The following is a 72089-nucleotide window of genomic DNA, read 5'->3' as shown; positions in this document are numbered from 1 at the left end:
TCTCTCCAGTAGCAAGGCCTGACTTCTCACTGACTATCTGCTCTTCAAGGGCCAGATCGGAAGCAGATGCTCCCTTTTCATTGCTCGACTGCGTTCGTCTCCCCGAGGGTGCTAAGACGAAGAGCTAAGACGAACAACATGAAAACCAGCATCATTATTATTACTACTACTAGTATGTGCAGCTAGCTGGCAGTTAGTAATTGCTGGAAAGTACAAGCTTCTTTCTTGCTTTGAAACAGTATTTGCGACATACCGTCAGACTCGACACTTTTCTTTCCTTATCACCCAATGTGAATCATAAATAAAATGTATTGAGAAATCCTCTAAATTGGAGATTGGCAAACTCTTTCTGTAAGGGGCCAGAGAGTAACCCTAAAGGAGCCATAGATAAACCAGAAATGAATGAGTATGGCCGGGTTCCAATAAAACTTTATTTACAAAAACATGCAGTGGACTGGAATTGCCCCATGGGTGGTAGTCTGCCCACCCCTGCTCTAAACCCACTCAATATATCAGTTTCTGTGGCAGAGACTAGCTTTTTCTTTTGGCATGGGCCAAGGTCTAGGTGGGAAAGCGCTGGGTTCATGATATAGCAATGTCGGGAAGGCCGGTTACTGGGCGATTAATCCTTATTATAGGTCAATCAGTGACAGCGGAGGGGTGTCTTGATCGCTCATTCTATGATGATAAAACCCATCATAAACACCTGTTAAAGAAGAAGGAAGGGAAAGTCAGATGATCAGTTTCTGTATTGGAAATAAACATGGACTCTAATTCCAAAAGGTGTTACCGCAAACTCCCACGTGCCAGGACGTGGGGTGGGAACAGGAGGTGAGGGGGAGGAAGGAAATGCAACCTCTGTGTGTCAAGGAGCTCCTGGGGCCTCCAGGGAGGTGTGGGGAGCCAACCATCTGCTGGAGACACAATGACCGCCCAGTAGGGAGACAACGAGGCAGGCAGGGTGACAGACCTTGATCCCATGGCTGGGAAAGGGGTCGACAGAGAAGGGTTCTATCGTCAAATAGATCAGGAAAACACTGAATTAAATAAGACTCAGTACAGGCGCTTGACTGGAGGACCTCTCACAGCCTTGATTATGCCGACCTGCAACAGGAATCTCCCCAGGAGAGGCTAGAGATGCAGTAGTTCCTAAAATTAATGCATTGCCAAGCCCTTTCTTTGAGGAGCATTTTCTTGCAAACCTACTTTACATTTGCAGAGCTGAACATTTCCCTGTGTTATTGAAGACTCTTTGTAACATCCTCTTTAGTAGCTGTGTAATATGTATAAGCCATCATTTATTTATTTGCTTATCTTTTCTCCCATTGCTGGGCATGGCTCAGCAAGGTTGCATGGCTCCCGGCCCCCCCCCAGGCCACGAGGCCTGGCAGCCAGAAGCCTCTTTCTCCCATCGCATTTGCCTGTGGGGGCAAAGTGGGTGGCAGAAGTCAGGAGCTGGAGAGGTGGGTGGCTGGGGGTTGATCAGCCCACATTCTTGCCTCAGTTTCCTCCCACGTCTCCAAAGTTCCTCCACTTGTTTTCCCTGGATGGAGAATTTTCTTCTATGCATATCTTAATTTGCTTTGAATTCTACATTCCTCAAGGACATTTTAACAAGGATCCCCTTGTGCACAGTTGCCTGTCAGAGGCTGAGGTTTCCGGGTGAGAGGAGACCTGGTCTTCCTGGGACCCTTCCAGGAACGCAGCGAGCAGGAGTGTGTGTGGCCCGAGGACCAGCGTCCCAGGGGCCTGTCAGGCACCACGCTGTCAGCAACCCTCCTCCACGAGAACTTGGTGTTGCCTGGCCCGTGCAATCTTCACTCTTTAACATTTTTTTAAACATAAACACGATACAAGTTATACACCCCGAACTGAAATCAGCAGGCACCCCCGGGGAGGGGAGAGAGGCGGGCTCCCAGTTTTTCATCCACAGCCTTCGTATCCTCAGACTCGTACAACAAGCACTTATTTTGTATTACTCTCGCCATCTATAATTTAATTTTTTAAAATAGGAATGTGGGAGAGAGGAAACAATCTTCCCCATAATCCATTAGCTGAAGCAATCAATGCGAATACCTGAGCGTTTTTCTTCCAGGCTTCCAGAAAGGAATTTGTTTTCGATACACAGCAAGTTGCTCGATAGTAAAGGGCTCAGCTCCGGGCTCTTGGCGCTGGAGCTGCGTCCCACAGGGATTAAGTAGCAACCCCCCAGCAACTGCCCGCAAAACTGCCCCCTCACGCACGCCAGCCTCACCTGACTGAAAGGACACACAAAATAGCACAACACGGGTGGGATGGGGTGGCTATTTTCAGAGGGGCTGGAAGCCCAGAGATGTTCTCTCTCTCTCCTTGGACTGACTGGGCCGATCTCCAGAAAACCTCCCTCCCTTGGTCTGGGCATGGCCTCGGGGGACCTCCCCAGGCTTTACTTCTTCCGACCTTTGCTTCGGATTCAATTCTTGTTCTTGGCCCTCGCCCTGGAACTGGATGCTTCGGTCTGGCGCTCGTCTCAAATCTTCTCTCAGCCCCTGCCCCAGTTTCCCTTTGCCGGAGCCCTGCCCTCCCATTGGCCCAGAGGGAGGCAGATACATACAGCACCTCCTTCTTCCCCTGGTGAGGTCAGAGGCCCTTGTCTATTTGCCAAGCTTTCAGAGGGCCTGTGGCCATAGCAAGATGTCCACACAAAGGACAACTTGGGCTCTGGAAAGTCCATGTCATGGGATTCAACCTGGATGGGCCCTTGTGGTTTCCTTATGCCCCCTTGAACCACCTCGTAGCTCTCCCCAAACCCATCTATCTGTGGCGGCTTTGGGAAACTGAGGGAAGTCCCAGGCCAGGCTCCCTCTAGGGTCTCAGGCCATTCCCTGGAGAGGGAGCCACGCGGTTCCACGTTGGGCCAGCTCCCCCTCCCAGAGGAACCAAGCACGATGAGCTCATGTTTTGATCGTGGCCCGTGGGAGCTGCTCTTGTGTCGGTTAAACAGGCGCCGAGGAGACCGACTTCGGCTCCCTGTGCAGCAGGTTTCATTATAATGACGACAGCATAAAAGGTGGGGGGAAACAGGGAAAAACCCCTCACCAGCCCCCTTCCCTGCTGGGTGTGTACGGACTCCCTTGTGACTTCTCTCTCTCTGCGTGACTTCTCGGGAGTGTGCAGTGGTTTCTTCCTTCCTTAACTTCATTCTGATTACAAAATTAATACAACTTCATTGGGACAGACTTGGAAAATGCAAAAAGTGTAATGAACAAGGCCGAAATGTCCTGAAATTGCATACTCTTGTCGCTGACTCTCACATTCAGCAGGCTTACCGTCAGTACAGCACTCACCATCCTCTGAATTCATCTTACTGATTTATTCGTCTCCTTGTTTACTGTCGATTTCTCCCCCACCGCAATCTTAAATCTTTTTACTTTTATTTTTTTTTAAGATTTTATTTATTTATTTGAAAGAGTGTGAGAGAGAGCACGGGCAGGGGGAGCAGCAGGCAGAGGGAGAAGCAGGAGCCCGATGTGGGGCTCGATCCCAGGACCCTGGGATCATGACCTGAGCTGGAGGCAGACGCTTAACCGACTGAGCCACCCAGGTGCCCCTCATCTTCTCCTCCTCCTCCTCCTTCTCTTTCTTCTTCTTCTTCTTTCTTCTTCTTCTCCTTCTCCTTCTCCTTCTTCATTTGCTGCCAGCTTTTTGTTTGGTTGGCTGTGTGCACACAGTGTATACAAGTTGAGTTGCACAGAAGCCCAGAAGTCTGTCCTCAGTCGGTCTTGTACCCAGTTAATACCCAGGGCCCAGGAAAAGGCAGGGCACATAGGAGGTGCTTTATTGCACATCTGATGAATGAATGAATGAATGAATGAATGGCAATGTGTAGGTTTTCACTCAGTTGTGATCACCCACAGGAGAGGGTAATAGTTCACCAATTGTATGATACTCCCACCACTTCAAATGAAGTCTGTCAGTTGCACTTGCTAATTAAAAATAAATTTCCCCACCTCTCTGCGTCTTTGCTCTTTCCAAACCAAAACGTATCTCAGGGCAGCTTTTGAGACGACAGTTGCCCCACTGTCTCCCACCAGCAACGGCTCACAAGAGTGATGCAACACAACGGCTCCCGACAGTCTGTAGTTTAAGATCCAGTGAAGGCTCTTTCCCAGCTGCCTCCTCTGAGGCCGTCAGTCTTTTTCCTGGTCACCCTACCCATCAGCCCTTACGAAACAAAAATACGAGACCTTGCATGGATTTAACTTCACAGGCCAAACCATTGTTGTAATGAGAGGCCTTACAGTTTTCAACTCCAGATTGCTGCTCATGTTTTTGGAGTTTCTGGGGAGTCTGTTCCTAAGAGTTTTCTCCAGCCCAGTTCTGGCCCCAGTGGTAGCTCTGACTGGCCCACCTCGTCAAGGGCAAAGTCCTGCCTGCCCAAGGGGCCTCCTTGAGAAACGCACGCCCCAGCACCTGTAGTCCAGAGAGCCCTCTGCCCCAGGATGCTTCCCTTGCTCAGAGGAGTCTCCCCAGGGCAGATCAGGGGTGCGGGGAGGTGGGGGGTATGTTGGGGGAAGCTGAGCCCTGGAGGCTCATTCTCAGGAGGATACTTGGTCCTGCAGGAGAGAAACCACCTCCCTTGAGCCTTTTCCCACTTCAAAGAAGGAATTCAATGAGGCAGAAATTAAGAAAAGCCTCCATGTGGAGACACGGGCATGTGTTTGGAGAGAACAGACATGAAGAAGTCACCCCCTTTACGATGGTTAGTAGAGGGTAAACAGGTAGAACACACAGACGAGTTAAATAGCAAACTGCAGATTTTCACTTTCACTAAAAACTTCAGTCTCCTGGGACGTCTGGGTGGTTCAGTCGGTTAAGCATCTGCCTTCGGCTCAGGTCATGATCTCAGGGTCCTGGGATCGAGTCCCGCATCGGGCTCCCTGCTCAGCAGGCAGTCTGCTTCTCCCTCTGCCTGCCTCCCCCCTGCTTGTGCTCTCTCTCTCTCTGACAAATAAATAAAATCTTAAAAAAAACAACTTCAGTCTCCTTCTTAATGCCAGTTACCTGGGGACAAATCATGAGATCCTCCATTCCACTCCCAGAAGCTCTATTTTAGATAACAAATCACATTCAACTAACATTTACTGAACATCTACTATGTACCACTTACTTTCACATATACTATCTCATTTGATCCCTGTGATAAGCTCTTTTAAAGAGGAATTAGTTTTCCCATTTTACAGATGAGAACGCAAAGGTGTATAAATGTCCAAATGACTGTGATTACACACAGCCAGGAGCTCTGCAGAGTGACAATGACATCTTTGGCTTCTACCCTGACAGCGGAGACTCTCTCCTCAGTTTTAAGCCCACGGTGTTTATTCTTCATTCTTAATTGTGGTAAAATTCATGTAACATAAAATTGACCATCTTACTCATTCTAAAAAATGGAATGCTTCATGAATTTATACGTCATCCTTGCACGGGGGACGTGCCAATCTTCCCTTATGCCAATTTTAGTCTACGCGCTGCCACAGCAAGCACCCATCTCACTTATTTTTACACGTACGTTCAGTAAGTACCGTTAAATACATTCACATCCTTGCAGCCACCACCACCGTCCATCTCCAGAACTCCTTTCATCTTGCAGAACTAAAACTCTGCACCCATTAAACACTAACTCCATGTTGCCCCCACCCCCTTGAGTCCCCTGGCCACCACGTATTTTCTATTCTATGTTCTGTCTCTAAGAGTTTGACTGCTCTACGTGCCTCCTATAATATGTGGCATCATACAGTATTCGTCTTTTTGTCGCTGACTTCTCTCAGCCTAATGTTCTCAAGGTTCAGCCATGCTGTTGCATGTGTTAGGACTTCCTTCCTTTTTAGGGCTGAAACCGGACATACATAACACATTTTGTCGATCCATTCATCATCCATCAATAGATACTTGGGTTTCCTCCGCCTTTTGCTTATTGTGAATAGTGCTATGAACACCAGTGTACACATAACTCTTAGAGACCCTGATTTCAATTCTTTGGGGCGCACACCCAGAAGTGGAGTTGCCAGATTCTACGCAAATTCAGACTGACAACGCCAAGTGTTGGTGAGGCTGTGGAAGAACTGGAATATTCATACATTGTTGGTGGGAATGGAAACTGGTACAATCACTTTGGAAAACTGTGACAGTATATCCTAAGGCTAAGTATTCTAAATATACGTGTAAACTTATAATCCAACAACCCTGCATAACCAGCAGAAAAGTGTACATATGCGTCCCAAAACCTATGTTCAAGAATGTTCAGAGCAGGGGCGCCTGGGTGGCGCAGTCGTTAAGCATCTGCCTTCGGCTCAGGGCGTGATCCCAGAGTCCTGGGATTGAGCCCCATATCAGACTCCTCCGCTATGAGCCTGCTTCTTCCTCTCCCACTCCCCCTGTTCGTGTTCCCTCTCTCACTGGCTGTCTCTCTCTGTCAAATAAATAAATACAATCTTAAAAAAAAAAAAGAATGCTCAGAGCAGCCCATTTTGTAGGAGTTCCACACTAACAGTTCTCCATCTACAGTACTGTTATTACACAGAATGTGGGTATTCATACAAAGAAATGCTCCAGAGCAAGAGCGTTAGAATCACCTGGAGGGCTTGTTAAACCACTGACTGCTGGGCTCCAGCTGTCTGTCCCCTGCCACCACACAGAATGGATCTCACATTTCTCCCCCTTAGCTGCTCTTACCATTGTTGAAGATGGCTGCCAGCCGCCACACCCAAGTATTCTCTCCTCCCCCACATCAGCAAGAGCGGGGACTGGAGAAGCATAAGAGGCCTGCTTTCTGGCCATTAGTACAAACACAAAAATCTCTCTTCTGTCAGGTCAGCCCTGCACCCCTGGATTTGTTGATATGCTTATGAACGTTACCTCCCATAACTGATGATTAGTGCATAATTATGACATAATTATGGCGCCCACCTTTATCCTTGTTTTGTAGGGAAGGAAATAACCATTAGCTGGATTAATTGCAAGGTCCTGCTGCTAGACAAAAGTAGAGAAGAGATTCAAACCCACATCTTCTGACTCTGGGTCTAATGTCTCCAGAATGCAAGGCATGCTCCTCCCTTTTCTCCATCTATCCAGGGTCTACCAAGTTCCAGCTCTAAGGCGAGACCCCCTTTCTCCAGGAATCAAATACTGCGACCCGCAGCAAGATGGTTTTGCCTGCTGTGACTACAGTATTGTTTAGCTACTAATGTGCTTCTGGGTATTAAAATCTCAGCCCTGAAAGAGCTCCTTTAGGCAGTGTCTGCTGTTTCTGTGGCTAATTGACTGTCTAGGGAGGGGGATGCAGCTGTCGTGAAATGCTGATCTTTTCACCCTAATCACTAGGAGCGAGCTAGGGTACTGTTTCCTCTGTGTATCAGCATTTCTGAAACAGCTGCTTATGACTTTGGCAGAGCAAGTGGGAAGTGGGGACTCCCTGAGAGCAGCCTGTGGCCTAAAGAGATTCAGCACCAAGGGCAGCGACTCAAGCCCCACCAGAGGAGTGAAAAGCCATAGAGCAGAAGTTCTCAGTCCTGGCTGCTAGTTGAAATAATCTAGAGAGCTTAAAAAAAAAAAAATTCCAGTGTCTGGGCTCCGCCGTAAGTACAATTGGGGTAGATCTGACATATGTATATGTTAAAACCCCTCTTTCCCAAGTGGTTCCAGTAGGCAACAAGGATTGAGAACGGTCATAGCAACGAGCCAACAAATAGGCGGGTGAGTGTTCCAAAGAACAGGCAGTGACCATGAGACTACAATTTTATTTATTTATTTTCATTTTTATTTATTTTATTATTATTTTTAAAGATTTTGTTTATTTATTTGAGAGAGAGAGAACGAGCAACAGGGAGGGGCAGAGGGAGAGAGAGAGAGAGAAAGAAGCAGACTCCTCACTGAGCAGGAAGCCCAATGTGGGGCTCGATCCCAGGACCCAAGATCATGACCTGAGCTGAAGGCAGACGCTTAATTGACTGAGCCACCCAGGTGCCCCTTATTTATTTATTTTTAAAAGACTTTTTTATTCATTTGAGACAGAAAGTGAGCACACAGGGGGAGGGGCAGAGGGAGAGCGAGAGAGAGAATCTCCAACAGACTCCCTGCTCAGTGTGGAGCCCAAAGCAGGGCTCGATCCACCACCCTGAGGTCATGACCTGGGCCCAAATCAAGAGTTGGATGCTCAACTGACTGAGCCACCCAGGTGCCCCGAGACTTAGAGTTTTAAATGGAACCTTCCAGGGGAGGTCCTTTAGTTCTTTGAAGCCCTTCTTTCTTGAAAACCATTCTCGGCTGACTTTAAAAGGGCAAGCGCTCCTCTCTCTACTCTGGCATCATCCTCCTTGGCACCCCTTTTGTTTATATCCACGAGAAATAGCCCAGACATTCTTCATGGCGAATTGGAGCGCTCAACTAGGTCCAATTCAAAAAACAAACACTCACACACCCAGAAAGAGGCCAAGAGGCTGCACATGTCTTGAGAATTGGCAGAATGTTTCCTTCTTTCAAGATTTTTAAGAAGAAAAGTCAAGTGTTGTTCAGTTACCTATAATGGGGTAATAACTGGAAACCACTCTAGAGTTAAAAAAAATAGGGTGTTGGTGGAGCGCCTGGGTGGTTCAGTCAGTTAAGCGTTTGGCTCTTGATTTCAGCTCAGGTCATGATCTCAGGGTCGTGGGATCAAGCCCCGCGTCGGGCTCCACTCTGGGTATGGAGACTGTTTGGAATCATCTCTTCCTTTCCCTCAGCCCCTGTCTCCCGCTTGTGCTCTCTCTCTCAAAAATAAATAAATAAAACAAAAAGTTTAAAAAATAGGGTGTTAGTTATATTTGTATAAGTAAACAATGAGAAGCTGCATATGTCTGCATAATGAAATTCAGTGTGGCCACTGCAAAGTATGCTGCTTATGAAAAAGTACTGATATGGAAGCTGTGTATGATCTAGTCCGTGAAAAAATCTGACAATATGTACCACATGATCCCAACTTTAAAAAAAAATCTATGCACGTAAGTGTTCATAGATTTTCAAAAATGAAAAACATTTCAAGTGTTAGCTGTTATCATAGGATGTTGGTGAAGCAGGGAATTTTTATTTTCTTTAAATTCTTCTATTTGATCCTTATTTCCATAATAAATGCACATTTCTTTTGTCAGGAAAAAAGTAATACAAAAACCCTTAGATACTGAACCAGTGAATTGATCCATAAGAATTTCCCGTTTTCAATAGAGGAATACAGGGAGCTTTAGGTTGAAATAAAATGTCAATGACATTCAAATAATGACAACAATGCAGATCCTTGCCTACAATAAAGAACTTCTTTAAGGCAAATGTCCATGCTTCCTCTGAGTTAAATATTAATCTGATAGAGGCCAGCCCAGCCTAGGAGATGAACTCAAGTTTATGTGAAATTTTTATGAACTAATTAGTGGGTTGGATCAAAGAGCAGGACCAGGATAGAGTCACAAAGAGGTCTTAGAAGATAAAACATTTCTTACTAATTCACTGCTTTCTTAAAAGGACATGAACTTGGACGAGGCAGTCACCTCCCTTGGATCAGAACACCTACAAATCCAAGTCATGTCCTAGGTGGGAAGCAGGGCTGGAAGCAGAAAGCAGGTTGTAGGATGGAAACTTCACCAAATCTTTGATCACGAGCAAGGTGGGAGAGCCAGTCTTGGGCTTTCTTTCCATAGGCCAGCTTCTGCAGGGAAGGAGGGGAAATGAACAAGGTGGAGCAATATTCACTTAAACATAAATACAAATAGGGGCGCCTGGGAGGCTCAGTCAGTTAAGTGTCTGCCTTTGGCTCAGGTCATGATCTCAGGGTCCTGGGATCGAGTCCTGCATCGGGCTCCCTGCTCAGCGGGGAGTCTGCTTCTCCCTCTGCCTGCCGCTCCCCCTGCTTGTGCATTCACACTCTTTTTCTCTCTCTCTCAAATAAATAAATCAAATCTTTATAATTAAAAAACCCCCCAAAAACATGAATACCAAGCCCCGCGTGATGGGGTCTTCGAGGAGTCCCGGCCCAGACGGCAGCATTGCCACTGGTGTGCCACCACAAATGATTAAATATGAGGCGATGTAAAAAGCTCATGGTTCCATTAACACTCCAGTACTTCAATCTCCTACCAGTGTGGAGTTTCGAAGTGCTCTTGGCTAAACGGAACAGTCTCCATCCACCCATTGTAAAACATGGTTTCGATACTGACATTTTTCTAAGCAGCCTACTTCCCTTTTTAAAAAATGTAACCAGTTATAAGATGCACATACACAGCGAGAGATGAAGAGTCCTTCTCGACTGCCACCTCCACATACAGAGACAGGTGCGTGAGCGTTCACGGCAGGCTTATTGGTCATTGTAATCGGTCCCAAACTGGAAACAACCCAAATGTCCAACAACAGAGAAGTGAGTGAGCACCTCGCACTACATTCATACTCATGCGTATCATTTTCCCCACTTACCATATCTTGGAGATCACTCCGTTTCAGTACATAGTAAATTACCTTCTTTTTAACAGCTGAAGAGTATTCCATGATATAGATTTACATAATTGATTTAGCCATCTTCCCTCCGATGGACATTTAGGCTACTTACAGTCTTTTACAATCAATGCCGCTATGAACATCCCTATTTATACATCTTTTTGCCCCTATAAGATTGATTCCTAGAAGTGGAATTGCTTAGTCCACGTTTATATTGATTTATGATTTTGATAAATTGCCCCATTTCTCTCACTGGCTCAAGTCCTGGCTGCTCTGAAACGGCGGGGACAGTCCCTCCATGGATTAAAGGGGCTGCTGAGCAGCTCTCTGAATTCACAAAGTGGGATTTCCTTGGGGGTCACGCTCCTGTGCGCTGGTAGTGCAGTCCTGGCTTGTAGTTACTCTTCGGTACGAAGCTCTCTTTGGCAATGGATCGTCTTGAGCTAGTTGTGGGAAATCAGGCACCTACTCTGCCTGCCTGATCACAGGGAAAGGAAAGTGAAGGGCTGGGCTGCTGTAAGACGGGGAGGTGGCCGCTCCTGAAGACGGCCTAGCATTTGCTGACATTCACTTCCAAGCGCGACGGCCACTACGATGGCAACTGGATCCTTCCACTTACCTCTCCCTCTCTTTCTCTTCCTCAGTAATTATGGAGCACCTACTATGTTTGCTGATAAACGTGCGGGAGCGTGAAGGAAAAGAGGCACGGAGGAAGGGCAGGTCAGAAGTCTTCCCCGAGGAAAGGCCATTTGAATAGACTTTTTTTTCTTTTTTAAAAAAATTGAGGTGAAATTCCCACAACACAGATCATTTTATTTTATTTTTTATTTTTTAAAAATATTGTATTTATTTGAGAGAGAGTAAAAGCGAGAGAGATCACAGAGGGAGAGGGAGAAGCAGATTCACCTCTGAGAAGAGAGCCCAAGGCAGGACCCTGGGATCATGACCTGAGCCAAAGGCAGATGCTTAACAGACTGAGCCACCCAGGCGTCCCAATGCAGATCTTTTTTTTTTTTTTTTTAAGATTTTATTTCTTTATTCATTCGACAGAGATAGAGACAGCCAGCGAGAGAGGGAACACAAGCCGGGGGAGTGGGAGAGGAAGAAGCAGGCTCCCGGCGGAGGAGCCTGATATGGGGCTCGATCCCATAACGCCGGGATCACGCCCTGAGCCGAAGGCAGACGCTTAACCGCTGTGCCACCCAGGCGCCCCCAGTGCAGATCATTTCAAAGTGCAGCGTTCAATGGCATTAGTACAGTCACATCATTGTGCTCCCACTACCTCTATGTGGTTCTGAAACAGTGCATCACCCCAAAAGAAACCCCATACCATCAAGCAGTGACTTCCCACAGGCAGGGTTTTCAAACAAGGAGGACGTGTTTCACAGGCGGGCTTGGAAAGGAGGCCATTCCAAAGGAGGAACTTTACAAAGCCCTTGGCACATCAAGTCACCCGGGACGGTGACAACGTGTGTGCCACGGGGCTAAGGAATGGACGGGGTGAAGCAGGAGGGAAAGGGGGACGAGGGGCCGTGAAGATCACGTGTGCCAGCTCTGTCCTATAAGCTGCTGGAGCCAGTCAAGGGCGGTGAGGAAGCATCGGTGGTTAGGGGGCCTCTTTGAGTGATCTTCATCCCTGGAGGGATGCTGTCAACTTTAACACGAATTCAGGTCGAGCCAGGGTTTCTCAACATTGGCGTTCCTGGCGCTTGGGGCTGGGTGATTCTTTGCCATGGGCAGGGGCACAAACCGCCACAGCTGTGACAACCAAAGATGTCTCCAGACACTGCCAAATGTCCCCCGCGGGAGGGGCCTGGGAGGGTTCCGACTCTGTACTCTCCAGTCCTAAGGAGTGGGCAGACCACGGGTGCTCCGGGAGGCCCTGCTTCTGGGCTGTATGGAGACAACAGGACACCCGCAGGACGACCGCTGAGAGCTGGGATGTGGGTCCTGAGCTTCGACACACAGCAAATCAGCGTTAAAACTCTGTGGCATTTTTGGTTTTTGTTGTTGTTTTTAAATTCCTTCCTCCACTTCCTCAACAAGCACTGAATGCCTACCTTGCGCCCGGTATTGAGGTTACTGCCAGGGGAGGAGCTCCTGCGGGAGTCAGCAGCTCGTTCCTTCACCTCACCAACCCCACAGAGGACCCCTCTACAGTCTGTGTCTGAGAGAGGGGCGTCCTATCCTGGAGGGGGGCGGAAGGCGGAAGAGGTGGGCAGACCGAGGGGGCTGTGGGCGCATGCCGCCGACTGGGAGCGGGGGTGGCCCCTGTATCAGCTGGGCCTCTGCCGGCCCACTGCCAGTGTCCCCCGCCCTCACAGCGCTCCCAGCTCAGGGAATGGCCGTGGTTTGCGCTGCACCGGGGAGGCTGAACCCCGGCCCCAGGAGCTCTTTGGCAAAGATCCCTGTGCCCAAAGGTGACATGGAGGCAGAGCGGCCGGTGGCTTCAAGGACAACGATGTGCGCTCAGATAGTGAACATATCAGTGGGGTTCAGTGTGGATCAGAGTGCCTGTCCGCAACGTTCTGGGCATTGAAAGACTCCTGGAAGCTTTGCACACCGCAGAGGCAAATCATGACCAAGATTCTTTTTCTTTTTTCTTTGTTTGCTAGGCCCCAGCAGATGGAGCTCTGAGTCAGGTTTAACTGAACTCAGAAGAGTTGCGTGACAGTTTCTGCATACAGTTCATGCACACGATATTAAGGAACAGAACACTGCCCTGGCTCCCCAGGGACGTGCGGTCTAACGGAAAACTCCCTGCCCCCCACATTATTTCTTGAGAACATTCTGAGGAATTTTGTACCATTGTTACCTTTTACTTGATTCAATCTCTACAACTGCGTGAAGTTGCTAGAGTCCATTTTGCAGATGAGAAAACTGACCGAGGGGCGCCTGGGTGGCTCAGTGGGTTAAGCTTCTGCTTCCGCTCAGGTCATCATCCCAGGATTCTCGGATCGAGCCCCATGGCGGGCTCCTTGCTTGGTGGGGAGCCTGCTTCTCCCTCTCCCTCTGCTCCCCTGCTTGTGCTCTCTCTAATAAATAAATAAAATCTTTAAAAAAAAAAAAAAGAAAAGGGCAGCTGAACCGAGGGCGGTTTAGTGACTTTGCCCGTGGCCTACAAGCGTCCGATCGGGCTGCACAATACAGCCCCGCAGCCTGCCGCTCACAAGGCACAAGGCAGCGATCCTTCGGCAAAGGGCGGCTGATGGCTACGGGGCTGGGGGGGGGGGCACTCTGGCAACCCGAGCGCCTTGGGCTTGCTCCCCGAGCAGCTCCGACCCCCACGCTGGGTCCCGGGGGCGCAGCGCGCGGCACTTCCGGCCAACGAAGGTCCGCTGCTTCCGGCCGCGCTCGTGAGCAGAGCGTTTGTGAAACGCACGCAAGCAGCGAGGCTGAAGGGGCACACGGGGACCCTCTGGGTGAACCGCGTTACAGCGGCGTCCCGGGACCGCGGCCTGACGTACCCAGCGGTCACGGCCAATGTAATTAAGTGCCAGGTGGAGCTCAACAGGAAAGTACTTGCGGATGGAGCCGTCTAGGAAGCGAAGACTTTCACATCTTTGGGTGCTTTGGCCCAAAGGAGGCGACAGGAAGGATTTGGGGCTGCCCTGGGGGGCGGAAAAGAGCCCGAAGGCGAAGGCGTATTTTCCAGAGCCGTGCAGGATCACTGAGGGGCATTCCCACACTGCCAGTCCTTTGCAGCCGAGCGCGTTAGGAAAGGGTTTTTCCCCTCGATGATTACAGTGATTAACGCAGGGGCTAAAAATTATTTGTTAACAGTGTGTAAGTTTGATCAGCGATTATATTAATTTGCATTTTAGTAACAGGTGTGAGAGGAAGGCCCCTTCTTCCGTCATTGGGACAGACTGAGAAATCTTAAACAGATTGTGCAAATAAAGCTTACGTGGTGGTCATAAAAAGGTACTCTGATCTCTCGGGCTTGTTTCCCGATCTGCAAAAGAATACTCCCTATAAAGTGGACAGGATTTTGTGTGATGTGTGTATGAATGTAGCAAAGTGCTGGGTGCATATTCCGAGTGTTAACCCACTACAACACTGGCAAACGTAATAGGGAGCTGCCAGATATTCTCGAACAGAGCGATGAGAGGTTGGAAGTTGTTCAGGAAGATAAACCAGGCAGCTTTGTGCAGAGCACGTGGCGAGAGCCTCCATGAGAGGAAGGACACCCAGCTCAGGACCGTCACACGCAGCTGGTAATGAACGCTAGGGCCCCAGCTTGTGGGACACGCAATGGGGGACAGGAGAGGACAATACGGGGACTGAGGGCCGTATTCTTAGCACATTATCCACGAGTGCACATCCGTTTGGGGGAATTGTATGAATTACGTGCCACACTCATTTAGAGATAACTAATCACTTTGGGGGGAAATGATTATGTTTAAACCATACTTTTTCAGCAGTGATATAAAAGTAGCTACTAATCATATTTGCCTGCTCTCCCTCAAGCTGTAAGCAATTTCACCGGTAAAAGGATGGACTAATTGGATGCTTGAGAATATCTAAAAGAAATGCACTAATTAAGAGAAAGTGACGGTTTCCTAAGAGCTTTGTATCCCAAAGGAGGGAAACTGAATGCCACAGATCAGGATAACAAATCAGATGAGAATTTGACAAGGGCAGCAGAACACTGTCAGGTGATCTCTGGGATTCCTCTAAGCAGTTGCAGATTCTCAGCACCTAATCTTCTTGGCTTTTAAGTGTTTCCAGAGAGTTAGTAATAAAGAGCTCCGCAAGCTGAGCTCTGCCAAGGTGGGGAATCTAAGCCGGGCGGAGCGGAAGGCATCAGGCTAAAGTGCATTCCTCTTTGTTCCAATTCAGCCAGCAAATCTGTATCTTCAGGAGAGGGAATATACTCGTTTTTCTCCTGGCTTTTGCTGTAGAGACACAAGATAAAATGTCCTGATAATAAACATCTTCAGTGAGATTCTCCAGCCACTTTTTTTTTTTTTTAATTAAATTCTAGGCCTCTCTGCCATCAGACAAGGCATGCTGGGGCAGGGCCTCAGATCCTTTCCCAAGGAACGGGCAGGTTCCATAGAGTGGCAGCCCATCCAAGCCATCCCACCCAGAAAGGACAATGCAGCACACCACCGCCACGGCTGGCCGGCCAGCTCTAGAAAGACCTCTGAGGTTCTGAACTGGAAGGAAGGAAGAGTTGAACAGGAAGTTCGATCCAACTAAAGCCACTAAAAACCATTCCTTTTTTTTTTTTTTAAACAACTTCAATGCATTATATTCGTTCTCATAAAGGAAGTGATTTACAAACGAGTCCTCTTTAAAAGACTAAGCACTTAGCCACTAGTTAGTATTCTTTGGAAATAATCAAGCTGCAGAACTTTAAATAAGATTTAAATGTATCACTTTTAAAACCAGGCAAAACTGGTGGTTCTTTCATAACTTCTCTCATAGTCACAGAGCACAAGTTAAATTACGTTTTGCAAAACTAGCACAGTATTTGGCATCAAAAAGCCCTCAAGATTCAAATCCTTGCTTTCCTGTTCATTCTGATTTTGAGCAAATTCCTGAATCCTTCTGGGCTTGTCCTCTTATCTGTACAAGGCATGGGTGGTCTCACTAACAGTGCAGTTGGATTTTACGTAGGTCTATATGGGGGCGCGCACATACAGGGCTGGAAACAGGTTCGTCACCAAAAGAAGGTCAGGATCTCAAGAAAGAAAAGGGTACTTTGGAAACTATGTGAAGGGATGAGAGGGAAAAACTGGGGTAGCCAAAACAGAACAGTCCAGTCGGATAAAAAAACCAGAGACGGGGGTGGGGAGTCACTGCTAATGGCGACAGTGCTTTTTGGGGTGATGAAAATGTTTTGAAGTTAGCGATGCTGGTTGCACAATATACTAAAACCCACCAGTACACGTTAAAAGGGTGGATTTTATGGTACATGAGTTTTAGTTCAATTATAATGTTATTTTTAAAAAGGATGCAGAAAACATGAATAAGAATATTTTGGAGAGTAATGGCACATGAGGGATTTTCAAATTGTGTGGTGGGGTAGAGAATCAAGCTCTGGTCTGTAGGATGAAAAGTCATTATTTAGAGAGGGTAAGAACCCTTTTCTCTTGCTAAGCTCCACAATTTTACATTTACACCATACCTTCTAAGTTTCATTTTGAGAAGAGATTCTCCTTCACTTCTTGGGCTAAATTATCAGTGGAATGTTCATATGATGTTTCTGAACGACAGGTGACGGGTAGCCTTCCAGTACCTGTAGTGTTTCACCCTGGGTTTTAGGACATCATGAAAAATACTTATTGATACCAAAGATTTCCTAATTATTATTGCAAACTGAATTGCAAACTGAAACGGTGGTACCGTTTCAATATGAACAACCACAGGCACAACCATTTAAATTTCTAATTTATTATTAAATTACATAACAAAGCTTCTTCTATACAGTCAGAAAATGTACATTTAGATGAGAACAAAAATTAAGTACAAATACAATAAATCTGGTTCCAAGAAGCCATTTTAAAAGCAAAAAAAAAAATTAGAAAGTGCATTTGGAATAGATTTTTAAAAAATCTGTATTGGCATTTTTCATGAGGAAACATCTTTCATCATGATAAAGTGTGACTGGAATTGATCTCCCTCCCTAAGAGCTAATAGGATGGGAACAGATGCAAATGCCCTTATACTAAAGTGAGGCATTAGGTACAAAGAAAATGAAATGATCCCTCAAGACACGGCTCAGCTTTGCCTCAGCTTTGTATCCAATAAGCATCCTTCAAAGTCACTTAGTCCTTCCTTATTTTCTTCAGAGAAGCTTAAGGGTATGCAGGTTTATAAGAGAACCACAAGCTTGGTTTATAAAGACCACGAGGAAAAGCTCTGCATCTGAGTAGAGCCCAGGCTAAACCACGTCGGACCCGAAAGGAGAATGGAGCACAATTATTTCACTTTTCTGAGTGGAATCCATCTGTGCCTCAGTTACACTTGCCACAGTTTCGTGTCATCCTACACATGGCCATTTATCCCCCACGGCAAGTTGGAGAACTCGGTCAATGTCTAAGAAATCATATCTGGCTAATGATCAAACAGGAGGTATCAGAAAACCAAAAAGGTTAGTCCAGTTCTTTAAAGTCCTTTTCATCAGATTGAGATTATTAACAGTGAAATAGAAAATCAATGGTGGGAATGCAAGTCCAAGATGCCTCAGTTCCACAGAGGCCAAAAGTCATGACATCAAACGGCTCAGTAAGTACATTTTCCTAGTCAGATGTATTCAGCATCCAGTAGGAAAGAACTAAAGTAAATATTATTTGGTTTCAGGTATAAAAAGTGCCTGCGTGATGTCTCCTCTCTTCACTTGTTTGAATTCTTAGGATTTTACTTCCATGCCTGATCTCCAGTAGGGAAAACAGCGTTCTCCATACAAGTGAATTTTGGTACAAAGGAGAGAGGAATAGTGGAGAAGGAAAGCCCTTTTCTAACACTAGAAAAATAAAGGGTGAGCAATGCAGGTTACAGGGAATCCTTCAGCATCATTAAACACACTAAGCAGAATACAGAGAGAGCCAGGAGAGATCAACTGAAGCACTTGGGTATCTAGGTTTGAACTTAGTAGTCAATTAAACATTTTTAACTAAAGTTATCAGCACACATAAAACAAAATCTCAGAAGTATACTTTTGGGAATTTTGTCCTTTGTGTTGACAAGGTTTTTCATACTTCCTAGTGAAAAGCAAAGTTTTGAATGGTCACTAAAATGATCCCAAAGGAAAGATCCATTTTTATATAAGACAATGGCTAAAGGAGAGTAATTTCCCCGAAGAGGTAACTTCCTTCTGACCTCCCAGCTCTAACAAGCAACTTACAGTCGGCCCTTGAGCCTAGCAGCGGGTCTGTAAGGGCAGAAGAGAAGGGGAAAAAAACCAAGATAGTTAATGGCATGAAACTGAAAAAGTTCTAATCAGCTATCATGGGATTCAAATCCTCTTCTTGTAAATGGCACACTTCTATTTCCTTATTCCAGGGCTTGTTTCTGCAAGTGAAGGACCCGAAGAGGAGAGGAAGAGCTCTGTCCTCGCTATCCACACTTGCCCTGGGTCACCTCGCTATGGGCTACAGCAGCGGGCGGTTAGTCAGACAGACCTACCCGACACCAACATCTACACCAAGCTTCTTCAACTTCCTTGGAAGAACCAGTTCATTTTCATCAAGAAAATAACCAACATAATTCCATTACTTCATTTAAGCGTAACCCTAGCTGAAAGGCTCATCACCCATCAGAAGCATGTGTTTGCTCAGGGCAGCAAGCTACATCTGCTCAGGCCCTCGGTTTACTCTCACAGTCAGCTTTCACGGATGTACCAAATAACCAGACCAGTGAAAAAGACTGGTAGTATAATTAAATAAATAACTTTATTTATGATACTTCAGATTTTATAAATGCCAACCATATAGCAATGAAAGTCCCATAAATTCTAGCTGAGGCGCAATCACCAATCAAGGCCCTTTGAAAAATCAAAGATAATAATAGTGTCAGGGGAGAGAAGTTTTGTTCTCCCAAAAGAGAATTTAATAAATGAACTTCTCTGATCCTTTAAAGTTCACGCTGGGAAAACTTAAGACTTTCTTTTAAGGGCATCCCCAATCAAGCAACTGATCGATCAACCCATATTTAGAAAAATAAACCCCACAGTTAAGGAAAACAATGTTATCAAATGCCTTTCATAACCAGGACATAATAAAACTTTGACACCAGAAGGAGAAACCTCTCAGTTTCCGGACCAGGCCAGGGGTTGGCATAGCCATCAGCCTCTGTATGAATTTCGCCTAAATGTCGTCACCCACACACTGTGATGCAGTTAAGAACTACACGCTAATCTCGTTTTATTCCCTGTGGCACAGTCTGAAGCCAACACCATAAACACCACAGTCAATTCCAATGCTGACGCGCCACCTTCTTTCTTGGTGAGGAGCGTAGACGTTGGTCTTCAAGCTGTTTGTGGTAGTTCAGTTAGACAAGTCGTACATTTACAGAAACGAAGAAATGGTTAAACCTGAAAAGAATTCTGGTGGGTGGTTTAAAAATTTTGTCACTGTCCAGGAATGACAGAAGACCGGTGCAGACAGAGATTCTGTCACATGTATCTTCAACAGTAAAACCATTCTCTGGATGTTTGGAAAATCTTACCAGATTTGGAATGAACAGGTTTTCATAAAACCCAGAATTCCTAGTACATTAGGCAGTAGTTCTCAAACTTTTGTTCCTAGACCATGGAGCATTTACAGATGGAATTACCTGAATGGTGACCCCTCAATCAGTGTCTTTTTACATGTGGCTTGTTGAATAGATCTCACTGAACACTGAGCAGTCCCCTCACTCGGGGTCAATCCTGACATGATGAGGAACTGGTGGGGGCAGTGACAGACATTGGTCATTAGATACTTTTATCATGGTAGAACCGGTATTTCATTTACTTGTAGTAGCAAATATTAATCCAAGGAAGAAATAAATAAAAAATCAAAACAGTGACTGACAAAAAGCCTGTTACTCTTGATGCTTTTCCAGTAATATAGTCAACCCCAGTGTGCATACAATTTACTAAAAGAAGAAAAAAAAAGCAAAAGCTTTTTTGCAGCGTTTGTCTTCTGTTTCAGACAACCTCAACTGTGTTGAAGTTGACCTGTTGGCATCTCAAAGAATCTGTGAAAAATGTAATTTTCCTTGAATACCAAAACAGGGACACAGAGTAGAAATTTATAGCACAGGTTATTAAGAAATGACTTGTGATTTCTCATCATGAGTGTAAAATAAAAGGACAAGAACTATTTTTATTCACAACCCAATCTGGGGGCTAAAAGGAAAGCAGTCTTTGGATATAGAGAAACCTGGTTTTCCGAGGAGTCCAGCTACGAGACCTGGCTCGTCGTCAGCCTTCAACACTACCGCTGAGGCACAGAAACTCTGTTTCTGATCGGTTCACTTACCTCCCGGAAAGACAAAGCAACTGAAAACTTTTTTTTTTTTTTTTAAACTAAAAACAGAAGGAAATGTGTGTTAGAAAAGATAGCACAGAAAAACTGTGGCTTCAGCTCAACCTGACCACGTCACGGAGTCCACCGCGACCAGTCTTGAATTAATCCCGCCGGCCAGGCTAATCATCAGGACAACCCTCTTCTCCTCCTACTTTCCTTACTCCAGATCAGGGTGTGAAGGCGGTGGCTGTCCAGAGTCCCTGGAGACGCTCCATCAATGGAAAGCATAGAGCAGCAACAGGATGGTGCAGACGCCGATAACAGCACCCAGGATGAGTGAGTCTCGCCGCTTCCTTAGGCTGACCCGCTGGATCAGGCTGTTCACAGCAGGAAAACGATCTTTGGGAAAGCTTTATTAAGGTCATACCTGAAGAAGCCTCTTTAGTGAAAAGTCACAGTAGTCACAAAAATTGAGATCAGGGTGGTCCAGAAACAATAAATAATGAGAAGAAATACGGGGGAAGACAATTACACTGAGGGGGTCTTTAAAAAACACATGCCCCAGCGGGGAATGTCCTACTGCTCAAGGTCCCAAACAAACTGAGGAACGACTGCCCGGCTTCAGGCCAGGGTGGGAGCCAGTGTGTGAACAGGGGAACAGTGCAGGGTGGGGAGGCACAGGTGCAGCCAACTACCACTGCTACCGCCCCCCTATCCCAACCCCCCACCCGCTCCGTCTCCCCCTCTCCCACCTCGCTCTCTCTTTAAACCCCTTCTCTCAGCAGAGTAGAAGTTTTGCCAGAGGGGCGCCTGGGTGGCACAGCGGTTAAAGCGTCTGCCTTCGGCTCAGGGCGTGATCCCGGCGTTATGGGATCGAGCCCCGCATCAGGCTCCTCCACTATGAGCCTGCTTCTTCCTCTCCCACTCCCCCTGCTTGTTCCCTCTCTCGCTGGCTGTCTCTATCTCTGTCAAATAAATAAAAATAAAATCTTTAAAAAAAAAAAAAAAAAGAAGTTTTGCCAGAAGAGTTTTGAAGAAGTAACTGATCCTCTCCTCACAGGGTGATAACCCCCTTAGCATCGGGCAATTGGTGGGAACCAACTCTAGGGTCTGAATAAATCAGTCGCTGGTGAATTATTTAAATTTTTCAATTTACTTTGCAGAAGAAGGTAGGATATGGTAGGAAAGTGGGTTACACTGCTCTAGCTGTTCTACTTGGGAAACGTAAAAAAAAAAGGAAATTTCCAATTTTAGAGGTTTAAAAACAGTCACAACTGTATTTTACTTAGTAGTTCAAAATATCTTCATACTCTCGTTTGTATGCTGTGGACCAAAGCACATGCCCGCACATCCCGTACTGTTCTGCGTTTCCGACAGTATATACCCTGCAGGGGCAGCCTCTCTGCTAACAGCGGTATCCCACCAAAGTCAGGAAAAGCACCAACGAAACCACCTACAATCCCAGAGAGCTGGAATAATACCTCCACCTTGCGACTCCTTACTGCACGTTCCTGCCATTAAACCACTCAGCAGGGACTACATTCGCGTACTTGTACGTTCTACATATTACACGATCGGACCAAAATCTTGAATTTCCCTGTCTACCCAGAATAGAGTGTCACGTACTGTAAGCATTAGTGTGCTTTTTGAATTAATGAAAAAAAATTTGCAGAAATAGTGCCTGGGTGGCTCAGTCATTAAGTGTCTGCCTTTGGCTCAGGTCATGATCCCAGGTTCCTGGGATGGAGCCCCACGTCAGGCTTCCTGCTCAGCAAGAAGTGTGCTTCTCCCTCTCCCACTCCCCCTGCTTGTGTTCCCTCCTTGTCTCTCTCTGTGAAATAAATGAATAAATAAATAAATAAATAAATAAATAAATAAAATCTTTAAAAAAATACATACAAGCATGAAATAATAGGCAAAAACTTTTACAAGGTACAAATCTCATACAGAGTGAGTGCTTAATCATTTTTTTGCTTAGAAAAGGATCAACAATCCCTTTACAGTACGTAAACTTTCGGCATTAGGAAACCCTGTCTCTAATGGGCACATCTGTGTCCAGTTTTCCTTTAGGGAGTCCCCTCTTTCTTCTACAGTAATCTATTTCAGTCCATGTAATAGTGTGGGCTGACCCCGGAATATGAACAAACTCAGGACTGGCCAGGAAGAATACTTATAGTGACTCTAGCTGGGGCAACTCTGGTCCTCTTGAGACTCTTATCTTGGCTGTTAGAAAAGAACCCTCTTTCCATGGGGATATCTGAACTAGTAGAAGGTGACTCTTCTAGCCATCTCTGTCCCATGAGGAGAAAACCTGAGAATGAGGCCAACCACAGGAAAGATAAGAGATCGAATAGGCAGGGGGAAAAGGGAGGAAAGGCAGATTAATAATAAAATCTGACGATAAAATCTGACCTCCTGAATCGAGCCATGCCTTAAGCCAAATTCCACCCATGAATTTTAGATAAATATAAACAAATTAATTCCCTTCTCTCCCCCTTAAGTCAGTCTGCATTAAGTTTCTGTTACTACCTCTCTATGGAGTCCTGACTAACGCCCATTTTATTTGATTTTTTTTGAACACACTTTCTTCTGGAAGTATGATAATTTGATGATACAATGTATATAACTGCTCTGTAAACTGTATAGCCTTATATAAAATATAAATGATTGTGGATGTGTGGTTTTGTATTTAGGATAACAAAACAGGAACAAAATTCACAAAAAACTGGAAAATATCAATACACTTCAGCATACTCCTTAGGCAAATAAGTATCAAACTAAAAGTGACCTTAAATTATCTAGGACCAGAAGATACTCAACTTTTGAAAATTATAGGTCCTTCCTCCTTTAGTAACTGGGAAAGAAAACTTTTTTTCTCCAAAAGGCGTGACTTCTCAGAGAGTAAACAAAATGTTTCGGAGTAGCAGGCTTACCAGTTTTCCCACTGGGTTTCATGAAGTATTAGTAATCCTAATTCAAGAAACTTAAGAATTGAAACGGTAGAGGTCACAATAAACCATCCTAGCATTGAGCTTGTGCATGAAGAGCCACATGAAAATACTCTGTCGGCAGTTACAACTCATCTACATGTGTGGCTGTCTGTCTCCTTCCCTCTTCTAAGCATCTGCTACTGACTTAATTCTCCAAACTGGAAAAAGTAAGAAAAAGCATGTCATTTACAATGTTGAGGTAAGAATAATATCTACTGTGGCATTCTAACATGGATTCAAGAGCTTTTAAAATGTAAAATAATTTTGTGAATGATTGGAAAATTCACATTTATAATTTTTTTCTAAATCGGCTAATATCAGACTTCTGGTGTAGAATCTTTTCCAAATGGCACTAAACAGTATCAACTTTTATAAAGTAGGAATGCAAGGCACATTCATATTATGTAACTACTAATGGCCTCAACTGCTATTGGTGATGGCAACCTGACCCCCCCCCCCAAAAGGCATAGACACCCCTCCCCCCCCGCCCACCAAAACCTAGAGACTTCAAACTTTCAAAAAGGATACTGGCCAAAGTATTCATTTTGCTCTGAATCGACTTCAACATTCCTCTCTGGGAAGTCATATTTTCTTTTGTTGCCATAGCAATGCTGAAGGGGGAAAAGAGAAGATAATTACACTGGCATTTAAAATTATCCTGCGTGCATGGATCCATCATACCCTTAAAAAGTGAGCAGAAAACTAAGATAAGCAACATCATCTTGAAAAGCACGGGCAGAAAAAAAAATCACTTTCCAAGTCACCTTCACACTGTCCTTTTCCTAAATGACCACGCCATCCCCACTGCTTTTCTCCAATGTCTTTTTCCACAAGGCAAGTAGGCTATTTCCTGTGATTTTCCACAAAGCAACAAATGAAATGACAGACAAATCACCATTACAAACGCTTCTTAAAATGGTGTTGAAAGGGGCGACCAGGTGGCTCAGTCAGTTAAGCATCTGCCTTTGGCTCAGGTCATGATCCCAGGGTCCTGGGATCAAGCCCCATGTTGGGCTCCCTGCTCAGCGGGAAGTCTGCTTCTCCCTATCCCTCAGTTCTCTCTCTTTCTCTCCCTCCCTCCCTCTCTCTCTCTCTCTCTCTCTCTCTCTCTCTCTCGGCTCTCTTTGAAATAAATAAATAAATACATACATACATACATAAATAAATCTTTAAAAAAAAAAAACACAAAGGTTTTGAAAGGGGCCAGCACTAAAATATCCTTAATCAGGAACTGTTGAGAGGGAAGTAGGAAATTACGATCATAAAAATAGAACCAAAAGTGTAATATATCACAAAATATTCATATATAACTAGTCCTTAATTTGTGAAAAGATTATGTTCCAGAATTCTACTTGAGAATCAACTAGGCAGATTTTTTTATTTTTATTTTTTAAAGATTTTATTTATTTGACAGAGAGAGCACAAACAGGGGGAGCGGCAGGCAGAGGGAGAGGGAGAAGCAGGCTCCCCAAGGAGCAGGGAGTCCAACATGGGGCTTGATCCCAGGACCCTGGGATCATGACCTGAGCCAAAGGCAGATGCTTAACCAACTGAGCCACCCAGGCACCCTAACTAGGCAGATTTTAGGAGACACATTCAACATTTTGCTGGGTTTCCAAGCCAGGTGACAAAAGTTACACGTTCACTAAATGACTTCGAGAGATGGGAAAAAGTCCCTTCTCTTACAGAGACTATAGTCTCTTCCATGTGACTACTCCGATGTACTGTTTAAAAGAATCTCAGTTATTATTTTTGGCTATCACTGCCAGGGTTAACTTGCAACAGCCTTATCTCCCTGGACATTAGAAATCTACAGGGCAGGGTCAGTGTCCATTTTGATAAGTAACACACAGGGGAGTGCTGTGGATACTGATGTTATAAAAAACAGCAGGAAACAGAATGTTCTTGAAGAATTCTGAAAATATATGAAACATTAAAAAAAAAAAAAGCAACAGATATGAAGAGATTCTGGGAAGATAATGATCAGAGCACAAATTCCTGACCTCACCTCTGGTCTAATTTCCTCCATGGAGGAACACAAGAACGAGGCAGATATGAAGGGGAGGGATCCATCTGAGATCCCAAGTTCTTCTGACATCTCCAGGGAAGAAAGCCAGGTAGGCTATACTCTCTCGAGCAATGGAGGAACCAATGAACTGATGGCAGGGAAGACTAGATTTTTCTTCAAGCCTGGGGCAAAGACCTAGGTTTCACTGCATCCTGAGGAACCCAGAGCACTGAAGAGATGGACCTGCCTGCGTGGGAGCTGCAGGGGTGGGCTGAGCTGCTCCCGGGACCTGCAGCTGGTAAAGGGCTGCGACGCACGACCAGAGAAACCTCTAAGCCGAGAGCTGACAGTCCCCCAGCTGGTGTGAGGGCCAGCTCTGCGGAAGAAAAAACTGCTGCGCCATCCATACCACCTGTAGGCCTCTGCTTAGGGGTCTCTAAGAGCCCGACCTATCTGGGAGCTGACTGCACATACTTCCGAACAAGCAACAGCAGGTGTCCCACTGGAGGAAATGCTAGAGGGAGTACTCAAAGCAAATGGTGAATCGAAACTGAAATTTCAAGATTTGAGGAGGCAAAGAAGAAACAAAAGTATGTGAGGAGATAGATAAAAGGATATATATTAGAGCATGGTTTTATAATAAAAGACAAACACACAAAAACACACCCCCCCAATGGAAACATTATTGGAGTGGTTTAACAGATTACGATATAACCATACCATGAAGTCATATTTGGTTATTAAAAAGAATAAGATGGCATTATTTCTATTAATCGGGAGGGATGTTTATGATATACTGAATGATTAAAGCAAGATACAGAATATATAAAGTATGAATCCTTTTTCATTTCAAGCAATAAAACATCTTTGTATATGTCTGTACGGCAGTGAGAGCATATTCGAAAGATATTAACAACTGTCAGTTAATACAAGTTACTCAGGGGATAAGAATGGAGGGACATTACCAGGAGATTAACTTTTTCTTTTTCTTTATATATTTTAGTTTTAAATTGTTACGATAAGAACATTGTACTTTTCTAAAATGTACACATCTAATAAAGAAAATCGAAAAGCAAATTGCAGGAATTCCACCTGAGTGACTAAGAAATGTGAGTAACATTAGCAGCACCAAATCTACTACAGTCAAGCAATGATTTATAGAAGTTTTTCCCGGATCCTAGAAAAGATCAAGAATTGAGGGGACCATATGTCTCTGAAGGCAAAACTGTGCAATAGGGCTAATGATGGAAATTCTTAGACATCTGTACAAGGAACTTCCCTGAACCATGAAGTCAGATGACTGCCCCCAGTTCGGTAGAAGAGCTAACCCAGGAGAGACCTCAGAGATGCTGACCCTTCGAAGCTCCCAACGAAACAGTCAGGCCAGGCCCCCTTCTGATCATCCACTGTGAGGCCTACCAATTGGCAAGTGTCCCACCACCCCTATACACAGGACGAGCTTCCAAATACTGGATTTTGGAGGCTCACCCTTAAATATGAACAAAGAACCAAGAATCACTACAAGTTTGAGAAGAGCCTCTAATGAGAGGCAGAGATCCAAACCAACCAACCAGCACACAGAAAAGTGAATCTGAGGAAACAGAGGCAGTAATAGAAGCTCGAGAAACTCTAAAATCAAATTATATAGTCAATGTCTTCAGAGAGAGAAAAGAAGGCACCACATCCATGAAACACATAAATATATGTATATATGCATGTGTGTGTATGTGTGTTGTAAGACGGTACCCACCCCTTAGAAAAGAGCTGGTGTAAATTTAAAAAAAAGAATGTAAATTAAAATGTAATAGAAGTGTCAAAAGGACAAACTGAGTAAACCCCTCAGAAAGTAGAAAAAAAGATAAATGGATAACGGAGAAAAGGTAAGACAGGAACAAGAGAAGGCCCAACATATTTATTATTTTTAATTTATTTATTAGATTTTATTTATTATTTATTTAGCAGAGAGACAGAGAGAGCACAAGCAGGGGGAGCGGCGGGCAGAGGGAGAGGGAACAGCAGGTTCTCCACTGAGCAGGGAGCCCGACACGGGGTGCGATCTCAGGACCCTGGGATCATGATCTGAACTGAAGGCAGATGCTTAAAGACTGAGCCACCCAGGCGCCCCTATTACCTTTTAAAATTAAAATAAAAAACAAGAAAACAGAACAGTGAAAAAGGAGGTGGGAAAATGACCGTTTAAGAAGATTTCCCAGAACTGGAGATGAGTTTCCAGATGGTAGGAGCCCACCCAATGCCCAGGGCAATGAACTGGAAAAGATGCATGCTAAGCTTACTATGGGGAGGTTAAAAAACACCCCAAACATGGGGAAAATAGGATGACCCTAAAAGCTTCCAGAAGAAAAAAGCTCATTACATACAAAGGACCAGCTATCTTAACCGGCACTGGACTTAAAAAATAATACTGAAGGGGTACCCAAGTGGCTCAGTCAGTTAAGCATCTGCCCTTCGGCTCAGGTCATGATCCTAGGGTCCTGGGATTGAGCCCCATGTCGGGCTCCCTGCTCAGGGTGGAGCCTGCTTCTCCCTCTCCCTCTGCCTGCCGCTCCCCCTGCTTGTGCTCTCTCTCTCTCTGTCAAATAAATAAAATCTTAAAAAAAAAAAGTACTGAAAATAGCACCTTCAAAAATTTCAAAATTATTTCTAACCTAGAATTCTCTAACTTAGCTAAGCAATGAATCAAGAATAGATGTGAAAAGTTCAAAACTGTACCTCCTGTTCTTTCTCAGGAAACTACTAAAGAATGTGGTCCAGCATAATGAGGGAATAAACTAAGAAAATGGGAGACACTGAATTCAAGAAATAGGTGATCCAATAAAGGAGATTATTTGAAGGTAACGGGGAAAAGCACACCAGGACCAGTGCAGTGGTGCAGGCCTGGAGAACCACCAGACAAGAGTAAAACAGAAGGAAGCAGCCAGTGTTAACTTTACACTGAATTTTAAATCCCAGAACCAAAGAGAATACAAGAGTCGAAACTAACAACATCCTCTGCATCATTAGTTCTTATTCATAATTATGTCTGTGATGGAATATGATACATTTAAAATGTGGTTGTTTTAACATAAATTTATAATGTACTTTTAAAAACGGGTATTATGGTCTTGTATAAAGTAACACAATTTCATTTAAAGCGAGGCTAAGCTTCTGAAGGCAATCTTCGAATCATATATGCCTCTGTTTTTTACACTGGGACTATCACCATCTCCCATGCACTTTGACTCAGAAGTAGATAAAGAAGATTAAAAAATAATTTTCACAAAGCACTTCGTATTCCTTGGAGAATGGATATTGTCATCATACATTATGTTATTATCTTGTTGAATATGCATGATTGCCAGTACCACACAGAGTGTATCTGGACATACTTTCTCATCTCATTGCATCATTCGGATTCAAGCTGAGTGAAGTCTAGGTTGTTATTTCAAGGATCAAATACTCGGAGGCAAACATAGGCTCCAAATAATACATAATGCTTTTAAAATGATACATCATTGATGTGCTTACTGGAACCTTCTTACCTGCTCTGTACACTAAACTCAGACACATTTTTTCAATGACAGACAATACTAGTTACACACTTAAAGCTTAAGAATAAATATTAAAAATATTAGTTCTTTTCAATTAACTGATGCCAGAGTCTATATTCAGTTGTGCACATATTCTTAAAATCTCCAAAAGGAAAAAGTAAATTATTACATATAGAATATGCAAAAATAATTACCTGACACTTAAATTTTATATTATCTATAAGTAATCATAACTAGCTTAAGAGTCAAGAAAATTTCACCTGTGATATCTATCAGATTTTGAAATAAAGGGAAATAGTAAAATAAAAAAACCTTGTAATTACTTTTTTTTTTTTTTGCTTTTTAACTAGCAAAATAGTAGTAGCAGTGATTCAATGGTTCTCAAATGTTCCGATGTGAGGAAGTACTCCAGATTTTTATACTCATATTACCAGCCCTTACATAGGTCAGCTTTGAGTTGAAAAGCTTAACTAAGGCAGCCTGGCCCGAAGAAGATCAGGTAGAAAAAGGAGGAAATAACAGGAAGAAAAAACAAAAAGGATAACGGGAAAACTTTTAGTAAAAAAATCCTCGGCAAACGTGATTTTACTTTATGTGCTGATGAAAGGGGAGTCACAAGGAAAATATTTCAGGTGACAATTAGGCAATGGTGCGAAAACTTTGTTCAGATGGACAACTCAGTGCGTGTAATTTAAACAAAATCTCCAGATAACTGCATATTATTTTAAGAGATTATACTTTATTAAATAATGATGGAAACATTACAACCTACTGAATAAAGTAAGAATTCATGAGTCCATATCAATATAAATACATATTTAAAATATGAACGATGAAATATTTAGTGACAGAGAGGCCTCATGTCTGCAATTTATATTTAAATAGCTTTAAAAAAAAGTGAAAAAGCAAATGTGGCAAAATGTTAAGGTGGGGAATCTATGTAAAGGGCATATGGGAATTCTTTATACTACTGGAAGTTTTCTGAGATCTGAAATATCATTAAATAAAAAGATTTTTAAAAGTTTGCATTAATAATACAGCTATGACATACAGATTACCTAGTAGCAGCCAGGCATTGTATCAGGCATTTTACCTCATACTATCTTTAATCTTCACGATCATCTTTTAGGGTAGGTATTATCATCAATCCCTGTTTTTTAAACACATAACAAAATGAAGGCCCTGAGCAACTTATCCAAGAACAGAGATCTGGTAAGCAGCACAAACCAAATCACACTCCAAAGCTTGTACTCTTTCTACGAGGTGGTAAATATAACAGTCGTTAAGTAGAGAGCTCTGGTTCTAGAATTAGAGAGATTCAGATTTGAGGATCTGAATCCTCAACATAGTGTATTAGCTGTGACCACAGGCAAATTACTTACCTTGATTTCTTTTTTGTTTTGGCCACAGTGTTTATTTCATGGGTTATTGAAGAAATTAAATAAATGAGGCATGTAAAGCACAATACCACGGCTGCCGGTGCGGGTACGTATGTTTGGTGACGTTTCCATGTACTTCATTATACCTTTCCTGAAAAATGCTTTAGATACTGCTGAATTCTAAACTGTAGAGATCATATCTAGTTCGTTTACTTTTTTACTGTCATAAGATAGTATCTAAAAATTCACCAAACCTAGAGAATTAAGCAGGTCAAACCAACAAATAAATGTCCCTTATCTTAAGCAATACAGTGTTATTACAGGTAATGCTAAATACTATTGCAGAAGATTTTCTGCAGCTGCTGTGACAGAAACCAAATCTACATAAATGGCATAAATAAGACATTTACCAAATCACATGCCTAAGATGGTTTTCCATTAAAAAGGGAGAATGAAAAAATTGAAGCTGAAAGTACTGAAAATGAATTAATCAGAAAAATTAACCTAGGTAAATCAGCCTAATTCTAGAAACAATTATTTTGGGCTTCAAATGTCTCTAATAAGAGAAGGATGCAGTAAAAATACATCACGATCTAGTGAAATTCCCATCTTTAAGAATGATAAATTAATTTTAACTCTAGTTACAGGGTTAACCTCATCTGTTCACGTATGTTGCAAGCAAACAAAAAACGCACTGAAGTAAAACAACATTTTTTTCCTACCTTATTGTCTCTTCTATCAGACGATCTGAGCTGCAAATAAAATGGAAATTAAAATTCTGAAATTATTAAGGCACATTTAAAATTTGTACTTAATTTTTCTATATTTTAGAGATTAATTCTCAGCCACTTACATAAACAGAATACCCAAGTCTTTTGAAAGCATCTGGAGAATATTCTGGGCTCTGAAATAAATGTAACTCATCCACACATATAATTTCCATCTTACTTGTGTTTGTTAGCTTAAATCTATTTCTTCCACAGGGATATTTGATGATTAAAGACAGAACAGTTTTAATGACAGCATAAAGAAATAAAACTTCTTTAATCTAGATAGCTCACACTTGTCACCACCATCTATTCAAAACTTAAGAATTACAACCGACTTGTTGAGACAGGATAAGGAAATATAGTTCTGATGCCTATAAGTAGTAATTATTTACACCTTAAAGTTCCTTTCATTTTTGGGAAACATTTTTTTTTGTTTTGTTTTGGAAACGAAACTAAATTTCAGCCTACAAACTTTACAATTCAACAATGTGAATAAAGACACTCCATGCACCTTTGATCTGTAAAATGCACTGGAGAGAAAGAAGGCTATTTTAGGGAGGAATTCATAGGTATCAAAATTGCTAAGGTGCTGCTCTGCGGCCCAAAGCAGGAGAACTCCCTCCGAGGCGTCTGCATCTGTTCAGCACTGCGCAAGGTGCACAGCGCGTTCTCAACTGAAGACCTGCGTATTTTTTTTCTAACTATTTCTTTCCAAAAGAGTTTCTACGTTCACTGTATCAACTAATAACTGGAGGTTTCATAATAAAGTAGTGGGCCAGGAAATCTAAGTTAATGCAGGAATTAGGGGACAAAGATGAACTTTAAAAAATGTCATAAATATCTTATATAAGCCCTGTTTTGGAAACCATTAAGAATTTCAAAAATAACATGGGGCAACTGGGTGGCTCAGCCAGTTAAGCATCTGACTCTTGGTTTTGGCTCCGGTCATGATCTTGGGGTCGTGAGATGGAGACCTGAGTCGGGCTCCACGCTGGACACGGAGCCTGCTTAAGATTCTCTCTCTCCCTCTTCTCCTGCTCCTCCCCACCCCTCTCCCCCTCTTAAAAAGAATTTAAAAAATAATCAAAATTGCAAAGATAGTTGGAGGAATTTAGAGCCAGACTATGTGGCTTTTGAATGCTATCTCTACCACTTACTAGCTATCTGACATTAGGTAAATTACTCTATGGTTAAATTTTCTCACCTGTAAAATGGGAATGATAAACAAGCAAAAAAACAAAAACAAAAACAAAAAACAACCCCTACTTGTTAAGAGGAATAGAGAAGTTTATATACAGTGATGAGAGCAGAATCCGGTATATGGTAAACACTAAGTATTTTTTGCTATTATTACAGTAGTTTCTCAGTAACTATGGACTGATTCTAAATCTAAGCATAAAGTTGATATAAATTTCCATATAAATCCATTGCTGTGGTGAATTCTATTGATAAGTATGCATTTATTTTATTAACAAATGTGTATGGAAGTGCCCTGGAAGAGAATGCATCAGACAGGGGCCACCAAGATAAGGTACTAACCTCTACAGACCTTACTATGGAGACAGACAATACAGACGCCTACAGGTATCTTGGTAAGGTGGTCATAAACTCACAAAAGAGGGAGTGGTTAACTAGAACTGGGTTAACAGCTTCTTGTTCAACACAATGGTTTGGTTGACTGTCCTCATTACAGCCTTTTAGCATATCGAAAGGCAAAAAAAATAAGACATTTTAAGATGCAAGAAGTGTAATATGAAAGTAAATAATTACATTGCCAATCTCAGCAAGCCAGTTTTTTATTTAACTTTTATTTACTTATTTGAGAGAGAGAGACTGTGTGCACACAAGCAGGGGGAGTGGCAGGCAGAGGGAGAGAGAGAAGCAGACTCCCCACTGAGCAGGGAGCCCAACATGGCACTCAATTCCAGGACCCTGGGATCATGACCCAAGCTGAAGGCAGCCACTTAACCAACTAAGCCACCCAGGTGCCTCCAAACCAGTTTGTTTTATTTAAAGATTTTGTTTATTTATTTGAGAGACAGCCAGTGCCAGAGTGAAAGAGAGAGCACAAGCAGGGGAAGGGGCATAGGGAGAGGGAGAAGCAGACTCCCTGCTAGTCTCCCCTTATCCATGAGGGATACATTTCAAGACCCTCAGAGAATGCCTGAAACCATGGATAGTACGGAACCCTATGTATACTATGTTTTTTCTTCCTATACATACCTATGATAAAGTTTAATTCATAAATTATGCACAGTAAGAGATTACAACAATAACTAAAAATAAAATAGAATAATTGTAACAATATCCATAATAACAGTAATGTGAACGTGATCTTTCATTCTCAAAACATCGTACTGTACTGTACTCACTCTTCTTTTTGTGATAATATGAGGTGATAAAATGCCTATGTGATGAGATGAAGTGAGGGGAATGAATAGTAGCATTAGGCTACTACTGACCTTCTGACAATATGTCAGAAGGAAGGTCATCTGCCTCTGGACCACAGTTGACCACAGGTGACTGAAACCATGAAAAGCAAAACCACAGGTAAGAGGGGACTACTGTAAGGCCAATATTCCTGATGAACACAGATATAAAAATCCGCAACAAAATGTCAGCAAACTAAGTTTAATACATTAAAAAAGGGGTCATACACCATGATTAAGTGGGATTTATTCCAGAGATGCAGACGGTTCAACATCTACAGTCACTGAATGGGATACATCACACTAACAAAATGAAAGGTAAAGTCATGATCGTCTTAACAGATGGAGAAAAAGCACCTGACAAAATTCAACATCCGTTTATGATTAAAAACTCTCAACAAAGCAGGTACAGAGGAGATGTACCTCAACATAAGGGCCACACATGACAAGCCCACAACTAATATCATATCTATGAGGACAAGCTGAAAGCTAAAATCAGAAACAAGGACGCCCAGTCTTGCCACTTTGATTCAACAGTTTTAGAAGTCCTAACCAGAGCAATTAGGCAAGAAAAAGAAATAAAAAGCATCCAAATTGGAATGAAAGAAGCAACCGTCACTATGTGCAGGTGACATATTATATATAACCAGGTATTTATATATATAGAAAACCCTGAAGACTCAATCAAAACACTGTTAGAAGCAGAAGCGCCTGGGTGGCTCAGTGGTTAAGCATCTGCCTTCAGCTCAGGTTATGATCCTAGGGTCCTGGGACCGAGTCCCACATCAGGCTCCTTGCTCTGTGGGGAACCTGCTTCTCCCTCTCCCCCTGCTTGTGCTTTGTCAAATAAATAAATAAATAAAATCTTAAAAAAAAACTGTTAGAAATAATAAATGAATTCAGTAAAGCTGGAGAATACAAAACCCACGACTCAAAAATCTGTTGTGTCTATACACTAATAATGAACGATTAGAAAGAGAAATTAAGAAAATCCCATTTACAATCACATCAAAAAGAACAAAATATCTAGGAATATATTTAACCAAGGAGGTGAAAGACTTTTATACTGGAAACAAGACATCAATAAAAGACATTGAAGAAGACATAGATAAATGGAAAAAAGAATCCATGCTCATGGATTGGGAGAATTAGTATTGTTAAAATGTCCATACCACCGAGAGCAATATGTAGATTCAATGCACTTCCTACCACAATTCCAATGGCATTTTTCACAGAAATGAAACAAACAATCCTAAGATTTGTAAGGAATCATAAAAGACCCTGAATAGCCACAACAATGAGAAAGAAAAAGTGAGCTGGAGGCATCATGCTCCCTGATTTCAAACTATATATTACAAAGCTATATTAAGGGGCAGCTGGAAGGCTCAGTCGGTTAAGCATCTGCCTTCTGATATGGTTGTGATCCCAGGGTCCTGGGATTGAGCCCCGCATCGGGCTCCTTGTTCAGTGGGGAGTCTGTTTCTTCCTCTCTCTCTGCCCCCCCATGCTCTCTCTAATAAATAATAAAAGAAATCTTTAAAAAAAAGCTATAGTAATTAAAATAATATGGTACTAGCATAAAAACAGATATAGATCAGTAGAACAGAACAGAAAGCCCAGAAATAAACCCACACATATACAGTCAGTTAATTTATGACAAAGGAGCCAAGAATACACAATGCAGAAAAGACAGTTTCTTCAATAAATGGTGTTGGGGAAACTGGACAGCCACATGCAAAAAATGAAACTGGAACACTATCTTACAACATATACAAAATCAACTCAAAATGGATTGGAGACTTGAACATAAGACCTGAAACCATAAAACTTCTAAAAGAAAATGCAGGCAGTAAGCTCCTCGACACAGATCTTGGTGATGATTTTTTGTATCTGACACCAAAAACTACAAAAGCAAAAATTAACAAGGGGAATTACATCAAACTAAAAAAAATTTTTTCCCTCAAACTAAAAAATCTCTGTACAGCAAGGGAAACAATCAACAAAATGAAAAGGCAACTTACTAAATGGGAGAAAAATATCAGCGAATCATACATCTGATAAGAGGCTAATATCCAAAATATGTAAGGAACTCCTACAACGCAGTAGCAAAACAAAAGAAAAAACCCCAATCTGAATAAAAAATGGCATAAAACCCGAACAGATATTTTTCCGTAACATACCAATGGCCAAGAGATAGATGAAAAGATGCTCTACATCATAATAATCAGGGAAATGCGAGTCAAAATCACAGTAAGATATCACCTCATACCTGTTAGAATGGCCATTATCAAGAAGACTAGAAATAACAAGTGTTGGAAGGATGTGGAAAAAAGGGAAACCTTGTGCACTGCTGGTGGGAATATAAACCGGTGCAGCCATTATGGAAAACAGTATAGAATTTCCTCAAAAACTAAAAATAGAACTAACACATGATCCAGCAATTCCACTTCTGGGAACTGAAATAAAAAGCAAAAAATAGAAAGCAAAATACTAACTCAAAAAAATATATGCACCCCCATGGTCACCACAGCATAATTTACAAAAGCCAAGATATGGAAACAACCTAAGTTCACATAACAGGAGGACGGATAAAGAAATTGTGATATATACAATGAAATATTATTCAGTGGTAAGAAAGAATGACATATTGCCCTTTGCAACAACATGGATGGACCATGACAGCATTATGCTAAGTGAAATAAGTCAAGACAGAGAGAGATAAATACCACATGATCTCTCTTATATGTGGAATGTAATATATACATATATATATTTATTTTTCCCTCCCTTGCTCTCTGCCCCTCCCCCCCATTTGTGTGGTCTCTCCCTCTGTCTTTCTCGATCACTCTCTCTCAAATAAATAAAATCTGGGGACACCTGGGTGGCTCAGTTGTTAAGCATCTGCCTTCGGCTCAGATCATGATCTCAGGGTTCTGGGATTGAGCCCCACGTTAGGCTCCCTGCTTGGAGGGGAACCTGCTTCTCCCTCTCCCACTCCCCCTGCTTGTGTTCCCTCTCTTGCTATCTCTCCGTCAAATAAATAAATAAATAAATAATCTAAAAAAAATTAAATCTTTAAAAAAAGACAAAAATTGAATGATGACTGCGAACAAGGAAAGAAGTTACCAAATCTGAGAAAGAATAAAGAAATTATAAGAGCATTCGTATGTTCATTCTTTGGAGTGAAGGGTCAAAGAACTGCTGAGTCTAGAATATAGATAGTCTGTCCTCTATAGCTGTTTAAGTTGCTTCCTAGAACGATAAAATTTAGAATGGAGTGATCCTCCGGTGACATGCAGGTTGCTAGATGAGAGGAAAGGGGAAGGATAAAGAGATGGAAGGAGCCTTAAGAGTACAGATTTTTATTTTATTTTTTAAAAAAGATTTTATTTATTTATTTGACAGAGAGAGAGCCAGTGAGAGAGGGAACACAAGCAGGGGCAGTGGGAGAGGAGGAAGCAGGCTCCCAGCAGAGGAGCCTGATGTGGGGCTCGATCCCAGAACGCTGGGATCATGCCCTGAGCCGAAGGCAGACGCTTAACGACTGAGCCACCCAGGCGCCCCAAGAGTACAGATTTTTATTAAAGTAGAGATAAGTCATTATCTAGTAGTAGTAGGGGAAACTAAAACTGATTGTGGAGAAAGAGGAAAGAGAGCTATCATTTATTGAGATAGTAAGAGCCAAATTTCTGAAGTCAGACTGCTTGAATTTGAATCCCACTTCTGCTATTAACTGCATGACTGATGATCAAGTTACTTCTCTCAGTCTCAGTTTATCTGTAAATGATGACAATGGTGTCCAGTCTTGGGTATGTGTGTGTATATGAATACTTACATATATAATATTTTTATATAAGATGTATTACTCAGCCATAAAAAAAGAATGAAATCTTGTCATTTGCAATGACATGAATGGAGCTAGATGGAGAATATTATGCTTAAGTGAATGAAATAAGTCAGTCAGAAAAAGACAAACATTATATGATTTCATTAATATGTGTAATTTAAAAAACAAAACAAATGAGCGAAGGGGAAAAAAAGAGGGAGAGAGGGGCAAACTGAGAAACGGACTCTTAACTATAGAGAACTGATGGTTACCAGAAGGGAGGTGGGTGGGGGGAACGGTTAAATAGGTGATGGGGATTAAGGAGTGCACTTGTTGGGGCGCCTGGGTGGCTCAGTCAGTTAAGCGTCTGCCTTTGGCTCAGGTCATGATCCCAGGGACCCCTGCTCAGCAGGAAGCCTGCTTCTTCCTCTCCCACTCCCCCTGCTTGTGTTCCCTCTCTCGCTGTGTGTCTCTGTCAAATAAATAAATAAATAAAATCTTAAAAAAAAAAAAAAAAAGGAGTGCACTTGTGATGAGCACCAGGTGTTGTATGGGAAGTGTTCAATCACTATATTGTGCACCTGAAACTAACACTGCACAGAGGTTAACTAACTGGAATTTAAATAAAAACTTTAAAAAAATTATTCAAAAATCAATCAATGTATCCCACCATATATGAACGGGCTAACAAGCAGTTGACAAAACATAACAGCCATTCTAGAGAAAAATTCTCAGAAAAGTAAAAACAGAGGGATACGCCTCAACAGCTAGCATTATACTTAACAGGGAAAGACTGAACACTTCTCTGTAAGATCTGGTACAGGGCAAGGAACCCCATTCTCACCACTCTTATTCAACATAGTGCTGGAAGTTCTGGCCATGCAAGAAAGCAAGAAATGGAAATAAAAGGCATACAGATTGGAAAGGAAGAAATAAAACTATCTTTATTTGCAGATGACAAGATTGTCTACACAGAAAATCCCAAATAATAAAAATTCCTAGAATAAGTGAGTTCAGCAAGGTCACATTACACAATATAAACATGCAAAAATCAATTGTATTTCTGTGAACTAGCAAAAAGCATGTGGACACCAAACTCAGAAAGCCAATGCCATCTATAACTGTTCAAAGAAGAAAAACATAGGTGTGAATCTAATAAAACCTGTACATAGAACTCGCATAGGACAACTACACAACACTGATGAAGAAATCAAAGAAGACCTAAATAAATGGAGACACACACCACATTCATAGATCGGAAAACTCAACACAGTAAAGATGTCAATTCTCCCCAAGCTGATTTACAAATTTAATGCAATTCCTAGATACAGACAAGATTATTGTAAAATTTATAAGACAGTCAAAAGAATCAGAATAGCTAAAGCAATTCCTAAAAAAGAATAAATGAGAAGAATCAGTTCACCCAATTTCAATACTTAACACAGCTAAAGTAATCAAGACTGTGTGGGGAAAAAAAAAGACTGTGATACTGGCAGAGGGACAGACACAGAGATCAATGGAACAGAAAAGTGTCCAGAAATAGTCCCACACAGATAAGTCCAATTGACTTTTTTTCTCAGGTGGATATCTGAGTTGATTTTTTTAAAACCGAAGTGAAATCATGTGTGTACAATTTGGTGACATTTAGAGCACACTCACACTGTTGCATAACCACCACCCCTATCCAGTTCTAAAACATTTGTATTGCCCTAACAGACAACCGTACCCAGTAAACAATTCCAACTGACTCTTGACAGAAATGCAAAAGCAATTCAATGTTGGAAAGAGAGTGTTTTCAACAAATTGTGTTGGGGCAATTAGACATCCATAGGCAAAAACACGAACCTTGACCTAAGTCTCACATCGTACACAAACATTAACTCAAAATGAACCATGGATTTAAATGTAAAATATAAAATTACAAAACTTGAAGGGAACAAAAAAAAAGAGAAAGTCTTTGGATTTCGACACAAAAGCTTTTGTCTGGGAAAGACCCTATTAAGATGAAAAGACAAATTACAGGCTGAGAAAAAAATATTTGCAAACCACATATTTGATGCAGAAGAATTCTCAAAACTCCACAGTAAAAAAAAAAAAAAAAAAAAAAAAAAAAAACACATTAGAAAATGGGTAAAAGACATGAAGAGACATTTCGCCAGAAGACAGACTGCAAATAAGCACATGGAAGGATGTTCAAGACCGTTAGCCATTAGGGAGATAGAAACTGAAGTCACAATGAGCGATCTCTACACAGCTGCCACAATGGCTAAAATAAAAATAAGTGACAACATCAAATGCAGGTGAGGATATGAAGAAACTAGATCATTCACACATTATTAGCAGGAATGTAAAATTTTAAAGTTTTTATTTAAATGTACTCTGGAAAATAGTTTTAAAACTAGTTATTTTTTTAATTTAGATTCTTGTTCTTTTTAAAAGTTTTATTTCAAACATACAGTGTATTATTAGTTTCAAAAGTAGAGTTTAGTGATTCCTCAGTTGTATGTAACACCCAGTGCTCATTATATCTAGTGCCCTCCTTAATGCCCATCACCAGGGACCCCCATCCCCCCACCCACCTCCCCTCCAGCAACCCTGTTTGTTCCCTATCGTTAAGAGTCTCTTATGGTTTGTTTCCCTTTCTGACTTATTTTATTTTTCTCTACCTTCCCCTATGATCTTCTGTTTTGTTTCTTAAATTCCACATGTGAGTGAGATCATATGATAATAACACAAACCCAATTCCAACTTAGACTGAATATAAAGGTACATACCTTAAGTAGTGTACAATGGTGAATCAGTGTTAAAAAAAACCAAACTGAGGGCTTCAGAGGAGAGAGGGGTGGAGGACTGGGATAGGCCGGTGATGGGTATTAAGGAGGGCACGTATTACATGGAGCACTGGGCATTATATGCAAATAATGAATCATGGAACACTACATCAAAAACTAAGGATATACTGTATGGAGACTATTATAACATAATAAAAAATTATTATTTAAAAAAAACAAACCCAACAGAAACTGTGTGGAAAATATATTTTCATCTAACTAAACTCAAGTGAATCTGCCTAGACAGCAATGAAAAAACAGAGAGCTAAGCATTTCATACGAATCATCAGAAAATCAGCCAGATATATTTCATTACTACGATTATCTGATTTCTGTAAGATCTGAAAATATAATAGCATTTCTTTCGTATCTGTTCTCAACCATAGATGTCAGAGCTAAAGTTCACTGCACCAGCTAATAAGTCAGCCTAACTACTAGACTTTGGTTGGAAAACAAAGTCATTATGTTTTACATTCAAAGATAATGTCCTTGAAGAAGTGAGGCTGAAATGGCCAGTAAGGAACAACTATCTGTGTCATTTCATAGCAAGAAAATCCTTTGATGTTGTTTGTAGCACACAGATACAATTCTTGTTTTATGTAATGAGTATGTTCCTTAAAAGGTATCCTTTTTGAAAGTAACATTTTGGCCAATTTAAGTCATATTTTAAATGTAATAAGACCATTCTATTTACATAAATCAAATTAAAAATCTTGTAAGGCAAATACTCATGCCTTCATGCTCCATTTTTTTGTATACAACTAGATTTTCAATAATAGGTTTTCTTAAAAGGATAGTTTCATTGAGATAGGTCATTTTATATATTTGAAATTCACAACTTATCTTCATATTATGGTAATTATATAGCATCATCTGAAATGCAAAGAACACATTTTGCTGGATTCCCCTGAAAAGGAAACCAACCTAATAGGCTTTGCTTATATAGAAAACTAAAATTATAATCCTCAATATTCTGTCCTATGGAGGAAGGAGGTCCTCCCTCCCTGTGGTATCCTTAATTTACACAGTGGCATAGACAGAGGAAGGCCGGTGATTTTTAAATTTCTTCTCAGATTGCCTTAAGTCTCCAAGTCCTTACTCGTTTAGCTAAGCCCTCCACTGCATAAACACCATTCATTAAAACCATCCTGGATAGTGTGGATACCAATTCAACAACAGAGTGGCTCCATAAAGATGGCATAATCTAGTAAAAGTCGAATTTAAAATTGCTTTCCTTTGGGGCATAACATACACCATCAAGTGGAATTATCCTTAAACTAGTACTTCATCACAGCTCAGAGGCATTCCATAAAGTCATTTGGAGTCTGTAATTAAGCAACAAGTTTTTGTTTCTCTCAAGACCAATTTAAACTAGCTGAAAACAATGAGCCAAATTTCATCATCAATTATTGTATGAAGAAATCACTAAAGCCACATTAAAATAATTCTCTTTTTAGTAATAATTCATTTCCCCCAACACACATACTGCAAACGGCACAAATTTCAGGAATAAAAATGGGATTTCAAGCACATAATTTAAGGCAATTTAAATCAACAAAATATAAGAATTTGGCAAAATCACTTAGATACCACCTAATTAGAATCCTCTTTTATTCCAGTAAATAAGTAAATAATAAACAAATAAGCAAATAAGAAAATAAGCAGGTACATAACAAATAATTTTAAAATTGATCCCTTTGTAAACTGCAATTGGTGAGGCTGTCACCAACCGATCATACTGTTTACATCAAACACTGCGGTGATGCAGTCTTTTATTTAAACAGATCCTTAAGATCTATGTCTTATTTATTTCTGTATATATTTCTCTTTTTTTGAAAAGATGTTATTTATTTTAGAGAGAGACAGAGTGAGAGAGAGACAGACAGCACGAGCAGGGGGAGGAGCAGAGGGAGAGGGAGGGAGAAAGAATCTCAAGCAGACTCTGTGCTTAGCGAGGAGCCCAACTTGGGGCCCAATATCACGACCCTGACATCACGGCCAGAGCCTAAACCAAGAGTCGGACATTCAACTGAGTGAGTCACTCAGGTGCCCCTGTATATATATCTCTTAAAACATGTTAAGTGAATACCATTACGCTGCAATAGGCTACAAAAAACTGTTTTAGTGCTAACAGATATTTATTTTACAGATAACATCTGGGAAATACAGAAAAACAAAGATGAAAGTATAAATTATTTGTAATCTCTATTCCATTAATATGGTGGCTTATCTCCTTCCAGTCTGGGTGACTAAGAATATCTTTAACTTGCTTTTTTTTAATGGTTTATTTGGCATAGAAATTTTGTTTTACAATTACATGAAGTTACCTAAGGACAAAAAGTAAAGCATCTAACAGACTCAGAATACTAATTTAGGGAGAAAAAAAAAGAAAAGTAAATTAATTAAATTATTAACAGTGAGTTCTTGGAAAGTTACTTTTTCCATTTTTTAAAAATAAGTAGACTTATTTTTTAGAAGCATTTTAGGTTTACAGAAATATTCAGCAGAAAATACAGAGTTCCCATATACCATTCTTCTCCACCTATTATTAACATCTTTTAGTGTGGTACATTTATTACAATTGACGAGCCAATGTTGATAATTATTCAATAAAATCCATAATTTACATTAGGGTTCACTCTCTGTTGTGCAGTTCTACAGGTTTTAACAAATGCATAATGTCACGTATCCATCCTTACAGTGTCACACACAACAGCTTCACAGCCCTAAATCTCCCACGTGCTCCACCTACTTACTCTTCCTCCTCTTTCCACCCTGAACCTCTGGCAACAGCTGATCTTTCTACTGTCTATAGTTTTGCCTATTGCCATATAGTTGGAATTATACACTATGTAGCCTTTTCAGACTGACTTCTTTTGAGTATTTAAGGCTCCTCCATGTCTTTGGGGGCTTGCTAGCTTACTTCCTGTATCACTGAATAATATCCCATTGATGGACATATGGTCGTTTATCTGTTCATTTACAAGGACATCTTGGTTGCTTCCAAGTTCTGGTAATTATGAGCAAAGGTGCTATAAATATTTGTGCGCAGGTTTTTGTTTGGACGTAAGTTTTCAATTCATTTAGATAAATACCTAGAAGCGTGATTGCTGGATCAGATGGTAAGACTATATTCAGTGTTTGAAGGCAGCTGCGAAACTGGCTACACCATTTTGTATTCCCACCAGCAATGAGTGTGAATTCCTACTGCTCCACATCCTTGCCAACATTTGGTGCTATGGTTTGGATTTTGGCCATTCTAATAGGTATATAGTGGTATCTAGTTGTTTTAATTTGCAATTCCTTAATGACATGATGCTGAACATTTTTTCATATGTCTATTTTGCCATCTGCTTATTTTCTCAGATGAACTGTTGATCTTTTGCTTACTTTTTAACTGTTGAGTTTTAAAAGTCCTTTGTATATTTTGGGTAACAGTCCTTCATCAGATATGTTCTGCAAATATTTTCTTTCAGTCTGTGGCTTGTCTTTTCATTCTTGACAGTATCTTTGGCAGGGCAAGGCAGAGGTGTTTAATTTTAATGAAATCCATCTTATCGTTTTTTCTTTCATAGATGGTGTTTATGGTGTTGCATCTAAAAACTCATTGCCAAACCCAACATCACCTAGATTTTCTCCAAAATTATGAAGCTTCTACAAGTTCTATAGTTCTGTATTTTATGTTTAGGATCTGTTGAGTTATTTTGGGGAAATGAAAGGTGCCTATTATATATATATATACATAAAGATATATATATATTTTGCATATGGATATCCAGTTTTCTAGCACCTTTTGTTGAAAAACTCTTTTCTCCATTGAATTGCTTTTGTTCCTCTGTCAAAGATCAGTTGACTGTATTTGTGTAGGTCAATTTTTGAACTTTCTATTCTGTTCCATTGGTGGATTTATTCTTTCACCAATACCACGCTGTCTTGATTACATACAACATACAATACATATACAACAGGAAATCAAGTATAAATGGATAAGTTTTTGTTTCTCTTTTTCCCTCCTCGAGGTATTTTAACCAAACATTTTGGTGCAAAAAATATTTTTTTAATGTCACCAAATTTGTTCAACTATGGCAGAAACAGAAAGCTTAAGAAAGAATGTGGGGATGGCAGTTTCCATTGTCTGTTCTTTAGATAAATGGTTTAAGAAGACTGAAAATCCCCAAACACTACCTGAGTCACAAAGAATCTATGAGGTATTAAAGGAGTGTTTTCCAAAAAAAGAAGCATTTTCTGATGTTTCTAAAACCTCTAAAAAAAACCCCTCATGTATCAATATATGCTAATCTGCTTACATAAATAAAAATGGAACTACACTTTTCATTTTATGTATGTTTCTCTCCCACTTACTTATAACTCAGAAAACAGTTCTTTCATAGATATAATCACAAAAATTCAATAATACTAGTAATCACGACATTCATGAAACTATAAAGAAGAAAATGGCTAGTTGCTGTCTCTTACACCCTAGGCCTTGGGTTCTAGTCAAGGCTTCAAGTGCTTGGCTCTATGAACTCACTACACAAAGTTTTCATAAGGCTCAAAAGGGATAATGTAAACGAAAGTATCTTGTAAACTGTGTAAGCCTACACATACCTGGTTTAATATAGATCAAGGCACTTTCAGGTCTTAGTCTTTCTCTTGCCCTGGAATCCCTTTACCTGATTCTCAACATAAACTGCTTATAGTTTAAAGTCCAGCTCAAAAGTCACATCCTTTTCCCCATCATCTATACATCCAGACAGAACTAATTCTTCTTTATACTGTAATATTATGCTTTCCTTGTTCTTTGTTCCATATCAATTCATTCAAGAATAAACAAGCATTTAAGATATATCAGACATCATACTATGCAGTGGAGGAAAAATATCTTAAATTTGTAAGGCTTACAAAGTTTTCTTCATATAAGTTACCTTATTTAATACTTAAAAATATAATATTTCAACAAGATATCATAATTATGTTTATTATTTCTCCAACCAGAATGAATTCCCAAGGAGCAGAGGCTGAGTCTAATTCATCTTTGACTCCCTAGAGTCTAGTATAGTACCTAGCACACGGGAGACACTCATTAAATGACTGATAAATGAAAGAGTAAATGAGTAACAGATACTTGTTAGATGCACAAAGTATCAATCAGAGTTAACAGAGTTAATTTATAAATTTCCATGGGGAGGGGGGCAGAAAGAGTTATACTTTATATGTGCAAACATATATCTGGAGAGAGAAAATTCCTCACTATAGCAGAGCATCTCCAACTCAAGTTTTATTGTATAACAAAGCCATGTACCAACTGAAGATAGACTTGATTTCAATATACTTCAGGTGAAGAAAAATGAGTTCTGCATAAAAGCTCCAAACTAGGGGGCCCCTGGGTGGCTCAGTCGGTTGAATGACTGCCTTCAGCTCAGGTCATGATCCCAGGGTCCGCGATCGAGCCCCACATCGGGCTCCCTGCTCAGGGTGGAGCCTGCTTTTCCCTCTCCCTCTACCTGCCGCTCCCCCTGCTTGTGCTGTCTCTCTAATAAATAAAATCTTAAAAAAAAAAAAAACTAGATTATTTTGCCTTGTAAAACTGTGTATTACCACATGAATATAAAAATAAGAAAAGTATTATTCAGGGTTCTATTACTTTGCTTTGTCCTCTATTTCAATATGGCAGACAACTGCACTACCTGAGACAAATGGGGCTTTGACATGTCATTTTAAAATATCCCATGAATGAAATGATAGATAACACAGTGAAATAATCAAATGCTACCAGTCCTCATATGTTAAAAATTTAACTCTCTATTATATGAAAGACTCCTAATATAGATAAGGGATATATCTCCGGATCTTTACTATTCTCACATTTATGGCTACCACTAATACATGGGGCTTCTTCCATAAGCTTCCCATTTTTCTACTTAGGAGCACCACTTTTTGCTGGATCACTTCACTAGCATTACCTTTATAACAGAGTGATGTTTCACAAAGAAACGAAAGTATACGTACATATACGTATAAATCATTTCAGGCAGTTACCAGGTAAATAACAACAAGCAGCAAGTATGAACACAGAAGTGAAGATGAAGTGTAAATGCAGGTTATACATACTTGTTAGCCAAGTGACTGCCACGACACCAGCTCATTAGCTCGTAACATTCAAGTTTGTATCTCAACAAAACTACACATCACGAACCTTTATTCTTTTCCATCATGAACCTTTAGGTTTCATAAACAGTTGAGAAAGCGAATGTCAAATCCTGAACACCAGGAGTCCGTCCCGTTCACAGATATTATAATCTGACCGTCATTTAACTAGAGTCATATGCTATTTATTAAACAACAAAGGTTTATATGATTATACCAAAAGCTTTTGGGATAAAGCTGCTCCTTGTAAAAGTCACTAAATTATGGTGATCATATGTCTCATACTTTTCAAATATGGTCATGGTCCATTAATACAATTAGAATTTAATTGCACAAAGACTATCCTAGCGTCAAAAGTATTTCAAATTATATTTTAGACATGTAAATTGACAGTGCATATAAAAGGTTTTCTTCTTTAGTATCTGCTTTTCTTACTCGTAAAATCCTCATTATGTTCTGCTTTATAGAGACATGGCTCACAGTTTACAAAGCTTTTCTATATGCGCTGTCTTAGCCACTCTGTGACGTAGCTACCGTGAGAACTGGTTTAGACAGGAGCGCAGTACTGCAGAAGCAACACAGTCAGGGGACCTGGGTTTCCACCTCAGCTCTTACTACCTGTGGGACCTCAGACAAATCTGGCTAAAATCATGAAACAAACAGTGAAACCATTTTCATTGTTTTTAAAACGCCTATGTAAAATATTTCCACTATGACAACTTTGGATTACCTAACCTAAATGACAAGGCTGATGAATTAAAAAAATTCAAAATATCAATGGTTTTAAACATAGGCTAAGAAAGAACGGTCATAAGAAAAATTGTTAGCAGAGCAAAGGTAAGCCTATGACAATATAATAATTCTTTACTTGCTCCTGGACATATTTACACCTAAGTGTACAATTACAATATAGATATGTGTGCCATCTCAGAGAGTAACAATTTTATCTGCTGAAGTCAATGGAACGAAAACAAAACACATTCTCAATACTGTAACTGATCCTGTTTAAGTGTAACCTGCTTTATACAACAGCCCTGTATTTGAAAAGTTACGTGAAATAAATTCTTTAGTTTAAAATGCTTTTAATTTTGTAAAATGCCTTAACTCTTAAACCATTCTTCCTGAAAATCATGTAACATAACGGGACAGCTACAATCCCATTACAAAAATCCAAAAACCAAACAACAAAAAAACAAAAACAGACACAGGAGGCCAGGTCACCTGCTTTTCAGAGAAATGTAAAGCAGCTGATCTCTCAAACCTCAAGAGCATTATGCATGCTGAATCCCTAATACAAGAAAAGTAACATTTTAAAGAAGCAAGTCACAGGGAAGGCAGTATGATGTGGGACAAATATGGAAACAGCTTAGGAAATGTGGGTTTAGTATATTATTGAATAGTTATGAAACTGTGGCCTCTGTCCTTTCCGAATCTTGTTTCCTATCCATAAATAAGAGAGATGCTTGCAAAAGACTGTTAGTAGATACCATAGAAGAATGTGATTTTTAATAATTCATCACATTAAAAATATCCCCTTTAGTTCTCAAAATCAGATTTCATATGTACATATAGCATCTGGACCAATATCGTCTACATAGTATTTATTTAGTAATACTTCAGGAATAAGTAAATGAGTGAAACAGGTGTCCTACACATACATGTACAGGAAACCAAAATTAATACCTTCTGTTTACATACACTCATTTATACAAGAAATAAATGCTAAGTGTCTATGATATAACAGAAACTAGGGACACAACACTGCCAAGAACTAGACTTAGACTAACCAGGTCCCCAAGCCTTATGAAACTTACATTCAAGGAGAGTCACATAATAATAAAAAATAAAAAACCACAACAAATTATTACAGATTCTCATAATGCTATGAAAGAAGCCAAAAAAATGTTTTACATAATAAAAAAGGAAGGTCTATTTTATTTTACTTATTATTTTTTTTGAGACAGAGCGAGCACAAGCAAAGGGAGCAGCAGGCAGAGGGAGAAGGAGAAGGCTCCCCACTGAGCAGGGAGCCTGATGTGGGCTCCATCCCAGGACCCTGGGATCATGACCTGAGCTGAAGGCAGCCGCTTAACTGACTGAGCCACCCAGGCGTCCCAGGAAGGTCTATTTTAGATAAGATAGTTAGAAAAAGTCCTTTTTGAAAAGGTCACAAGTGATGTGACTATAAAGATGTCAATGAATAAGCCATATGAAAACCAAAGAAAAAGAGTATTTTAGGCAGACAGAATGAAATGTAAGTACAAAGAGGCTGAGAAGGGAACAGGCTTAGTATCTCTGAGGAAGAAAATGAATAGAGGCCAGTATAGCTGGAACCTAGTAAGTAAAGGGAAAGAGTGACATAGATGAAGGGATGGAGATGAAGTTGAAGATTTAGGCAGCAGGTTGATCATGTAGGGCCCCGTAGGCCCATAAAAAGTTCATAATTCATTAGTTGGCGGGGAGGACAAAATGGAATACTAAAGTAAGAGTCCACCTCGATAAATATTACTAGGGGAAAAGAGTTTGTTTAACCATACTATTTCTATGTTTATGGCTTGGAATACAGAAGAGAGTATAGTAAACCCAGCTGAAGTGACCAAGTTGGCTGATAACTTCTCTGGAGCCCTGTTGATGCCATATTCTCTTCTGATAACAGACTTTCTAAGCCACAGGGATGTTGTACCCAGCTGGGCCATACCCCCGCCCAGGGATAAATCCAGAGCCACAGTCTTGTATCTCCAAAAGAAACTGCATTTGTAATTTAAAAATCTTGCCACAAAGAAATCCCCAGGCTGAGACAGATTCACTAGTAAATTTCATCAAACATTTAAGGAAGGAATAACACCAAGCCTGTACCAACTCTTTCAGCAAACAGTAAAGGGGACATTTCCCAACGCATTTAATGGGGCCAAAGACCTCTCAAGAAAAGAAAACTAAAGATATTCTTCACAAGCATAATACAAAAATCCTTAACAAAATAAATCTAGCAATATATCAAAAGTATAATAAATATGTCATGACAAAGTGTGGTTTATTCTAGGAATCAAGACTGCTTTAATGTTTGAAAATAATCAACGTCATTCACCATATTACAGCAATAAAGGAAAAAAAAAACATTGATCACCTCAACAGTTGCAAAACAAGATAGGAAAAAGTTCAACCCTATCCATGACAAAAACTTTATGCATGAGAGAGCCTGAAAGCAGTGACACTTCAGTGGCAATTAGCACAACTACCACAAAGTTCTTAGTTTCTGAACCATTCTCCAAAAATAGGAACTAATGCTGCTTGGAGAAGAGGTTAATTTCAGGGCTGAGGCAGGGAAAATACAAGAGCCACGAAAACTGTGTGGTAACAAATTGTAAAGAAAGTGATCAAAAAAAGATGGGACATGTCAAACGACGAAAGCTAACCTGAAGGAGCTCCCAACGGCCAAAGTTGGAACATTGTGAACAACAAAATAATGATAGTGCTGGTGCTGGATTATAACCCAAAGTATAAAATAAATATCCCATGAGTTTACACTGATAAATAAATAATGAAATAAAATGAATGATGGAGAAGGGGCCTCAGATAATCTCAACTATTAAACGTACAAGGACTAATGGAAATAGAAAACCATCAGTAGGCAAACAACCCAGGAATAACCGAGGAAGCAAGATTCACTAAGGGATGCAATTAAAATTAGTGGAAAAAGTTTACAGAGAAATAGGGTATTTGCAGTTTCAAGGCATCTTCCCCTATGTTTATTAATCACAATGGGAAACAATTTTACAGTGCAGAAATGTGACGGGCACTACTTTAAGCAATCTAGATTAACGTTATCAATAAGACGTACCGACAGGATATACACCCTGATATGATGCTCCAAGAAGGGCCCAACAGCACCGAATGGTATTCTTGCCAAAACTGCATTAACACTTACAGTAGTAATTTTTGTAGCATGTCCCTTAACTTGGCTTTGTCTGACATTTTCTCTTAACAAACTGAGGTAAGGTAATTTTGTCACAGATCTGAGGAAACTAAGGAGACAAGACACCTAAATGCTGACACAGGAGCCTGAACTGGATCTTGGAACATAAAAAGAACATTAGTGGAGGAACAAAGTCTGTAGTTTAGTTAATATTACTGTATGATAATTTGCTGAATTTGCTAACTGTATTATGGTACTATAAGACATTAATACTAGGGAAGCTGGGTGAAGGGTATACAAAAATTCTCTGTACTATTTGTGCAATTATTTTTTTTTTAAGATTTTATTTATTTATTAGACAGAGATAGAGATCGCCAGTGAGAGAGGGAACACAAGCAGGGGGAATGGGAGAGGAAGAAGCAGGCTCCCAGCGGAGGAGCCTGACGTGGGGCTCGATCCCAGAACGCTGGCATCACGCCCTGAGCCGAAGGCAGACGCTTAACCGCCGTGCCACCCAGGCGCCCCTTGTGCAATTATTCTTAGTCTAAAATTATTTCAAAATAAAAAGCTAAAAAGCCCAACCAACAAAAAAAGCTACTCTTGGTAAAACAGGAGGAGAACAGGTTCTTCCTCAACTCGATTAAAGCATGTACAAAACCTGTTAATATCAAAGGATAAATGTTTCTCCCTAAATACAAAACGAGGCAAGAATATTTGCACTAACCACCTCTATCCAGCACTGTGTTGATGGTCTTATCCAGTGCAATGAGGAAAGGGATAAAAGGAACACAGATTAGAAAGGGAGAAATAAAACTACATTCTTGGATAACATGACTGCATACATAGAAAATCCCAAAAGATTTACCATGAAACTACTACAATAAGTAAATTTAGTAAGGTCACAGGATGAAGTTATATACAATAATCAATTATTTTCCATACTAGACAAAACAACTGGAAAATTAAAAATTTTAAATTCCATTTATAATCACATCCCCAAACAGGAAATATTTAAAGATAAATTTAACATAATTTGTGTAAGGCCTACATGGTGAAAACCATAAAATGCTACAAGAAATAAAGGGAGGCCTAAATAAATAGAAAAACAGACCATGTTCCTGAGTTGGAAGATTTGCTATTGTTAACATGGCAATTCTCCCCAAATGGTTCTATAGATTCAACGTAATCCTATTTAAAATGCCAGCAGGCTTTTTCTTTTAACAAGCTGGTTGTAAAATTTATATGACAATGAAAGGACTTGGAAGAGCCAAACAATTCCGAAAATACAGAACAAAGTTTGAAAACCTGCATTACCTCATTTCAAGACTTAAAATAAAGCTACAGTAATCACAATAGTTAAGCTATTGGTGTAATGATGGACTATATAGGTCAATGGAACAGAACAGAGTTCAGAAATAAACCACGTAACATATGGTTAATTAATTCTCAACAAAAGGTGCCAACATAATTCAGTGGGGGAAAGGAGAGTCTTTTCAACAAATAGTGCTGAACAACACGATATCCATGTGATAAATAAATGAATCGACCTTAATTCAAACTAGACACAAAAATGAAGTAAAAATGCTAAGATCGTAAAGCTTCTGTTAGAAAACAAAGGGCAAAATATTTGCAAACTTAGGTCAAGATTTCTTACACTGAAAATAAATGAACCATAAAAGAAAAACTGATCAACTGGACTTAACCGAAATGTAAACCCTCTGCTCCTCTGGAGGTCACCATAATGAAAATGAAAAGGTTAAGTCACAGCCTCAAAGAAAATATCTGCAAAACCTCTGACAAAGAACTTGTATCCGGGATACAGAAAGAACTTTTAAAACTCAATAGTTAAGAAAAACAAAGCAAAACAAAACCCAATAGTAAAAAGACAGCCCAACTGAAAAATGGGCAAAATATATGAACAGCCATTTCACTAAAGATAAAGAAATGGCTGATAAGCACTTGAAAGGATGCTTATCGTTAGTTATCAGAGAAGGGCATATTAAACCCACCATGAGTTACAATTAGACATAATATTAGAATAGCTAAAAGAGAAGGATCGACAGTATCATCAAATGCCGGCAAGGATTTAAAGCAACTGCAACTCTCAATACGGATTGTCAGGAATGCAAACATGATAAAACAACTTAAAAATATCAGACAGTTTCCTATAAAATGAAACATAAACTTACATTTGCCTTAGAACCCAACAATACAACTCCTAGGTAATTACTCAAGAGAAATGAAAACATACAGCCACGTGAAATTTTGTCTATGGATGGTCATATCAGCTTTATTGGTAATAGCCCAAAACTAAAACATTAACTTCAATATCCACCAGTGGGTGAATATATAAACAAACTGAGGTTTATCACACAATGGAAATTATTCAATGACAGAAAGGAACTGACTACTGATAACAAAAAACAAAAACAAATAGGTGAATCTTAGCAATACCATGTTAAGTGAAAGAAGTATACATCGTACGAATTCATTTATAGGAAATTCTGGAAAAGGTAAAATAATCCACAACAGCAGAAAGCAGGTAAGCAGTTGCCTGGGATTGGGGGACAGGAACTGACTACAAAAGGGCATAAAACTTCCCTGGGGTGACAGAAATGTTCTATATCTTAACTATAATGGGCAATTAAACAAGTGTGTGCGTGTGTGTGCGCGTACACACATACACATGTTTGTTAAAACTGTATCCTCTAAAAGTAAAGGATGAGAGTCAGATCGTAAAGGTTCTTTGAGGGGAAAAAAAAGAACTTTAAAATACAAAACTAATCCAGACAATTCTTTCAAAAAGGAAAATATAAAAGAGCAATGAAAAAGAATGGCTAAATAAAGGAAGAGAAATTAGTCTAACTAGCAACCAAAGAGCTCCCAGAAATGCATCTACACTACAGCCCAGTAAAAAACAAATAGCTACAAGCTTGACACCAGTTCACAGCATTTTTTTCTGACTGATGTACTGAAGAGACTCAGAAAGACGGTTCAAAAATGAAAGCTACTTTATCCACAGGAAGAGAAATTACTCTCTTTCCTAAGATAAATTGTTACAAGCTAACAACATTTACTTTTAAGACAAAAAGTATTAACGGGAACTGGTAAAAACAATTACGAAGTTGGGTTTTTTTTTTTTAAGTTTGGCATTCATTTATAAAAATTGTTTCAAGGCAAAAATATGTACTTTTGAAACAAGCTGTAGAAATTTACATTACCATAAAAAATGTTATGAAGAATCAAATAAAAAAAAAATATATGCTTCTAGCCTTTATAAAAAGTCCAAAATATTGTACAAAATCAAACTAGTTACCTGAGTTATTGGGTATTAAAAACCTTTATCCATAAAAGATCAAAATAAAAAATACGATAGCAGCAAATCTGGCCTATTAATTACAAATGAACTATATAATCTATAATCACTACAGGTTTCTATAATCACTTTTAGGTTAATTTAACTACTACTACTTTATGCTTCTTTTGCTTGGCTGTTTAATCTATGTTTTCTCCAATGAAAATGTATTCCTTATATTTTAAAAAAAATCTATTACTGGAGAATTTTTGCCTATCTTGGCATAAACTTAAAAAAAATCAAAATATCAGTGTTACTGAGGGCACTGGGGAATGTTTACCTATATGCTACTAATGGGACTCTAGCAAACTTTTAGAGGGAAATTTGACAGTAATATAGCAAAAGCTTTACAAGTGAATATATTCCAATTCCAGGAATTTATCATAAGGAAATAATTATGGATACTTGTAAAGACTTCAATATGTATAATAATAAAAACTGAATATAATCCAAAAGGCCAACATTAGGGAAATGGTTACATCATGGTTTATCTGTATTATGAAACAGATGTAAAAACACATTATCAAATAACATGTAAAAGGCTCCCAATTTACTGATGAGTAAAAAATGGTTACAGAATCTGTACTAACGAGTGATTTGAATTGTCTCTTTTGTGTTATCCAAACTTTCTAAATTAAGTACTTTATTATAATGAGTACTTATAGCTTTTGTATGGAAAAAGTTCTGAAAAGATCTTGCCAATTCTTCCTTAAAGTGCTTAGCCAATGACAGAGATGACATTGAAAAAACAGAAAAAGTTTTCCATTTTATTTGTACACATAACATCTATGACTTTATGTTATCACCTAACAAATATTCATCACACAAAAGATCGATTTTTCCAAAATGTATTTGAAAGCTATGTTCTAATACTGTAAGCAATGACTGAGCCCTTATTTTCAGTCTCAACAACTTTCCTAATCTATCAGAAGCTCATATTCCATTCAACTCATCCTGCCTCAGTTTCTCTCTGGATAGAATGAGCACTAATAAACTTTTTCACAATACTGAAAGGAATATATATAAAGTATATCACATGTAAAACTGAGAAAAATGGAAAGCACCTTTTGATTTCCAATCTTCTCATCATTTTTATAACCTAATTTGTTATATGCCCCTGAACTGATGTATTTTTTCCTGTAAAATGGACAATATAAAACTCCTGATGGGTTTTCTTTGAATTATTAAAACAAATGTGAAACTGCAAAATTTCATATACAATTATAATAAGCAGTATGCTTTGAAATTATGAAATAAAGGATATTAATTTATATAATCACTCTGATACACTTTTCAGCAACAAATTATTCTTAAAGTAATTCAACTACTGCATTTCTAACTTAACATCTTTTTGAGGCAATAAATACAGAAACACTGATGCAATCTAATCTTTATTTTATGCTACTTGAGTATCTTATCCTTTAAATTTGCTCTGTAACTAAAGAATGTATTAATATAGCTCTGGATGTAATGCAAAATTCTTTTTCTATGGTGGTTTTTATCAAATATAAAAAGAACTACCAAAGCTAGGAGGAAGTATGAACTAAAAATACTCTAGGAAAGACTGCCCCCTTGTGCCAATCAGTAACATTCAACAGCTTAAGAAAGAACACTAAGAACTATATCCAATACCAGAAGAATCCAGGCTTCTATTTTTTAATTTTTTGAATTAAAAAAAAATTTTTTTTAGAACCCAGCCTTCTAAAAAGGTTTTGATTTTTCCATGTTCTGATTATAACAGCTTATATCTAAAGTAGTGATCTTTAAGCTCATAAGACATGCCTAATTTATGACATTCAGCAGCAAATACCAACATAATTTATAACATTTAATTATAATGGGTACTAGCCGCTCAAGGGCTTAGAGGCTGAATAGAGATAAGTAACTTTCTGACCCTTGAGTTCTACAGCAAAATACAGAGAAAATATTAAAGAAACCAATAGCTTGCAGGGAAAAACATACACAATAAAGGGACAGAATATGGTTAGTTGTTTTAAAACAAATATGTAGTTTATCCAAGTTTTTAGGCATTTTTCTTCTGAATTCTTAAGATAATAAGATAATTTCTTTGGATTTGAAGTATGGCCTATTACTCTTTATAAAGCTTCTTGGCATATGTAAGTGGTAACAGGCCATTCAAACAAATAAGTCATTATCAGCACCATTACTATTATTATTACTAATAGTAGTGAGCGAACATATTAGAGGGCTAGACTTACTAAAGGAAAGAAACATAAGGCAATACAAGGTATAGATATATCACAAGTAACAATTAAGTGATGTGAATGCAGATTTTGGATATTCGACTGCATAATATCCTTCCTAATTAACAGCTGGAACAGTTACAATTCCATTTCCACCAAATCGGGTCATTAGGAGAATTAAATAAGTTAGCGCTGATAAAGCACCTGCTATAAAAAACCCCACAAAATGTTTGTTATGTCAATAAAGGAATTAGGAAGTATGGGAAGCTACACGGTATGTGTGTATACAATAATACCTACTTTCGAAGGTGGTCATGTTCTTTCAAAAATAGTTCAGTTCTTCTGTTGTTTACTCCAGACCCACTTTTATATGACCTGGAATAAAATAGAGAAAATTTAAGAACATTTTTGGCAGATACTGCAAAACACAAGTGACTGACTCTAGTAATAACCAAAGTAGACATACAGAGCCTCTCCATAGTTTTGAATGACCAGTTAAAATGTTTGATCATTTTCATATTCTAAAAATGACATCCATAATAAATAAATATAATTGCCTAATTTAGGGCTAATTGTTTATTATTTTTCACCAAAATAACCCAACATTTTAAACAGAGAAACCTTATTTGCCTTTGTCTATTATTATTATTTTTGTCTATTATTATCTCTTTATTTTCTCCAAGTGGACGTAAAAGTCTAAACTGATTACTACACAGCCCATGGGGTACGAAGCTACGGCCATGGAATGTTTTCCTTCACAATGGTATATGCGGTCTATTCACCAGAGCCTAGAGGGCTAAAATGAAGCTTAAGATCTGCTGATTTCGGCACACTTAAGGATTTCTATGTTGGCCTTAAGTGCACTAAAATTTACAAGAAAATGCTTTTTATCGTTACTATCAACACCTTCATGTTTCTGCTCTTTACTCACATTAAAGTAACAAGAACAAAATACAAAGTTCAAGAAACTGCACACATACTATAGTAAGACAAGAGAGGGTCACATTGATAAAACTGAACTACTGGCTGAGAGGCCATGCTGATTTGCAAAGCACAGAAGGAAAGAAAACCCCGGGAAAAGCAGCATGCGATAACCAAGACCACACAGGACTTGCAAGACAGATGATTTTTTTAAAGATTTTTATTTTTTATTTTTAAGTAATTGCCACACCCAATGTGGGGCTCGAACTCACAACCCCAAGATCAAGAGTCGCGCACTCCTCTGCCAGAGCCAGCCAGACACCTTGAAAACAGGTGATCTAGATTTAAATCTATACTCGCATCATTTATTAGTCAGTTAACCTTAGACAAGTCTCTTAAGATCTAGTTTTATAAAATGGTACTAATAATTTCTATCTATACCAAATGATCATATGAAGCCAGAAAAGAGGTAATATATGGAAAAGCAGTGCACAATTGCAAAAAACTTTAAAATGTCAGTTATTATTACTATATCTCATCTCATTAATCGTATTCTACTCTGTATTATGTTAATTTGAACACGTCTTATTCTCCTCTAGCAACTAGATTATAAACTCCAGGAGGGCTGAGTTGGTCTTTTCATTTCTAGCTGCTACTGTGACTGATCCAGAGTCTTACTCATGGTTGGTAATCAGGAAATAGTTTAATGTATGGATGAACACGTTTCTTTAATGATTGTTTTTCAGAAAGCAAGTTATTACGGTGGGCTATATTCTAACAATTTCCACAAAATTGGGGGGAGCAAAATGCCTAAACATGAAAGGCTGTCCCCTACATTGGTTCTCAATGTATACCTAAAAATACATACATAAATAGTCTGTACAGATATTAAGCAAAAGACTTACATGTTCCTGAGAATTAAAAATATTACAAAATATCTAATTATGGCAAATATGTTGTTTTTCTACTCCTACATGTTTCACAAAGTACGTTAAGACTAAACATTAAAAAAACAGAACAGAGACAAACAATAAAAATTAATTTTCCAAGAGAATTTTTGGGGATAGGAACATAACTTTGATGGCTGGATAACTCTCAATTAGTTTTGAGCAAAAATTTTGAATGCAATGAATATGAAATTATTTCTGTTGCAAAACTTACTGTTGTAACAAAATAAAGGATCTCTAGAAAAATGTTTCTCAGTGTACACATGACACATATCAGTTTATGATATGGTAATGTATATCACAGATATGTTTATGAAACACAATAATTACTTATGAAACATAAGTATCATAAATTTATCACAAGTGAGACAATGACAGGCATCAACAGATGGTCCAAAAGTGGAAAGTCTTCAGTTTTAATTAGATGTCCAACGGATTTACCGTTTTCAGTTGTGAAAAACATTAAAAAAAAATTTTTTTAAAGATTTATTATTTGAGAGAGAGAGGGAGAGAGACAAACAGACTCCGTGCAGAGTGTGGAGCCCAATGGGGGCTTGATCCCATAATCCGAGATCATGACCTTAACTGAAATCAAGAGTTGGACGCTTAACCGACTGAGCCGCCAGGCGCCCCATGAAAACAATTTTAAATGTCCATATGAAACATTAGAATGCATTACTGAAGGTGAGGTAAAGGGATGGAAGAACAAATCTTTAAAATTATGGATTGAGATTAGCATAAAAACACTGGAGGTTCTTAAATAATTTGACATATGGCTATGAAGTCTGAATAGAACCTGGAAAGCACAGATATTTCAAATTCCAGAGAAATAAAGGATACTTTATATCTATCATATATATGTATATGATAGATATAGAATTACTCTGAAATACATATATATGTAACTGTTAAGGCAAGAAAGAGGGTAGGGGGATAGGTGGCAATCAGAAAGGGAAACAGAGAGCTTCAGTTATTGGCAATATCATTATTAAGCTGGGTGGTAGGAGATCAGAGAAAAACTCATGAAGATAGCATCTCAGCTGGACTCTGAATTAACACAGTAAAGTCAAGGTTGGCAGGAGCCAATGATAAAACTAGGGGAAGCTGGAGAGAAGACCGCAAAGTAGGTTAGATTCAGCAATGTTTAAAGAACAGTGAAATGAGAATTTGAGAATTCTCTATAAAATGAGAATTAGAACCTTGAAATCTAAATCATGGTTTTGCTACTCAATTTACTGTTAATCACAGACACGCTCTAAATCTGAATAAACACCCTACAAAAGAACATAAAAGGTAACTTACTCAATATCCTTTCGTACTGATCCCATGAGATTCTCCCTTTCCCGTATTGCCATAAAGTTTGCTTTGGTTTTATGGAATTCATGCGTATAGTCCTGCAACAAATCAACATCCAATCTCAACATAAGCTCGTTACATATTTTCATCTTATCTTATTGAACCAATTATGTATTGTCATATTATAAATTTACGTCAAGAACACTGCTATTTAAGAATCAAATAGTCAAGAAGTAAAAATAATATTATAATCCTTTTCCTGAAGAGTGACCAACCTCTTTCAAATGAAAACAATTCAGTGTTAGGGTAATAGTACGACTAAATCACTATCCTTTGTAACTTCTAGTACTTTGTCTTATGGGACAGAATTATGAGGAAAAAAATAACTTTAAAATAAAATGATTCCAAATAGTCTAGGATAAAACTTGAGGGGCTCTTTCTATTTATTAGTGTACACCCAATGGGGCTTATTTTCAAATTTCATCTTTTTGATGAAATTCCCACAGAAATTTAATTCCTAAACCTGTCAAAGCAAGAACAGAACCAAAAGAACTGTAAAGAACAAAACAGTCTTTAAATATTTTCCTTTCTTTTTCTATTACCATACTTTTAAGAGATTAAAGAATATTCATTACTTTTTAAAATTCAGAGATGTGTATAGAGAAGATGAAAATCATAATCCCATCTCCCAGAAAGCCCCTACTGCCCCTTTAAACACAGAAGTATAAATGAACACGGAGAGAATACTAAAAGAACACCAAAAGGAACAAGAATAAAAACCATCCTGCCCTACGGCTCATGACTATGATCACTTTCTTGTATTTTCTTTCAGGAGCTATGTTTCTGTGTATATAACTTCCTATTATTTCCCTCATTTATGCTAAAGAAATCAAACTACAGTTGATCCTTGAACAACACAGAATTGAAATGCACGGGTCCACTTATATGTGGATTTTTCTTACAGTACAGTTCTTTAAATATATTTTTCTACCACTTTTAAATAACATTTCTTTTCCCTAACTTACTTTATTGTAAGAATACCGTACGTAATATGTAAAACCTACAAAGTATGTGTTAACCAGCTGTTTATGTTAGGCTTCTAGTCAACAGTAGGCTATTAGTACTGAAGTTTTTAGGGGGTCAAAAGTTACAAGTAAATTTTCGACTGCACAGGAGTGGAGAAGCGGGGTGTGAGCACCCTTAATCCTCGCATTGTTCAAGGGTCAGCTGTACTCTGCTATATACCTTCTTTTCAGTAGTTCATAAGGTATCAGGTAATCTTTTCATATTAACAAATAGAAATCTACATTCTTTTTAATAGCTGTATAGAATTCTACCTTATGATTGTCATAGTTCCATTCCAGTAAACATTTTAGTTACTTTTGCTGCTGTCTTAAAAAATGCTGTCTGAAAAATAAACATTCTTATATATATATATTTTACTGAACTTTTTTTTTTAAGTGTATTTAAAGAGTAAATGCCTAACAGAAGGAGTGGATCAAAGAATCTTACATTTAAATTTCGACAGTGCTAAACTGCCTTCTAGAAAGACCACCAATTTATGTTCCCAGCAACAGTGGATGAGGGCCCATTTTTCTGTATTCTTGTAATGTCCGACAGATGTTTCAGTATTTGTTATTCTGACAGGTGAAAAATCCTATCTCATTTTGATTTGTGTATTTTCCTTCTGGTATGTGGCTGAACATCTTTTTATGGTTTTGAACATTTTCTGTAAACAGCCAGTTCGTATCCTTTGCCCATTTTCCTAGGTTATCTTTTTATTTCTATTATTTCTCTGTACATTAAGCAAATCAGACATTTGTTATAGTTTCTAGTTACTAGGTATAGTTTAGAAATGTATAATTTTTTAAAAAGATTTTATTTATTTGACAGAGAGAGAGAGAGCGCGCACTAAGCAGGGGGAGAGGGAGAAGCAGGCTCCCAGTGAGCAGAGAGCCTGACGTGGGGCTCGATCCCAAGACCCTGGGATCATGACCTGAACCAAAGGCAGATGATTAAAGGACTGAGCCACCCAGGCGCCCATAAAATGTATAATTTCTAAAATGTGTAATTCACCCATGCTTTATTCTGAACTTTTATAGTTTCTTTTTCTACATATAAATCTTTGATCCATTTGGAATTTATTCTGGATGTAAGGATTGAGATAGAAACTCGTTTGTTTTCTGTGTGCCCCCCCCCCCATAATTAGCCAATTGTTACAGGTCTATTTAATTTATGATATCTCTTTTTCCCAATGATTTAAAATACCACCTTTAGGGGCACCTGGGTGGCTCAGTCGATTAAGCATCTGCCTTTGGCTCAGGGTATGATCCCAGGGTCCTGAGATGGAGCGCCCCTACTCAGTGGGGAGCTTGCTTCTCCCTCTCCCTCTGCTGCTTCCCCTGCCTGTACTCTCTCTCTGTCAAATACATAAGTAAAATCTTAAAAAAAAAAAATCCTAAAAAAAACAAAATAAAATAAAATACCACCTTTATCAGAAACTTAATTTCCATGTGAACTCTGTTCTGTTGGTATATTTTTTTTTCCTCCAGAATCAAACTGTCTTAATTCTTCTAGCTTCTCTCTTTTTTTTTTTTTTAAAGATTTTATTTATTTATTTGACAGAGATAGAGACAGCCAGCGAGAGAGGGAACACAAGCAGGGGGAGTGGGAGAGGAAGAAGCAGGCTCATAGCGGAGGAGCCTGATGTGGGGCTCGATCCCAGAACGCCGGGACCACGCCCTGAGCCGAAGGCAGACGCTTAACCGCTGTGCCACCCAGGCGCCCCTAATTCTTCTAGCTTCTTAACAGGTTTTAGTATCTGGTAGAACTAGGCATCCTTTACTACTTATCTTCATTTTCACATTTTTTTTTCTTGTTTACACTCATATGTCCGTGATTCCAAGTGAACTTTGATGTCATTTTGCCAATTAAAAAAAAAAAAAAGAAACAAAAACCTCTTTTTCCATTTGGAAGGCACTCAATCTATAGGTTGATTTAGAGAGAAATCTTCCTATGCAAAGGCAGAGTAATTCTTTCCTTTACTTAAATCTTCTTTTATTTTCTTCAGTAAAGTTTTACACATGCAAGTCCTATTCATCTTATTCAATTTATCCACAAGGATTTTAGTTTCTTCCACTATATTTTCTAACAGGTTATTGGTTATATGCAGGAAAATTACTTGCTTTAATACATTAATTTTGTAATCTATCATCTTACTTAATTTGTTTCTAATTTTTTTTAGTTGTCTTTCTTGGTTGTAGTAGATAAATAATCTTCACTGCTACATAATACAAGTTTTGCCTCTTCCTTGTCACCATTTAGATCTTGTTTATTTATATCTCTGTCTAACTGCACCGCCAAGAACTTCCAAAACAATAATAAACATCTGTGGTGATTGGGGATATCTTTATCTCGTTTCTTTCTTCAAGGGGAGCGCTTTCAGTGCTTTACCATTAAGCATCAGGCTAGCTTTAATATGATATACACATTTTTGCCTTAGGTAAATCAAGTATCCTCCTATTCCTATTTTTACAAGAGTTTTTCAAATTAGAAATGACTGCTGAATTTTTTCAGTATTAAGAACATTTGCCTTTCTATTTGTACTACTATATTTTTAACACATCTGTATGTAAATCTTTTAAGAGTTTGTTTCATTTTATTGGTACACTTTTAATATTTTCTCAAATAACATACTAAATATAGTAAATTACCTCCCTTCCACAATATCTTCAAAGCCTGATGAAAGTAACTCTAAACCACAATATTACAGTCTATGCATGACCACTGGCTATTTCATTGTTACCGCTAGCTAGCCAGGTCTCCCACAGTAGAAGTATATTTACCTAGTGATGAATATTATTCATTTTTACCAGGCAAAAGCAAGAGCTATCGGATATTTTCAGAATTTTATTACACCAAGGGAAAAAAAAAAAAAGGTAAAACAAGACAAATTTCTACAGCATAATATTTATTGTCTCAGAAGATTCTTCCCTTTATTCTCTTAAATACATGTATACACATTCTATTCAGGGATTAAAAAAAACCCACCCAATAACTTAAAAATCTCAAGCCCAATATATTACCTGCAATATATCTCTATGTCTCTGTAATGTATGCATCAGTGCTGCATTCAAAGACGGGACACCTGCACTGTTGGTATATTCTGCCATTTTATCATTTACTCCTGTAAGCTAAAAAGAAGAGGAAGAAAAAGAAAACCAATAAAAATATTTTAAAAAGCACTATAAAGAGATAAAAGTAAATTATCTGCCTGTATGCTCTTTCAGCTAACAGCAAAGCAAACAAAAAACCATCTCAAAACCAAAATCAAAATGACAGACAAGGATTCAGTATTTCCCCTCAAAAGTCCATAAAGCCTGAAATAATACCCATTAAGACCTGAGAATGGCTATCATCCAAATTCAAGGGGCCTGGGCAGGCACAGATCTTGGATGAAAGGGTGATTTCAATAAACATGTCTGCGTTAATGTAATCTAGTATCATATCCAACAAGTGTTTAACACAGTTGACAAGTACTTACCCTTGCCAGAAGCTGTTCAATCTCAATTGCCATTGTTTCAAACATTCTGTCTTGGCTTGATCCATTTAAAAGGGGTGTTGTGTCAGAGCTAAAGAAAAGTTCCATTAAAGAGAATCCATTACTTAAACCTAATCCTTTATAAACATACTTAAAATAATATAGTAATTATTCTTAAATAGGTCAAGTGGAACCCCAGAGACATTCTCTGTTTAAGAAGCTGTAACTTTTACGGAAGTTCTCCTATAAAGATCACATACATTTTAAATATTAAATTCAGTATAAAATATAATTTTTTTTTTCTGAGACAGCCCATGCACACACGTGGTGGGGGACAGGCAGCGAGGGGCAAAGGGAGGGAGAGAATCTTAAGCAGGCTCCACACCCAGTATGGAGCCTGACACAGGGCTCGATCTCATGGGCTGAGATCACGACTTGAGCCAAAATCAAGAGTTGAATGCTTAACTGACCCAAGTACTCCCAGGAGGAAATATAATTGTATGTAAGCCCTTTCCGAACTTTAATACGTATATCTAACCTTAAAAATGTAAAGAAATCCCGAATGCTTGTTTATTATTTCCTAAATGAAAGTAACTTAAGCAACGGCAGTGCCCAATTAAAGGCTGAATCTAAAAGAACAAATTATGTGAAACAAAACCATGGAACTAAGTAGTACTACATATAAAAGGAGGCATAAAAGGTATTACGGATTATGTTATGGGATCTGTGAGGCATAGTTTAAATTTTTACTCCAAAGCAATAATGGTTCTTCAGATTAAGTTCTCTCTACTTTCCTTGACTATTACCAAAAAGAAATAAAATGGAGATTTACATAATCTACAGACTGGATACCTAGTTATTAAGTAATCAGGAACTGGCTTTAAGTCTAATACAGGTAGCCATGTCCAGCAGGGAAGTTTCAGTACCAACTCTCTACATTTCCACTTATATTATGCAATTGTTTCAGTTTTTTTTGTTTTTTTTACAAAAATGTGAACTGTCTTCTAATCTGAATAGTCAGTCAAAAGTCTAACTTTTTACAAGTGAAACTTAGGTTTGACAGATTCAAATTCTAAAACCAGATGTCCAGAAAATTTGTCTTGCCTCTTCTGAAAAAACCACTAACCTTCATTCAGTCCCCAACTGTATGCATTATCACGTGAGCAGCTCAATAGAGATCTCAGTTACACTGAACACAGATAAGTAGCCAGGCAATGACAATGCTCTTCAATCTTACTGAAGACTTTGTCCTGCCCTGTGACAGTGCTTGGGTGTGGTGAATGAAAATAGATTAAATCATCAGTTTAACATAAAAAAAAAACAAAACAAAAACAAAACCCACTTCAGCTACTATTTCTCTTCTCCACGTACAACTTCACAGCAATAGTAATGGGCAACGAAATAACCAAAGAGTAGCTAATAAAAAGGATTTTTACTTTAAGATGTTTAATTAGGTCCAAATTTTTATTTCTTCTTAAAACATTTCAAGTTACTGGCCTTAAAATATGTCCAAATATCTAGTTCTTTATATGTCAGAGCCAACCCAAAGTTCTGTGGTTATCTCTTAGAATGTACCCAGGCAAAAATGCTCTAATACTACTAATACAGGCTCCCCACCCCCCCAGATACATGAAAAAGAACAATAGGCCAACGAATGTGAGCTCCATGAAGAGGGAAACTGCCTGTTCACATATATATGGCAAGCACCTAGAATACTGCCTGGCACATGGTAGATACTCACTCATTAAATACATGAATGAATGGGGAGACAATCTCTATATTCACCATTCTCAGAAGATACGAGTCCGGGGAAATGGTCAAAAACTCCTTCTCCACATTACTACAATCAGTTAAACTGAATTCATTTTATAGATACATGATGATTCATAGACCATAAAGTTCTCAAAATACAGAAAGTAAAAAAAAGTTACTCCTAAATGAAAAATTCTGGTCATCACTGAGATTATTCATTATGATATGCTTTCAACCTGGGCAATAACGAAACACTTTAGAATATACACTGGATCTTGATCCTCATGGCCTCAGGTTTCTTACTGAAGGGAGAGTTGGGCTGTAGAAATCGACAAAGTCAGTCCCAATTTGTCATAGAATTTCTTAGGAAATGATTTCAATATAGTTTTCCCTTTAAAGGAGTCATAAAAATATTAAGATCATGAAGCACAGAAAATATAGAAAAAGCATCATGTAATTGTGTCTCCTGACAATTCAGAGTTTTAAAATTGTATACCCACTGGCATAGTCAAGTGGGAGACTTAAATTCAGTAAAAATGCTTTCCAGTGATAAAATTAAGTTCACACATACAAAAGAACCTTCCACATTTTACGTGCTAAATAAAGGTAAGCCCAAAACAACGTACCGCAGTCAAAGCTATGTGATGTGCCAACAGCTTACTTTTAGTATCTATAGTCAATACCTTGGCCTTGCTATCTTTAATTCTTTAATAATGTGCCCTTATTAAAAAGAAGCAGTATTTTGGCTACGGTGGTGAAATGAATCTTTTATTGGAATGTTCATAGACAGGTTTAGAGCACAGGCTCTGGAGACAGAAAAACCTGGGTCCAAAACCATGCTCAATTTTTATTGTTTTATTATTAGCTGGAAAAAAAAAAAATCCCATCCACTGCCAACCTTCAAAAAAGTATATGAAATAAAGAAAACAACTAACAACTATGTAACCAGCAATTCCACTGCTAGATATACAACATTTTTATAGGTAAAAATGCTCCTAGCAGCCTTCATATAAAACGCTTAAAACAGTACCTGATATGTAATGAACACTGTGGTAGCTATTAAACTTATTATTAATTAGCAAATATTAGAAACAATGTCCATCTACAGATTACAACACACAACTATACATTCACAATATGATACTATATGTAGCAAATGATATACCGCAATTAAATGTATCCAAAGCTTAATCACAAAGATAACGTTAAACAAAAAGCAAGTTGCAAAATAACCATAGTAAGATACTATAAATTGTTTAGGAACCAAATTTATGTAGTAAAAACACAAGGAGATTATGGGGAGGCAGAAAATGGGATACTGATAACTGGTATCAACTGAACTAATAATGATTATTTCTTAAAGAGGGAGACAGGCACGAGGACCCATTATTCTTTATACTTTTCTAAGTGTCTTAAATATTTCCTAATTTTTAAAAAATAAGTGGATGGCCTAATGTGAGCATAAGATTCAAAGATAAGATTACATTTTCCATATGTTCAATACGGTAGTATTCTGGTTTCTCAAAAAAGAACCAAAATTAAAAAGAGCTTGGATGATTAATAGTGAGGATACACACTGCATTAGATTCATTCTAAAACACCAGAATAGCAGTATGTGTACTTAACATTTGAGTAGTTTCTCATATCCAGTTAGCAACCAGGAGATATAAGAAATACAACGTGGGCAAATCAACCATATTTCCTCACACTGGCTGTACTAGAAACTTACCTCTGATACACTCATTCTTAAGCCTTAGCATTTGCCTCCTGACACCACCACAGCCTTTGCCTAAGGAACCCAAATGAATGCTAGTCTCAAGAATTAAGAAGTATTTTTTAAAAAATCACTAAAATATAAACAATAACAACAACAACAAAAAACCAAACAAAAATTCACCAATAGACCAAGTTACAGAGTTACATATTTTAAGGTTTATTTTCTAATGCTTCTAAAACATTCTATGATTTAAGGCATAAGAGACAGAATCTGGTAGTACCTATACCTGTCGCGTCTTCCGTCTCGGGCACTGCTGTGACTGTAACTTGTACATAGTTTACTGAAGGAAACTAGTTTCAGGTCAAGTTCATTTTCCAGCTGTCGAGCCTGTTTCCTGAGATCTTTAACAAAAATTTAAAAGTAAATAATTAAACACAGAGTCCCTCAGCAGACATAAAAATCATAAAACTATTCTGAAAAAAACAAACTATGAAAATAATCATATACTGATCTAGATTCCCCATAAAGAAAAGTGTTAAAAGGAGAAAGCCAAAGACTTACCCAGAAAAGCAAACTGTCTCTTATTTAAACTTCAGATGGGTCAAGAAGGGGAGAAACAGTGGGAGGTGGAAAATTTCACCTGTATTCCAAAGATAGCTAGACAACAAATGTTGTTCTAACATCTCTGAAATTATTTCTGTAACAATGTCTAAAATTTTATAATTTAGGGGAAAACAGAAGAGAATACAAATCATAAAGAAACTGAGTATGGTTTATGACCAGCATTATATCAACTTATCAACTAACTTCATAAAAAAGAAACCATCACTGTTTCTGACAGAGATTTTCCTATCTCTTTATATTCCAAAGCTTATGAAATTCTTAGTAGAATGACTCAGTAACTGAAGCTTAAAGAAAAAATAATCATTAACAAAGGATTAAAAATTGGTCTTTCAATAAGTTTACTGAAAGAAATTTAGAGACACTTAAATAAATAATAAACAATGTGACTAATAAGGTCAAATATAAGTATGACAAAATAAGGACCTAGGTTTTAAAAGAACAGAAGCAAACAGAAACCCTGGTATAGTAGTTTGGCCTAGTGGTTGAGGGAGAGACGCCCCAGAAGGGAAACCTACATCTAGAGAGGAGTGAGTACTCTTATTCATGGTGAAGTGGGCATCAAAATAAAAGAGCCAAAATTTAGAAAGGAATATTTTAAGGATCTCATCTTTCAGGAATAAGGATTACAAAACATTATTTCAATATATTTATCAGCAACCCGAAGTAGGAAGCAGTATAATATAGTAGAGCATATTTTGCCAGAGATGACCAAGTTTCAGAATCTTAGCTCACCCTTATGTTCTGAGATTCTGAGAACTGACTCTGAGATTTACTGAAAATCTACTTAACCTATGAACCTCCACTTTTTTAAAAAAAGATTTATTTATTTGAGAGAGAGCATGGGCACAAGCATGAGCAGGGGGAGGGGCAGAAGGAGAGGGACAGAAATCCTTAAGCTGACTCCCGCATGAGCTCCAAGCCTGACACAGGGCTGGATCCCTGGACCCTACCTCCAGGGTTTTTCTAGGCATAAGTAACCATGTGCTTAAAGCACAGAGTAGGTTGTCAATAATAAGCTGCTATAATTATTATAGCAGGGTGCTTCAAAAAACTATAGCCTAATGACTAGTGTTAAAGATACCAACAGCCACTTGTACATAATTTTAAAATATTTTCTATCTAGTACACATTTCAAATAGGCATTTAAATGCATGTTTTAAACTATAGTCATGGTTCTCTGTAACTAGTAACTGTCTTCCCTAGTAGAAAACATCAAATAAAAGCAGTCTGAAAGTATAACAAACAAGTATGGATGAACTTAGAATTAAGCTCTTAGACCAAGGGGCTGATAGTGACAATACTGTTACTTGTGGTTTCCAAGAGGCTTCGGAGAGTAGTTTCTATTGAAATAACGCAAACAGACAATTGAAAGAAAAAGATGAGCCTTCTCTGATCGTCATCATAGTCCAGGAGTGAATTTTACATGAGCCCACTTTATCGGAACATCTTTTCAGTAATTAAATAAACGTACTTGTCAAATCACAAGACGGTTTTTTAGGAAGAAGAGGTATAGCAATTCACACTGGTTCTCTCAACGTTTTCTTTTTAACAAACTCATCTCCACAGCAGAGGGCAAAGTTATTTCCTCTGTTTTCAAACGGGACTCGACACCCAATCCTCGAAGCCCCAGCCTGAAGCTGCCAAGGGGACCCAGTAGGAGACACTTCGTTCATGTAACTTCCCTCGATGGACCGGACTGACAAGTTCCTTCTTTCCCTTATTCTACTCAATTGTCCAACAGTAACCTCAACTCTTAAAACGCTGACTCTTCCAGCCTCCCGGGCTCGGGAGATTCTCGTTCAAAACTCGTCTCCTCTCAGAGTTCGTGCCCCAAACCCCTTCGTCCAAGTTCGCTTAGCCCCTCAACCCAGTTCTCCTCCAGTGACTCAGGACTCTCTTCCTCTCCATCGCCGCTCAGCTCTCTCCGCTGAACCCCTGCTCCAGGTCTTGCTGCCTCTTGGGTCAGCCCCCTGCCCCAGACCATTCGGTCTAAGTCCCCAGGCCCGGGGCTCCTACTAGACAAGCCCCACCCGTCGGCTCGGCCGCTCCCGAGGCCCGGCTCTTCCCTCTGCCGCCTCCCCCAGGACCTGTCCCCACCCAGCCCTTCTGCCTCTTGGCGAGACCCACACGGAAGCCTCGCCCTCACCTTCCCAATAATTGCTGGTTCCTGCAGCCATCTTTGTTGTCCAACGTCAGTCGGGATAGGAGAGTAGAGGCGCTGCGAGCCAGAGAATTACCTCCGCACCTTCTTCCGCCCCGGCGCCAGGGCCGATGGGATACGTGAGCTTCCACAGACACCGCCACCTGGCGGTCAATTGATCATTTTACAGCTTTTGAGCGGTGGGACTGAAAACCTAGACAAACACCTGAGTGTTTGTCCTAGTGGTGCCCGCATCCTCCCTCGGCTCCCCAAGCCTGCATCATCGCCCTCAATTCGGCTTATCCCCTCTCTCAGCAGGGACCTGCTTGGCTGAGAAGAAAGTCATTGTCAGACACAATTCCCCGTTTCCCTCACCTTTTCTCAATGTGTGTCTTCAGCCAACCTCGGGCTCCTTTCTTCCCAAGACCAAGCCTTTCATCCTGAAGTGTGGGCTGACAGCTTCCATGTACCTCGTCCTGGCCCCCTCAACCTGTTAGAATCAGCTGTCCAAAGCTACCCATATAGATACATAAATTATCACAGTCGGCTTGTGTCCACATTTTACTAGTTCTAGTACAATGTAGAAAAGTTACCTCCTGTAAAGGTGTTTAAATCATACCTCTTTACCCACTCCCATTTATAACTGTCTTTAAGATTTCCTCTACATTCATTGAGAACCACACCAGATAATGTTATCGTTTTTGTTTCGACTGTCAAACGTAATTTATAGAATTCAAAAGCAGAAGGAAAGCAGACTGTATTTACCCATATTTTACACTTCCATTTTTCTTTCTTCATTCCCGATGTTCCAAGCATCGTTCGTTCATCATTTCCCTTCTGTTTCGAGAAGGTCGTTTAGCCTTTTTTTTTTTTTTTTAAGATTTTATTTATTTATTTAACACAGATAGAGACAGCCAGCGAGAGAGGGAACACAAGCAGGGGGGTGGGAGAGGAAGAAGCAGGCTCATAGCAGAGGAGCCTGATGCGGGGCTCGATCCCATAACGCTGGGATCACGCTCTGAGCCGAAGGCAGACGCCCAACCGCTGTGCCACCCAGGCGCCCCTCGTTTAGCCATTTTTAAAAGAGTAGGTCAGCTGGAGACAAATTTTACTAGTTTTCCTACTTTTGATGATGTCTTGATTTCCTCTTCACTCCTGAAAGATATTGTTGCCAGAAATAGAATCTGAGGTTCACATTTTTTTTTCTTCAGCGCTAGAAAAATGTGCCCCATCCTCCTGTCCTCCACAGTTCTGATGAGAAATTGGCTGTTCTTTGAATTGTTTTTCCACTATAGCTAAGGTATCTTTTCTCTCTGCTTCCGAAACTTTTTCTTTACTTTTCAGAAAGTTAAGATGTGCCTTAGTGTGGATTTCTTTGGTTTTATCCTGTTTGGGATTCGCTCAGCTTCTTGAACGTTAGGTTTGTGTCATTTGCCAAATTTGGGGAATTTTCAGCCATTGTTTCTTCTAATACTTTTTCTGCCCCATACTCTTTTTCTTCTCCCTCTGGAACTCTGATGACACAAGTGCTAGATCTTTTGTTAGAGTCCTACATATCCCTGAGGCTCTCCTAATTTTTTTCAGTCTGTTTTCTGTTATTCAGATTGGGTAATTTCTACGTTCAGTCTTCAAATTCACGGACAGGCGTATCTTTCCTCTCTCCCCTCCATTCTGCTATTGACCCCATCCACTGAGTCTTTAATTTCAATTATTGTATTTTTCAGATCTAAAATTTCCATTTGGTTCCTCGTATCTTCTATTTCTTTGCTGAGATTATTTTTATCATTTGTTCTAAGTTTATTTGTAATTGCTCATTAAAATATTTTTATTATGTTCTTGTCAGATAATTCCAACATCTGTGTCATCTTCATATTGGCAACTGTTCATTGTCTTTTTTTCCTTCAAGTTGAAATTTCCTGGGTCCTTGGTATAATGAATGATTTTTAACTTGAGTCCTGGATATTTTAAGGTATTGTAAGATCCTGGATATTTAAATCTTCTGTTTAAGCAGAAATCCTCTGACATTGTGCTGGTGGGGGTGCTGGGGAACTGCCTTGTTGCTACAAGGGTGAAGTAGAGAAGTTCAGCTTCTCCCCTGGCCTCTGTTGATAACCCAGGCGGTGTTTGGGGGTGCCTTGTTACTCTTCTCCAGATGGCCTCCACTGACACCATAAGAGGGGGCCTCATAACCACTGTGTTGTGATGGAGGTCCTGGCTCTCTACCTGCGCCTTCAAAAAAAATTATTTCAGAGTTGGGGGGTGAGGGGCAGAGGGAAAGGGAGAGTAAGAGGGGAAGCAG

The 72089-nt window shown here is 39.4% G+C and overlaps 1 protein-coding gene and 1 non-coding gene across 3 annotated transcripts; both read right to left on the bottom strand.

Annotated features, from left to right (window-relative positions):
• Positions 1–5420: 5420 nt before the first annotated feature.
• Positions 5421–5523, bottom strand: LOC123777215 (U6 spliceosomal RNA). The gene has a single exon (XR_006775608.1). It is a non-coding gene; the product is annotated as a U6 spliceosomal RNA (small nuclear RNA).
• A 14955-nt stretch (positions 5524–20478) lies between these two features.
• Positions 20479–69914, bottom strand: GOSR1 (golgi SNAP receptor complex member 1). Of its 2 annotated transcripts, none has more exons than XM_045773218.2 (9): positions 69797–69914; positions 67307–67427; positions 63561–63648; positions 63103–63210; positions 59024–59115; positions 56154–56228; positions 31101–31130; positions 23972–24054; positions 20479–20852 (listed from the first exon to the last, which is right to left on the bottom strand). In XM_045773218.2, the coding sequence occupies exons 1-9, from the start codon at positions 69825–69827 to the stop codon at positions 20728–20730; spliced, it is 753 nt and encodes a 250-aa protein (XP_045629174.1). In that variant the 5' UTR covers positions 69828–69914; the 3' UTR covers positions 20479–20727. The 2 variants fall into 2 exon arrangements, with proteins under 2 accessions (XP_045629174.1, XP_045629175.1); XM_045773219.2 differs by having other exon boundaries at positions 67313–67427.
• Between the last annotated feature and the right edge of the window lie 2175 nt (positions 69915–72089).

This window comes from Ursus americanus, chromosome 23 (genome assembly GCF_024610735.1).
Source record: "Ursus americanus isolate L20-20 chromosome 23, mUrsAme1.1.p, whole genome shotgun sequence".
NCBI classification, from domain to species: Eukaryota; Metazoa; Chordata; class Mammalia; order Carnivora; family Ursidae; genus Ursus; species Ursus americanus.
The sequence above is the reverse complement of the archived record's forward strand: the minus strand, read 5'-3'. Positions and strand labels throughout refer to the sequence as shown.

Coding starts and splice junctions, on each gene's coding strand:
- GOSR1 (XM_045773218.2), bottom strand. CDS start 69,827: ATGGCTGCAGGAACCAGCAATTATTGGGAAG. Junction 59,116..63,102: donor GACATAGAGATATATTGCAG/GTAATATATTGG, acceptor GATTTGTTGCAG/GACTATACGCATGAATTCCA. Junction 31,131..56,153: donor GAACATGACCACCTTCGAAA/GTAGGTATTATT, acceptor TTTTATTTGCAG/CTCAGATCGTCTGATAGAAG.